The sequence below is a fragment of the Zingiber officinale genome, chromosome 8A (assembly GCF_018446385.1).
Source record: "Zingiber officinale cultivar Zhangliang chromosome 8A, Zo_v1.1, whole genome shotgun sequence".
Lineage (NCBI taxonomy): Eukaryota > Viridiplantae > Streptophyta > Magnoliopsida > Zingiberales > Zingiberaceae > Zingiber > Zingiber officinale.
This window is the reverse complement of record NC_056000.1, coordinates 41,126,099-41,198,187: the sequence shown is the minus strand read 5'-3', so window position 1 is coordinate 41,198,187 and position 72,089 is coordinate 41,126,099. Positions and strand designations below refer to the sequence as shown.

Sequence of the window (72,089 nt, the reverse complement as noted above, 5' to 3'; positions counted from 1 at the left end):
ATGTCTTGTGATTATGTATATCTCTAAGAGCATGAGTTTAACATAGGGTTGGAAGATGATCCCACATCATTTCAAGAAGTCAAATAATACCCTCATTCAAAAAAATGGATCGATGTCATGAGGGAAGAGATGAAGTTTATGGAGGACAATGACGTTAGAGAACTTGTCAAATTTCTTGAAGGTGTGGAATCTACTGGTTGTAAATGTATATTTAAAATAAAACGAGATTCACATGGCAATGCCAAAAATATAAGATACACCTAATCGCCAAAGGATTTACTTAGAAAGAGAACATTGATTATAAGGATACTTTTTCATCGATTTTGATGAAAGACTCCCTTAGGATAATTATGACATTTGTAGCTCATTGTGACCTAGAGCTACACCAAATGAATGTTAAAACTGTGATTTGCAATGGAAATATTAAGCAAATGATATACATGGTACAACTAGAGAATTTTGAGTTTGGAGATTTAAAACACCTAGTATGCAAACTAAGGAAGTCCATTTATGGTTTAAAATAGACATCTCGTCAATGATACTAGAATTTTGATCAAGTGGTTTCTTCATATAATTTTAAGGAGAATCTAGTTGATAAATATTTGTATATCAAGTTCAGTGGAAGAAAGTTTATTATACTTATTTTGTATATGGATGATATATTGCTTGTAAGCAATGATAAGAGTTTGTTACTAGAAATCAAGTCATTTCTATCCAATGAATTTGAAATGAAGGATCTTGATGATGCATCCTTTGTCTTGGACTATCACAATATATATATATATATATATATATATATATATATATATATATATATATATATATATATATATATATATATATATATATATATATATATATATATATATATATATATATATATAAAGTGTTCATTCAATATGACATTCAGTATTGTGCTCCCAGTGATACTTTGGTGGAAAAAGATGATAGACTTAGCTTGCAATAATGTCCACATCATGAACTTGAGATTAAGGAAATGCAGTAATTCCCCTGTGCATCAGTAGTAGGAAGTTTGATGTATGCTTAGTATATACACATCCAAATCTTGCATATATTATGAGAATGTTGGATAGATATTTCAGTAATCCTGGACCATATATTAGAAAGTTGTCAAGAGGGTTATGCAGTATTTGTAAAGAACGAAGGATTACATGTTCACATATCAGAGAAACGACATTGGGGGTAGGATACTTAGATAGCAGGAGGTCCATCTTAAGTTATGTCTTCATATTGATAGGAGGGACTATATCATGAAAAAATGTCAAACAGATGCTAATAGCACTTCCACTATGGAGGCAGAGTTTATAGCCTAATATGAAGCTTCCAACCATGGAATATAGATGTGGAACTTTATCACAGGATTACAGATCATTGGGGGCTTTGACAAGCTATTGATGATCAACTGTGATAATAAAGATATTTTAAGAATAATTACAGTTTGTCAAAGTCTAAACATATCGACATAAAATTTTTGATAGTTAAAGAAAGAGTTTAGAGTGGTCAAATTATGATAGAGCATATAAAGAAAATTTCTATATTAACGGATCCTCTCACTAAGGGCTTGTTGTTGGATGATCGGTGGCCGGCTTGAAGGGGGGTTGGATAGACGGCACCCCCAAATCCTTGCTTCCTATGATGTTAGCGCAGTGGAATACAAACAAACACAAATAGAAAGCTAAACACTAAATACAAGAATGGAAATGCAAACCGCTAACACGTTCGTTTACGTGGTTCTGAGATAACTTGCTCCTACTCCACGGCGTGTCCGTAAGGTAGACGATCCCTCAATCCGTCGGTGGATTAGTCCCCGTAAACTCCGGCTAGCACAATCCTCCTTGTCGGTGGAGAAACCTCGCCACAACTCGATCAAGAACACTTGGATTGCTAGAGCACTAGATGACTACTAATTAGGCTTTAACCAAGTCTAATTTCGTCAGGTTGACCGGCCATCCCAAGCTCCCTCTTATAGAGCTTGGGGAAATCAGCCTTGCTGATTTGCCCGTTACCAGTCGACTGGTCCTTGCACCAGTCGACTGGTGCCAACCCAACGTCTCTCTCAACGGTTATCTATCAGTCGACTGGTCCCTAGACCAGTCGACTGATCCCAGCCATTTCGGGCACAGAACCTCTCTGTGCTCACCCCCAGTCGACTGGTTCCAGTACCAGTCGACTGGTACAACCCTAAACTTAGGGTTTCCCATCCCGAGTACATTTCTCTCGCATTCGGACCCTCACGACTCACTTGACTCTTCTTTGCAGCCTTGACCTCTTGCCTTCAAGCCTACTTCCTTTGGCTCTCGTCCCTCGGATGCATCCAAGCCCGCGGCTCGTCCCCAATGCCATCCTTCGCGTATGCCTCGAAGTCGCTTCCCTCGGCCCTTGTCCTTGCTGCCTTGTCCACGGTCCCTCGGATGCTCCATCCTTCACCGGACCCGAAGCCGTCAACCTGAGTCACATGTGTCACCTGCAGTCATGCACAACTCAAGTACACATATCAAATAACGAGGGTAAACATAACTTAAACCCTTTGCCCAAACACCAAAACACATGGTCCCGCGGACCATTGGGATTGCTCCAACAATCTCCCCCTTTTTGGTGTTTGGCAATACGTTTAAGTTAGGGAAAACATATAGCAAATAAACATGCTAAAAACAATGGACTTACGATGCCAAGGCTACACACTTGGACTTACTCCGCCGTATGGACTTACATTGCCAAGGCTACACACTTGGCAACCGCCGAATGGACTTACGTTGCCAAGGCTACACACTTGGCAACCGCCGAAATAATGCACCAAGCATCGGAACCTATCACAAGGCTCCCCCTACACCTAAGCTCCCCATTGAGCTAGGATTTTTCCAACGGGCTTTTTAAGAACCTATCCCAAGGCTCCCCCTACTCAAAGGCACTTTCAGGTTTTCCCAACTAAACCTTACTTCTCCCCCTTTGCCTAACATCAAAAAAGTTCTCCAACAATATCCCAATTGTTGAAAACTTATCATCCAAACTGACCCTAAACTCATGTATTAATCCCCCTTGGATCCCATACATCTAAGTGAGTTGACATGATCATAAACCAATGCTGAAAACAATTTCAGATTGGTATTAGTCGACTGCCCTAAGTGCCAGTCGACTGCCCCCTTCGACACAACATTACAGAAGCATTCTATGGTCGAAAAACATTGTTACCAGTCGACTGGTATCTGTACCAGTCGACTGGTACCCTATTTCTGAAAAAATCAGTCTTTTCAGGCCAACTTCAGAAATGCACCAGAAATTCCCTAGACCTCCAAAAATTCTCAAATTTTGTGGAGAGGTCTATTGTACCCTTGTCTACTTGGGAAAAATACATTACAAAATGTATCTATCACTAATCCCAAGATTGACACAAAATCCAAAACTAGCTAAATGGTTCAATTGAACCTTGACCTAAAGTCCTAGTTTTGGCTTCCTCTTGATGTATGTGCCCATACCAACCCACAATGCATCCCTAGCATTGGTTTATATGACATCTATACATCCAAAACCAATTATCATGCAATATGACCCTTAATGTCATATTTCCTTGCATGAAACATAAACCATGTGTGCCAAATCCCTGGGTTTGAGACTCAAATCCATCTCCAAACCTTTTGGCACACTCCATGGCTCCTCTAGACTCCCAAGTAGTACCCACCTGAGATCCATTGGCCATGGGTCCCAAATTGACTCTTAGAGCTCCCCCTAGAGCTCTTTGCCTTAGTCACCTCCCTAGGTGACTCATCCACAATGGCTAGGCCACAATGATGTCCCTTAGAAGATCTCCTTATCTTCTTGACCTTGGACACATCATCCTTGCCATAGTCATATGCAACCCTAGCATATTTCTTCTCATTGGCTTTAGATGATTCTCCCTTGCCTTTATCATGTGCCACCCTAGCACATGATCTCCTTTTGACCTTGGAGGGACTAGATCGGTATCCCAAGCCCGATCTATCATTGTTGAGTTTTTGACTCCCCAACACCATACTCAATCCCTTAGATCCAATAGTGAATCTCTTAAGGAATTTCTCTAAACCATCAAGCTTTGCCTTCAAAGCTTGATTCTCCCTTTCTAGGTTCCTAAACCTAGAGTCAACATGTCCACCTTGGACATTCCTTGACCTACCCTTCCTAGGCATGTGTCTCCCCTTCTTGGGATTAATGCCTTGAGTCTCCCTAGGTCTATTGTTTCTAGATTTTTCATGCATAGATTTCCTAGGGTTTTGATCCACATTTACCCTACTCCTATCATGATATCTAAAAGCAAAATTTTTGCATGGGCATATAATGATTAACATTATTTTTCCTAGCATGCATGGGAACATAAGAATTTAAATTTGAATTACACTTCAAATTAGGGTATACCTCCCTTACCCTTGAAGCTCCCCCTTGATTTGAGCTCATGTTCTTCTCCCATTTCTTTAGATGCGCAAGCTTCTTGATTTCCCCCTTCTTGGGGCATTTGGTGTGGTAGTGTCCCTTCTCCCCACACGTGAAGCACACAATGCGCAATCTCCTCCTTTGTGCTTCTTCATTCCTACAACCCTTGTTAGTGTTTAAATTAACTTGAATGAGTTTAGGAGATACCTTCTTCTTACCCATAGGACATCTACTTTTGTAGTGCCCCCTTTCATTGCACCCGAAGCACACAATGTGATCTTTTGATTTTGCTTCGGTAGAGGTGCTCACTAGGTTGACCTCCAAGACCTCTTCTTCATCCTCTTCACTTGTCTTGGACTTTTCTTCAACCCTTGAGGATGTCTCCTCATCCACACTAGTGGATAGCATTTCTTCATCCTTCTCCTCTATCTCCTCGGATGTTGAGCGTGACTCAACTTCCGTTTGCTCCTCCTTAACTTGAGCAATTAAACCCATCTCCTTAGGTTCTTCTTCTTCTTGTGTAGGTTTAGGTTCTTCCCGTAGAACCATCTTCACCTTGCTCCACAAATCATGGGCGTTCTCATAGTCACCTACACGACTTATCACGTTAGAAGGCAAAATTTCAATCAATATTGATATTACCTTTGAATTTGCCTCCGATCGTGTCGTTTGCTCCTCCGTCTAATGTCGTGGTCGGAGCTTCTTCCCTTTCTTGTCTTTAGGGACTTCGAATGGTTCATTTACCACCATCATGGTGTCCCAATCCATGTCGAAGAAAACCTCCATCCTCATCATCCAATACGTGATGTCCCCAAGGCTTCCTCCTTCAAATTTTGGAGGGACAATAAACCCGGCCATCTTGTGCTTCCTTGGCGGTTAGTCCAACAGAGAGCGTCCTCGCTCTGATACCACTTGTTGGATGATCGGTGGCTGGCTTGAAGGGGGGTTGGATAGACGGCACCCCCAAATCCTTGCTTCCTATGATGTTAGCGCAGCGGAATACAAACAAACACAAATAGAAAGCTAAACACTAAATACAAGAATGGAAATGCAAACCGCTAACACGTTCGTTTACGTGGTTCGGAGATAACTTGCTCCTACTCCACAGCGTGTCCGTAAGGTGGACGATCCCTCAATCCGTCGGTGGATTAGTCCCCGGAAACTCCGGCTAGCACAATCCTCCTTGTCGGTGGAGAAACCTCGCCACAACTCGATCAAGAACACTTGGATTGCTAGAGCACTAGATGACTACTAATTAGGCTTTAACCAAGTCTAATTTCGTCAGGTTGACCGGCCATCCCAAGCTCCCTCTTATAGAGCTTGGAGAAATCAGCCTTGCTGATTTGCCCCTTACCAGTCGACTGGTCCTTGCACCAGTCGACTGGTGCCAACCCAACGTCTCTCTCAATGGCTATCTATCAGTCGACTGGTCCCTGTACCAGTCGACTGGTTCCAGTACCAGTCGACTGGTACAACCCTAAACTTAGGGTTTCCCATCCCGAGTACATTTCTCTCGCACTCGGACCCTCACGACTCACTTGACTCTTCTTTGCAGCCTTGACCTCTTGCCTTCAAGCCTATTTCCTTTGACTCTCGTCCCTCGGATGCATCCAAGCCCGCGGCTCGTCCCCAATGCCATCCTTCGCGTATGCCTCGAAGTCGCTTCCCTCGGCCCTTGTCCTTGCTGCCTTGTCCACGGTCCCTCGGATGCTCCATCCTTCACCGGACCCGAAGCCGTCAACCTGAGTCACATGTGTCACCTACAGTCATGCACAATTCAAGTACACATATCAAATAACGAGGGTAAACATAACTTAAACCCTTTGCCCAAACACCAAAACACATGGTCCCGCGGACCATTGGGATTGCTCCAACACTTGTCACCCAAGGTGTTTTATGAGCATGTGTGAAGTATGGGGATTCTTCCTTTTGATAAAGTTCCCATTATGTATGAATTTGTATTTTGTGTAATGCTCTATATTAATGAACACATGTATTTTTAGCTTATTATACGTACTAAACTTTTACATGTGTATATGACCTTGACTCTCTGAACATATGGACATCATGATTTACTATTGTGGTTTTGCATATGATTTTGTAAATATGATGTGAGATTCTATTTACTATTATAGTTTTACATATGATTTTGTAAATATGAGTCATAAGGATAATTCATGATTTACCATTGTGGTTTAACATAAGGTTTTGATAAATATGATTTGAACCCAATTTAGATTTGGTAAATATGATTTGAACCCAGTTTGGATCATAAGGAGGACTTATTGAGACTTATCACTTATTGATCACATTTCGTCCCATTCTTATACTGCACATCCACATTTGATTTATGTCATTAATGATATTAGTACTGTGATTACTGTTGAGTCTTGTTACAATTATAGTAGTTATAACTTCTTTATTCTTGTACTAATTAATTTAATGGACTAGATTATTTAAAGGGATATTTAATCCGATTAAGTCCACATGGGTAATCAGATTGAATCCACCTATATGTACTTAATCTTTCAATCTCCCACTTTGACTATACTTGATCCCTTATACATCACACAATCTCTTAGTTGAGCTCAACATGTAAAAACAATGTGTTAAATATTCTATTAAACAATCTAGTCTATTAAGTTAATTAGTACATGACTAAAGAAGTCATAATTACTATAACTGTAACAAGACCCAACAGTAATCACAGTACTAATATCATTAACAACATAGATCAAATGTAAATGTGTAATATAAGAATGACACGAAATGTGATCAATATGCTCATTCTCAATAAGTTCTTCTTATGATGTGAGACTCTATTTACTATTGTGGTTTTGCATCCGGTTTTATAAACATGAGTCATAATGATGAATCATGATTTATCACTGCGGTTTTGCATAAGATTTTAGTAGACTCAATCCGATTAAGTCCATATGGGTGAGCTTAATCGCTATAAGATGAGCTTATACTTGATTAACACACATACATAACTAACTGCCATTAAGGAGCTAAACCCCAATTAAATGATCTAATGCTTGTAGCACGAAGGGGGTTTGGATTATTGGATATGAATTCAATGTGTAGATTTGTTAACCTGGTTCATTAACATTAATGGGTTGTTAATGAAGTATGGACTTTATGTGGATGATCTCTATAGGATGAGTTTGGTATATAAGTGAAGAAACTTTCTCAATTAGGACATCTTCTTGAATCAAGATGGTTTAAGTTGCTTCTTCTTCCTTGGACTCTTTCCTATTGAGATCAAGATAAGGTTGTCGTCCATTCTTATAGAAGATCATTCCACGCTTGTAGGAACTCCGATGACAAGTAAGATCAATGGCTAATACGATGGATTCAAGTTAGACCATTTATTTACCGTTGTTTCAGTTTCTATCCAACGTGGTCTTATGGATGATGATAACTAGATCCTTATATGTATCATTTAGTTTTATTTTTATTTTTTGATGTATCCACATTTTCAGATGCAACTTCATCACTTGAGTTTTCATCCATCAAGTTCATCAAATGCTATTAATGTAACATTCTTGGTTCTTTGTATTGACTTTTGATCTTCATACGATAAAGAAGTTATGCCCCAACTTTTTGTCGATGTTCCTTTTCTGCTTTTATCCTTTTGGCTTTTGAGTTCCGGACACTCTTATTTGTGGTGTCCTTCTATATTACGTCCAAAGCAAATAATAGAAGACTTAGTCTAGATTTACCTATTGTTTTGATTCCATCATCGGATCCTTTGAAAAATTTTTTGGTATCCTTTTCTGAATTCGGATATCAAAAGATAATTTTGTAGAAGAGTCATCAATTTTCTGAATTTTGATGAACTTTCATTAGATTCATTCATTCAGATGAGGATGTAGGTTTCCTTTTTCTTTTTTAATTTATTTTTCTCCGCTACAAATGCTACTCTTTTTTCTTAATAAAATGGTTAGCTTGATGTTCATGAAGTTCAAAATTTGAAAAAATAATTCACCAAACTTCACATTATTGATTATCATTAGAAACTTTTATTTATCAGCCAAAGATGATCATAATTGAATTCTAAGAAATGATTTTAACACACTTATATTATCTCTATTTTCTATTCTTTCGTCACCTAGGGTCATGATGTCATAGTAGGATATTCAGATTGTTATTCAAGCATTCACGGTTTGATCTTTTGTAAGAATTTTTCCTCTAAATAAAGGATGCTGATCCTATCCGAACGCTGAATCAACGGACGCTGGGCACGTGGCGCTCTTCGAACTGCTGATGTGGATCTTCGCCCGGTCGTACGGACCTCCGGTGAACCTGCAAGGAAGTCGGGCCGGGAAGGGGTTCCCGGCGACGACCCTCCGACGCTCAAGTCAGGCAAGTGGACAACAAAGAAGTGGCTCCCAATATCGTAGAATGCGTACCTCCGGTGAAGTTGAGGCCCTTTATATAGAGCCGGGAGGGGGCTCACGCACACATACCGAGGCGAATACGTGTCCTCAGCCCATACCTCAATATGGGCTTGTCAGAAAAGCTTACCTGACCCCTTACTGCTACAGTCCGAGCATGTCTCTGATGGAACAGCGGACCCCTCTGTCATAAGATCCTGCGTATGGCCTGCTCATCGAATATACCCGCTGTCAGAAGATGTTCCCTTGTCCTTTTGTCTCCTTACTCCATGCCTAGTGTCCGGCCGGTCGGCAGTCCCCTTGCGTCCGGCCGGTCATATGTGCTGGTCCACTTGGGAGATTCCTGGTAGTGTGCTCTGTGGAGACTGTTCGCAGTATTGCTACTTTATGCCTTCGGCCGAGCGGGCCACCCGCTCGGCCATATGACCCTGTTCAACATGAGCGTCGGAACCCTGACTCCTCGTCGGGTGCCTTTGACTCCGATGAGACCCCGGTCGGCCGGCCGGTCTCCCCTTCTCCGATCGGCCGTTCGACCCTTTGACTTCCACGTGACGTTGACTTCCCTCAGAGGGGGGTCCTTGTTCTTACCTCCGGATCACTTGCCTCCCCTTCAAGTTTAGTCGAAGGAGGCGATTAGTCCGACTGACTGGACCATCAGTTGGGCCGGGCGGCGTACTGCAACTACCATCCGCTCGGAGACAAGGGACAGCCCAAACGCCAGTCAACGCCAACATTACTCAGCATCTTTTCGAAGTTTCCGCCAATCTCCATCATTAAGGTCGAGCACGCGCTCATTAAATGCGTTCCAGTGGCTGGATGCCACGTGGTGGTGTTGCCGTTATTGTACGGTGGCGGCGTGGTGTTCTGATGGGATCGAGGCGGTTCGAAATGAACGACGCGATGCATGCTCTGATTCTCGCGACCTGGATCCGACGGTGGAGGCCGCTCGAGCTCCACCCTATAAAAGCTTCTCTTCTTCCCTTTGCCTCACGTCTGCTGTCTCGTGCCTCCCGATTCCTCTTGAGTTCCAGACTTCCGGCGATCTTGCACTTCTGTTTCCGGCGATCTCCAGTGCTCTTCCCTCGATCCTCCTTTTCGTTGTAAGGTTCTTCTTCTTTCTCTCTTTGGTTCTAGCGTTTTCTTTGCATTTCTTTCCCAAGTTTTCGCCCTCGAAGTACTGTTTCGTTGCCATCTTCTTGTTACCTTTCTTTGCCTTGTTTGATTCCGTCTGTTCGGACAATGACTCATTCCTCTCAACCCGAAGACCAAACCCTCGGCCCATGGTACTATACCATGGAGTCGCGCTTCGATCGGCGCGACGCCGATGTCCTGGTTAATAGTTTTGACATTCCCTCCAACCTTGAAATCATCCTACCCATAGACTCCGCTCGGCCACAAACCGCCGCGCGCGGCTTTTTGTGTTTTCCGCGACCAGTTCATGGTCGGTCTGTGATTTCCGATTCATCCCTTTATCATTGACGTCTGCAAATTTTTCGGTATTCCGCTCGGAAGCCTAGTTCCCAACACCTTCCGCCTTCTATGCGGTGTTGTCGTCCTTTTTAAAATCCATGACATTCCCCTCCGACCGGAGGTTTTCTACTATTTCTATTACCCTAAGCAGTCCGAGCCGGACACTTACATGTTCCAGGCTCGGCTCGGCTTAGTTTTCTTCAATAAACTTCCTTGTTCCAATAAGCATTGGAAAGAATTCTACTTTTACATTCGCCTTCCCGAGCCGACGGCCTAGGCTGCTCCCTAGACCTCCAGGGATTGTCCTCACGCCTCGGAGTATGGTGCTGCTCGGGAGTTTGTCATTGTCGCCTGTCGGATATCATCCGATCGACTTCGCGAGGGCGCTGTTGCCTATCGGATGATGGCGATCGACGACCACCACTCCTGGGAACAGGGTGAGCGATCAGGGGAAGGCTTCGGCAATCTCTTGTATTGTGCGTGTCCGTCCGGTGGAATGAGCAGAACATAGGCGTCCATTTCTTTTTAGGCTTGGGCCGCTCGGCAGACACTTCTTGAATGGCGTGGGATCTTACATGTTGCAAGGGGCGAGCTGCTTTAGCTCGCGGTCCTCTGGGTGGCTGATGAGCAGTGTGCGGCTTTCGCTCGGCAATGGGAGCCCGCTCGGTTGGAGTTTCCTTCCTTCGGGCTGCTTGAGCTTCCTCCACATTGGTGTATTCGTTGGCCTGGTGTAGCATATGGTCATAGTCTCGGGGTGGCTTCCGAATGAGCGAGCGGAAGAAGTCCCCGTCCACGAGGCCATGCGTAAATGCGTTCATCATTGTCTCGGAGGTGGCCGTTGGAATGTCCATGGCCACCTGGTTGAATCGCTGGATATAAGCTCTGAGCGACTCTCTAGGCTCTTGCTTGATGGCGAATAAGCTGACGCTAGTCTTCTGGTAGCGCCGATTGCTTGTAAAATGGTGGAGGAAGGCCGTGCGGAAGTCTTTGAAACTTGCGATGGATCCGTCCGGCAGCCTTCGAAACCACCGTTGAGCCGATCCCGAGAGGGTGGTAAGGAAAACTCGACACTTCACTCCATCTGTGTATTGATGAAGGGTAGCTGTGTTGTCGAACTTACCCAAATGATCGTCCGGGTCAGTGGTTCCGTTGTATTCACCGATCGCCGGGGGCACATAGTGCTTTGGTAGAGGGTCCCGCAGGATGACCTCTGAGAATTGACGGTTGACCCGCTCGGGGGGCCTTGCCTTTTCTGCTGTCTCGTCTTGGTACTTCACCTGATGAAGATCCTCGATCACGATTAACTGCTGCGGCTTCAGGAGGAGTGCGGAATAGGGCCCGATGAAATGGAACCGTGGCTTGCGGTGCTTCCGCTCAGCCTCCTGATGCTGATGTTGCTTGCTGCTCAATCCGCTCGGCTTGCGACTTTTGCCTTTGTTATTCCACAAGCTTAGCTGCTCGTATCTCGATCAGCGCATCGAGCTCCTTTGTGGAGAGCATCACCGAGTGCTGTCGTCCAGCTTCGTTCATTGCTTCTGGTCGGATGCAGGAGCGTTCCCACAGACGGGTCCAAATTGATCTTGTCCGAACGCTGAATCAACGGACGCTGGGCACGTGGCGCTCTCCGAACTGCTGACGTGGATCTTCACCCGGTCGTACGGACCTCCGGCGAACCTGCAAGGAAGTCGGGCCGGGAAGGGATTCCCGGCGACGACCCTCCGACGCTCAAGTCAGGCAAGTGGACAACAAAGAAGTGACTCCCAATATCGTAGAATGCGTACCTTCGGTGAAGTGTGAGGCCCTTTATATAGAGCTGGGAGGGGGCTCATGCACACATACCGAGGCGAATACGTGTCCTCAGCCGATACCTCAATATGGGCTTGTCAGAAAAGCTTACCTGACCCCTTACTGCTACAGTCCGAGCATGTCTCTGATGGGACAGCGGACCCCTCTGTCATAAGATCCTGCGTATGGCCTGCTCATCGAATATACCCGCTGTCAGAAGATGTTCCCTTGTCCTTTTGTCTCCTTACTCCATGCCTAGTGTCCGATCGGTCGGCAGTCCCCTTGCGTCCGGCCGGTCATATGTGTTGGTCTACTTGGGAGATTCCTGGTATGCTCTGTGGAGACTGTTCGCAGTATTGCTACTTTATGCCTTCGGCCGAGCGGGCCACCCGCTCGGCCATATGACCCTGTTCAACATGAGCGTCGGAACTCTGACTCCTCGCGGGGTGCCTTTGACTCCGATGAGACCCCGGTCGGCCGGCCGGTCTCCCCTTCTCCGGTTGGTCGTTCGACCCTTTGACTTCCATGTGGCGTTGACTTCCCTCAGAGGGAGGTCCCTGTTCTTACCTCCGGATCAGATGTAATCAAAGGATGCTGAGTTTCTATCCTGATAACTGAAATTATCATTTTTTTTATTTTTTATTTTTTATTTTATTTTCTATTCTTTCTCCTACAATTCGGAGGTAACTTACATGCATTTGACATATTGATTCACTAAATATTACCAAAATAATTTTAATTTATTACATCATTTAATGTCCCACTTTGCTCTCCATGCAATCGAATTCTCCCTTCAACCCTTATTATAAAATGCCACAATGTTCATCAGTGTCTGCAGTGTCTTATTTTATTCATTATGATATTTCTTACCTGGTCAAATAAAAAAAATATTTTTAAATTATAAAATATTATTCTCCATCCTGTGTTTTTTTTTCTAACCTAGTATTTAGCTCTTCAAATTTTTTAATTTGCCACATGAGAAGTAGTAATCCATAGACATGTTCAAAACTTTCAAAATCGAAATTGAAAATCAACTTGGTAAGAAGATTAAGGCGGTAAGATTAGACCTTAGTTATGAATACTGTGGAAGATCTGATCGATCAGGTGAACAACATCCTGGGCCATTTAAGGATTATCTTGCGGAGTGTGGAATCATGGCACAATACACTATGCTTGGGACCCTCAGTAGAATGGTGTAGCAGAGCGATGAAATTGGACCCTAAAAGACATGGTGAAAAGTATGATTGTATTTTCTTCTCTACCAGAGTCTTTATGGGGTAAGACAGTCAAGACTATATTTTACTTAATATAGTTCATAGTAAGGTGGTAGCTAAAACTTTATATGAATTGTGGACAGGTAGAGCACTTAGTCTTAGACATCTACATGTCTGTGGTTGTCTAACTGAGGCTAAGCCCTATAGGCATAATGAAAGGAAACTGGACTTGAGAATTGTTAGCTGTCATTTTGTAGGATACTTTGAAAACTCAAGAGATTTCAAGTTTTACAACCCCTTAAGTAGATCCTTTTTTGAGACGGGAAATACTAAATTTATTGAGGATGGTAGGAGTGCTAAAGTTAGGAAATATCATTTGACAAGAATATTAGTGATCCTAATATGGTCATTACTGATATAGCTGATTGTGAAATGATTATCATTTCACATACAGTTGAAATTACACAACCAGAAGGGGTAGTTGGCCACGATATTCCCATATCCCCTCCAATTCAATTGGAAGGTATATCATCTCAAATTGAGGAATTCCCAAATGTGGTTGAGAATGACTCCCAACCACCTCAAGATCAAGTGCCACTAAGGAGATCCATTATAAAGAGAAGATCCATGATGTCTTGTGATTTATGTATATCTCTAAGAGCATGAGTTTAACATAGGGTTGGAAGATAATCCTACATCATTTCAAGAAGTCAAACAATGTCCTCATTCAAAAAAATGGATCGATGTCGTGAGGGAAGAGATAAAGTTTATGGAGGACAATGATGTTAGAGAACTTGTCGAATTTTCTGAAGGTGTGAAATTTTCTAGTTGTAATTGGATATTTAAAACAAAACAAGATTCACATGGCAATGTCAAAAATATAAGATACACCTAATCGCCAAAGGATTTACTTAGAAAGAGAACATTGATTATAAGGAGGCTTTTTCATTGATTTTGATGAAAGACTCCCTTAGGGTAATTATAACACTTATAGCTTATTATGACCTAGAGCTACACCAAATGAATGTTAAAACTGTGATTCGTAATGGAAATATTAAGCAAATGATATACATAATACAATCAGAGAATTTTGAGTTTGGAGATTTAAAACACCTAGTATGTAAACTAAGGAAGTCCACCATTTATGGTTTAAAACAGACATCTCGTCAATGGTACTGGAAGTTTGATCAAGTGGTTTCTTCATATAATTTTAAGGAGAATCTAGTTGATAAATATTTGTATATCAAGCTCAGTGGAAGCAAGTTTATTATACTTATTTTATATATGGATAATATATTGCTTGTAAGCAGTGATAAGAGTTTGTTTCTAGAAACCAAGTCATTTCTATCCAATGAATTTGAAATGAAGGATCTTGATGATGCATCCTTTGTCTTAGACAAATAAATTGTACATGATTGTTCAAGGTACATACTTTGACTCTATTTACTATTATGATATGAGACTCTATCAAGATCGTTCAAGGATCTTGATGATGCTCATTCTCAATAAATCCTTATGATATGAGACTCTATTTACTATTATGGTTTTGCATACGGTTTTATAAACATGAATCACAATGATGAATTATGATTTATCACTGTGATTTTGCATAAGATTTTAGTAGACTCAATCCAATTAAGTCCATATGGGTGAGCTTAATCGCTATAAGATGAGCTTATACTTGATTAACACATATAAATAACTAACTGCCATTAAGGAACTAAATCCCAATTAAATGATCTAATGCTTGTAGCATGAAGGGGGTTTGGATTATTGGATATGGATTCAATGTGTAGATTTGTTAACCTGGTTCATTAATATTAATGGGCTGTTAATGAAGTATGGACTTTATGTGGATGATCTCTATAAGATAAGCTTGGTATATAAGTGAAGAAGCTTTCTCAATTAGGACATCTCCTTGAATCAAGAGGGTTTAAGTTACTTCTTCTTCCTTGGACTCTTTCCTATTGAGATCAAGATAAGGTTGTCGTCCATTCTTATAGAAGATCATTCCATGCTTGTAGGAACTCTGATGACAAGTAAGATCAATGGCTAATGCGATGGATTCAAGTTAGACCATTTATTTAGTGTTGTTTCAGTTTCTATCCAACGTGGTCTTATGGATGATGATAACTAGATCTTATATGTATAATTTAGTTTTTTTTTTTTTTTTTTTTTGATGTATCCACATTTTCAGATGCAACTTCATCACTTGAGTTTTCATCCATCAAGTTCATCAAATGCTATTAATGTAACATTCTTGGTTCTTTTTATTGACTTTTGATCTTCATACGATAAAGAAGATATGCCCCAACTTTTTGTTGATGTTCCTTTTCTGCTTTTTATCCTTTTGACTTTTGAGTTCCGGACACTCTTATTTGTGGTGTCCTTCTATATTACGTCCAAAGCAAATAATAGACTATTGTTTTGATTCCTTCATCGGATTCTTTGAAAAAATTTTTGGTATCCTTTTCTGAATTCGGATATCAAAAGATATTTTTGCAGAAGAGTCATCAATTTTCTGAATTTTGATGAACTTTCATTAGATTCAGTCATTCATGAGGATGCAGGCTTCCTTTTTCTTTTTTTTTAATTTATTTTTCTCCGCTACAAATGCTACTCTTTTTTCTTAATAAAATGGTTAGCTTGATGTTCATGAAGTCCAAAATTTGAAAAAATAATTCACCAAACTTCACATTATTGATTATCATTCAAAATTTTTATTTATCAGCCAAAGATGATCATAATTGAATTCTAAGAAATGATTTTAACACACTTATATTATCTCTATTTTCTATTCTTTCGTCACTTAGGATCATGATATTATAGTAGGATATTCAAATTGTCATTCAAACATTCATGATTTAACCCTTTGTAAGAATTTTTCCTTTAAATGGAGGATGCAATTAAAGGATGCTGAATTTCTATCCTAATAATTAAGATTATCATTTTTTTTATTTTTTATTTTTTTATTTTATTTTCTATTCTTTCTCCTAGAATTCGGAGGTAACCTAGAAATTTTTTACATCTTTCATGCATTTGACATATTGATTCACTAAATGTTACCAAAATAATTTTAATTTATTACATCATTTAATGTCCCACTTTGCTCTCCATGCAATCTAATTCTCCCTTCAACCCTTATTATAAAATGCATGTTCATGTGTCTGCAGTGTCTTATTTTATTCATTATGATATTTCTTACCTGGTCAAAAAAAAAAAAAATATTTTTAAATTATAAAATATTATTCTCCATCCTGTGTGTTTTTTTTTTCTAACCTAGTATTTAGCTCTTCAAATGAAAATGGTCAGTTCGACTATCAAAATAAATTTAAAAATATAAATATCTCATCATCCAATTATAAAAAATAGGGTCCGAAATTTTATATTAAGCGCTTGCCTATGTCCATAATTCCATTGCCACTTGTTTTCGTCTATGTCAACAATCAATATTTTAAAATTTTCATCTTATTAGAAGAAATCATCCTGTAATACTCTATAAGTTGAGATTCAAATTATGGATGTAAGCTAAAAAAAAGTAATTAATTAAGTTTTTTAAAATAAATTTATATAACAAATTTTTTAAGTCAATTTTTGCCATCAACAATTAAAATGGCCAAATAAATTTTGCAATGGAGTTCCAATTGATTTTTAAAATCAATATATGCAATTAATAATTACTATTTTACACCAAAAAAAACATAGCGTTTCCAAATGAATTTTGTCGCTTTTCTAAGCTGCTTTAAAAAGTTTGAAGTTCCACTGTATTCCACCGTTGCAACCGATCGCTCCCATCGCACTTGAGCTATAAATAATCAACACGCCGTCATCTCCCATCGAGCACATTGTTGAGAGAAGCACAACGATAGCGTGGAATCAAGGAAGGGCATCGATGCCGGAGAAGTCCAGGGACGAACTGATGCCTTCTGTCGCTCACTTCATAGGCCTCCGCCTCTCCTCCTCCACCTCCTCCTCCTCCTCCACCGCTCCTTCTTCCCCGTCCTTCGCCATGACCTCCCAGATTCAGTCCTCCGATTACTCTTCCTCTTCCCCCGTCACCACCACCGACGAGGCCGACAGCCCGGGACAGCCCTTCGTTATCGGTAAACAGGGAAAGCCCCAATTCTCTCTTGTTTTTGGCTGTTTGATTCTTGATTGAGTTTATTGAAGAAGTTTCCGTCTTTGATCGGTCCCTCGGTGGCTGATTTTGAGGGCTTTTGTTTAGGGGTTTCGGGTGGTACGGCTTCGGGAAAGACCACAGTCTGCGACATGATTATCCAGCAGCTTCATGATCACCGGGTCGTTTGCGTTAATCAAGTATGAACCCCTCAGCAAAGTTCGCTCCTTATTATTATTGTTGTTGTTGTTGTTGTTGTTCCTCTGACTAGCTTGCTTCGTAGCTTACTGAAAAAATACTGCATAGAACACTGGGGAAATATTGTACAATTTCAGAAGATAGTTAGATCCCTGCTCTCTTCCTGGTGTCTTTCACTAGAAGCTCGTTCCAGAGCATGGAACTTCTAGGGGGGAGAAATAGCCGGTTGATATGGTTACGAGTTTGTTTTTGTTATTTAACTTGGTGTATTTTGCAGTCTATCAAGTCACCCCTCTCTGCTTTCTACATGATGTAGTTTTCTGAAAGCTTGCTTGGAACTAATAACCTCTTCTGAACATTCTTCTTTGGAGCTTGCAGCTTAATCAACTTTGGGTTATTTAACTATGAAACTTTCATACTTGTTTTTTGATGAGAATATTTCGGCTGATCAATGTGTATGAGAACAAATAATCTAATGCCCTATGATCTAGAAGATTCGAGGTCATGAAGTAACTGATGACTGTGATTTTTTTGTTTCTTTGTTTTTGCATATTTTATGGGAAAAGTTAGGAAGTATTCACACTGGTGTAAACATACTTAAAAACGGGATGACCATCAATTTGGTAGATGTTTTAATCTTTCTAACTTTTTCAATATGAAGCCGAGAGTTTTATTTTTGGTTCTTTATTTAACTTTTTCTCTTTCTTTCTAGTTGTCTGATTATGTAACATATGTAGCTTGATTGATCCTTATTGGCAGCTTCACTGAGATACTTTCTTATGTTGATGGTTATAAATCTCTTCCATTCAATGACGGTTTATTTAACTTGGCCATTAAGAGAAAACATTGTGATACTATAATGTTAAGTTTGTTTATATGAAAATCTCTTATATGGTGTGTTGAACACATTTTGAACAATCTACTTTGGACACTTATTTTATTTTCAATAATTACAGGAATAGATAGACAAATTGATCATTATCTGACTGGAGTTCATACGCCCTTTCGCTTTTGACTGCATTGAGATTTATAAACTAGTTTCGATGAGCTTTCAATTGCAATGGAAACTCTATGAACTTTTTATATTCATATGTAAATATTTTGAGTTGGATGGTTTCCTCTAAAATACTAGGAATCTTTTGCCTCGAAACAACTAGTTGTTTTTGATGAATTAACCCAACTATGCGACCAATAGAATTGGTAATTATCTGAGAAGGAAATTAATTGAATTTAACATTAATTAATGAAGAATAAATCTCTCTTAATCCCTTTATTATTTCATTACAAAGAGTAGATGTTGTGCCATTGTACCTATTTGAATAGGGATTATGTGAAAAGCATGTAGCAGTTCATTAATCCTAGAAATTCATTTACTCTTGATATGTATTAGGACTCATTTTACCGTGGGTTAACTGTTGAAGAAGCACAGCATGTCCAAGACTACAATTTTGATCATCCTGGTAATCATTTTATTGTTTATTGTTAAATATCATAAAAAAGATCCTGTTTTATAAGTAGAAAACTGAGATTTTCTGCTTCTTTGCTCGTATTATTAAATTTCATTTTCATTTCAGTTTTGTATATGATAATCTTTTTTTTGTCAGATGCCTTTGATACTGAACAACTTTTGGACTGCATGGGGAAGCTCAAAAGTGGGCTTTCTGTTAATGTACCAATATATGATTTTAAGAAGCATCAACGTTCCTCTGAAGAATTCAGGAAGGTGCTCATGATTCCTTTAAGAAAAACATTCTATCTATACGGCTTACTCTCTATATAGTAAACTCCAGCTAATTCTATTCTATTCAGTTTTACCAAAAATCTCTTTATTTTCAGGAATTAGTTTTCTTATCTTATATATGGCTACAGTTTGTGTTCCTTTTGATTGCTACTAAATCTAAAATTCTAGGGGCTAGGATTGGTTGAGCTAATTGCTTGTATCTACATTTCTAAATAAGATAATTTAATGTTGTTGAAACTTGAAAGGCACATAATATGGTTCCTAATTTGTTAAGAAACTGTCACACCATTAACCTAGGTTTGTCATTTCCTAGAAGCTAGCCCTTTGGCATAATTGATCCCTACTCAAATCATATTATTGTCAAATCTGTAAGTCTGAGCTCCCCCTCTAATCTTGTTTGTGCGTAGGCCATGTGTCTTTGGCTTGATCTCTATTGCCTTTTGGTCCATGTCAATCTTAACCCAGCTTGATTTTGAAGGGGTGTTAAATAATAAATCTTTGAATTTGAATTAGATTTATTTGTTGAAGATTTTCAAGATGTGCTGAATTGTTTTTTTGCTTAAAAAACTAATATCTTATAACTTATATTCATTGCCTAGGTAAATGCAGCTGATGTTATTATTTTAGAGGGCATCCTAGTTTTCCATGATGCTCAAGTCCGTGACTTGATGGACATGAAGATTTTCGTTGATACAGGTTTCAGTTTGTCTTTAATTTTTTCTTCTAAAATGCTCATCATTCTTATCATATCCATTGTGTTCTTTGAGAAGTCCTAATCCAATCAACCAATCAAATACCATATTGGCCCAAGCTATACATTCAGTTCAACCAGCTGATCCAGTTTTGTAACTATGATTCATAAATTTCTAAATTTAATAGTAATTATTATTTATCATTGGAAGCTTATTCTAAGTTTGCTTCAAACCAATTTTGAAATAAACCTCTAAGTTTCTATGTTTGATGTCTACTATGGTGAACCAACATAAACAAAAACAAATCTCACACAAAGATAAAACTCAAAATGTAAACCAAAATATAATTTACAAGGGAGAAGGGGTACATCCTTTTTATAGAATAATTTAAAGCGATGGTCTTCTCAACTAATTATCAAGTCTGATGTACCCATTAATATAACAAACTTTTTAAAATAACAACACTAACAACCAAGCCTTTATCTCACTAAGTGGGTTTGCTATATGGATCCTCTTACACTATTAGGCTCAATCCTCTATTATATCATCATCTATATTAAAATAAAAATTTTCCTGTGGCAAACTAAGTCATCTTTGGTCTTCCTCTTCCTCAATTAATGTATGTACTTGTCTTGGCCTCGCATCACCAACTAGGGTGTTTATTGGTTGCCTAAGTGCATGCCCATACTATCTTAAATGTGTCTCTTGGAGTTTTCCTTCAATAGGTGCCATCTTTACTTTCTTCGTAATATTCTCATTTTTATTTCATCTATCTTTGTATGCCCCCACATCCACCTTAACATCCTTATTTCTATGACTCTCATCTTCCTCTTATGTGCTTGATTTATAGTCCAACATTCATCTCCATATAACAAAACAAGTCTACCTCCCATTTTGTTATATCCTACGATCACAAAGAACACCTGATGCCCTCTATTTCAACCACTTGCTTGCATCCTATGTAAAACAACGCTATCGATCTTTCTATACTTTTGTAATGAAACGAACCTAGATATTTAAAGCTCTAAATTATAAGTAACTCGTTATCTCCTATTTTAGCAGTTGTCTTGCTACATCTATTACTAAACTTAAATTCCATATATTTTATCTTTACTTATTAAGCCTAAAACCTTTTGCTTCCAAACTTTTTAAAAGATTTTTTTTTAAAAATGTATAACTTGGAACTAGACTAACACTAGAACTTAATCTTAAATTCGTCTACGACATTATCTGGTTCATACTAAACTTTTAATTGAGAACTTGTCTTCTTAAAATTTTAATTGCAAGTAAGGCATATTTTTCCTGCTGACTTAAACCTACTAAAACATGATCTCTTGATAAAACACAAATGAGTGCAAGTCACTAGTGACTTAAACCTACCAAAAATGATCTCATTATAAAACACAAATGAGTTCAAGTGACTTAATCTAGGTAAGTTCATGTACATTAACGCAGGTATTGCATCATATAAAAGAAAGCTCTTAGTTATCTTGAAGTTAGAGCTACAATATCAAAGTTTATATTCTTTAATTTTGTGCAGTTTAGTTCACAAAGTCAAGCCTCAGATAACTAGGATTAGAGCATTTGAATTAATGGTTATACACCATATAAATGTCTTTCTTATTTTTTCTTTAGGCTTTTCATTGTTCTTTTATCTTTCATGTTTTCTAGATGCTGATTTAAGGCTTGCACGACGAATAAGGCGTGATACAGTTGAGAGAGGTAGAGACTTAAACTCGGTTCTTGAGCAGGTAACACATTCCATTATTTGAATTTGATTTTTGTTGTTTTTCGATTTAGACATTTGTCATAATTTTTTATTTAATTGATTTCCATGTTTTCAATTAGCATCTTAGAATTTCAAATAGGGTTGATTAGTAAATATTATGGCTCCATCTCTAATTAAAGTGAATACAATTCTATCCACTTGTATTACACATTTGGTTAATGTACGGGGTTTATTCCTAGTAGTTTAATCATAAGAGTGAAGAGAAGACAAATATGAATCTCACATAGGGAAATATTACACATGTAAGGAAAAGTAAAATCCTTATTAGTCAAAGCTAGCTTTTACATGAGATACTAGGACATACAATAATACCATTAATTGACTATTAAAATAGATGAATTACTAAATACCCGGATTAACTACTAAACAATTCAAAATTTAAATATTATTTTCCAATCTGCATCATTTTTTTCTCAACAAGAACTTGACTTTATCAAGTGGGGAGATCGAGATTTGCAAGGTGGGGCTGTCTTTGTAGATGGATTAGATGACTATTGCTCTATTTCTTCAAGTAACTCGAGAGCAATGTGTTGAAACTCATCATCATTAATTAAAGTGTCATCAGTGTGTGCAAGTCCTTTTCAATAAACTAGGTACCTTAGATACTCTAGTGAGGAACTAACATTTTATGGTATGATTGATATACAAATTGATAAACAAGAAAGAAGACTCAAATGCTTTTAGGTATGACAGAAAGTTTTTAACATTGGAAAGTTGTTAATGTTTAAATTAGCATGTAAGACAATAACATATGCATCACAACCAATTTTCCTCACATTTTTAATGGGGCTAAAGAAATGAATATAAAACTTTTTGAAGGTGTTTGGGATAACACACACAAATACATAGTCCCCTATATTGTACTCCTTAAATTCATGATATGTATTAACTTGAATTGTTTAAGCTTTATTAATTGGTGCAATCTTTCTCTCTCACATCAATATGAACCTTTGGAATAAAGTCACTAAATCTCTCAACTGTACCATCGTCGGCGTCTGCCCTCAGATCCTCCCGGCGTAAGCAAGAGATCCGTCTATCGTAGATGTGCTCTTTTCTGTTGCTGCGTTATACTTGTACGATTTGCTATGCTTTCTTCTTGTTGATGCGTTTTGTCTTTCCGGCGCAAGCTACAGATCTGTGCATCGAGGCTCCATTTCTTGTTGCGATGTTCCGTGAGATAAAATCTTATCGCCGAGAAAAAGCCTCATCTTGCGATGGATGTAGTACCCGTGATGTCTAAGAACACCGACCATAAGTAAAATGGTTTAAACTATTTGGATTGGAGTGAGACTGTTCGTCTTTATCTAAGTATTGATAAAGATGATCATTTGACTGATGATCCTCCTAAAGATGATTCCGAACAAATTTGGCTAAGAGAGGATGTTCACTTGTTCCTTTAGATTCAGAATTGTATTGATAGTCAGGTAATTAGTTGAACGTGAATTTGTTAAAGAATTAATGAATTATTTGGAATTTTTATACTCTGAAAAGGGAATCTCTCCTGCATGTATGAGGTTTGCAAAGTCTTTTACCATATGGAAAAACAAGATAACCTCTGATCAATTATTTTATGGCGTTCAAAGACATATGAGGAGCTTAATATATTGCTTCTCTTTAGCCCTGATGTGAAGGTTCCTTGCTGGCCTATCTCTTGACTTGGACTCTGCTAAGTCACAAGTTCCCTCTGGTTTTGAGGTCTCTTCTCTATAAGATGTATTTAGTTGTATTCTCCATACAGACATTACTACACTCGGTCCGCTTAGTGGTACTCTAGTAAGTCGCAATACTAATTATGTGCTTAGAAGATCAACTAGTCACAATGGAAATAAAGGAGGTGGTTCCCTGGACTTTCAAACTTGAACTCCTAATTCTGGTGGTATTGTGTACAATTACTGTTGTAAGCCCGACCATACAAAATTTAAGTGTAGAAACCTTCAATTAAAAAATCAGCAAAAACACTTAGCCCATATTGCATCCACTAATGATGCTCTGATAAATCAGTCCTTATTTCTGTAGATGAATTTACCAAATTCTTAAAATATAAGGAATCATTCAAGTTATCATCTCCCTTTATCACTACTATTGCTAATTCAGGTAAACAAAACGTATGTCTTCTTTACTTATCCTCTAAATGAGTCATTGATTCTGGTGCCATGAATCATATGACGGGTAATTCTAGTGTATTTTCTACTTTTCAGTCCAAAGCCAACACTTGTATTGTTTCTTTAGCTGATGGTCTCCATCTTGTGTTCGTGGGTCTGACAATATCAATCCTACCCCTTTGCTTCCTCTGTCCTCTTACAGTTACCTAATTTATCCTTTAATTTGCTCTCTATCAGTCAACTAATTTGTAATTTTAATTATTGCATCTCATTTTTTCCTATTCATTGCTTGTTTGAGGATCTTTTGACGAAGACGATTATTGGAAAAGGACATGAGTTTGGAGGCCTTTACATTCTTGACACACCATCCAAAATTATTTTACTTGCTCAAGTGTAGGGATGGAAATGGGGTGAGTTGAAACCCGAACCCGTAGCAAACCCGTCCCAGCGGGGCGGGTTTAAACCCGCATAAACGGGTCTCAGGCGGGTCCGGGGCGGGTCCTGGGTTTAACCGGACTTGCACCATACCCGCCCCGTATAATTTTTTTTATTAATTATTAATTAAATAAAAATTGATAATTATTTTTTACTTGAATCAAAATTGATAGATTTTAATTTGTGATAATATTTTTTGGTTACAAAATATTATTAATATAAATGTTGAAAATAAATTTAATGTTTAATTAATTTTTAAATTTTTTTATTTTGTATTTCAAAAAAATAAAAAATAAATATGGCGGGTCTAGCGGGTCTAACCCGGACCCACCCCGCCGGGTTCGCGAGGCACCATACCCGCCCCGTATAACCGGGGTCCTGGGTTTAACCGGACTTGCACCATACCCGCCCCATATAATTTTTTTTATTAATTATTAATTAAATAAAAATTGATAATTAATTTTTACTTGAATCAAAATTGATAGATTTTAATTTGTGATAATATTTTTTGGTTACAAAATATTATTAATATAAATGTTGAAAATAAATTTAATGTTTAATTAATTTTTATTTTTTTTATTTTTTATTTCAAAAAAATAAAAAATAAATATGGCGGGTCTAGCGGGTCTAACCCGGACCCACCCCGCCGGGTTCGCGAGGCAGGGCGAGTCACGGGTTTGGCCAAACCTGCCCCAACCCGAACCCGTTGCCATCCCTACTCAAGTGTCACTTCTCCGTTCGATGTTTTTTGTAGGTTGGAACATCCATGTTTACCTTTGCTCAAAAAGTTGTCTATAATATGGTAAGGTGCCTTCATTAAATTGTGAGTCGTGTTAGTTTGCAAAACATTACCATCTTAGTTTGAGTCCTTGAGTAAATAAACATGCTACTATTCCTTTTGAATTAATTCATTCCGATATTTGGGGTCCTTGTCCGATTTTTTTTTTTTTTTATGGTATTAGGTATTTTATTATTTTTGTCGATGACTATCGTGTAACCTGGTTATATTTAATGAAAAATTGTTCCGAGTTATTTTCTCTGTTTTGTGCCTTTCGTGTTGAGATTAAAACTCAGTTCAATACATCCATACTTTGCAAAGTGATAATGCTAAGGAGTATATGTTCAATTTATTCTAATCGTATATGGGCCAGAATGACATGCTTCATGAAACCTCTTGTGTTAACACTCCATCCCAAAATGGTGTAGTCGAATGTAAAAATATACATCTTGAAATTGCATAGGTCCTTTTATTTCAAATGAATGTTCTCAAACCTTTTTGGGTTGATGCAGTTTCTACAACATATTTTCTCAATAACTACATGTCATCCTCTGTTCTTTATAGTGAGATCATTTACAAAATCCTTTTTTCCCAATATGTCGTTTCCTATTAACCCTAGGATATTTGGTAGCACTTGTTTTGTTCGGAATGTTCGTCCATATGTCACTAAATTAGATCCCAAGTTTTCAGAAAGGTTATAGGTGTTATTGTCCTAGTATTAACAAATATCTTATCTCAATTGATGTTATCTTCATGGAAGACACACCTTATTTCCTATCCTCACTTATTCCGACTCATCAAAGGGAGGATGATGATTTGTTGGTGTATTCTATCACACCCTCCGCACCTATTTTGGAACTGGCTCCGTCAAGCCTCCTATTATTCAAGTCTACTCCAAGCGTCACTCTCTAGATTCATGTCCTACACCTACTATTTAGTCATCAGATCTAGTTCCAAGCGATGATCTGTAAATGACTCTGTACTTATCCTACTTTTTTTGTTTCTTATAATGGTTGTTTGTCTACTTTTTGTTCTTTTATTGCTTCACTTGATTCTATCTTTATTCCTAAGACTATGCATGAGGTCATATCTCATCTTGGTTGAAAAGATGAAATGACAGAGGAGATGAATTCTTTAGATGACAATGACACTTGGGACTTGGTCGATCTACCTTTAGGGAAATGGGCTATTGGATGTATATGGAGATTCACAGTTAAAGTCAATCCAGATAGGTCCGTTGCTAGATTAAAAATCCGTCTTGTTGCTAAATGTTATACTCAGATCTATGGGGTGGATTATTCCCACACTTTTTCTCCTATTGCAAAGTTGACATCTATTCGATTGTTTATTTCAATAGCTACTACTCATCATTGGTTTTTACATCAACTTGATATCAAGAATGCTTTTCTTCATAGTGATCTTCAGGATGTATATATGGAGAAACCTCCTGGTTTTATTGCTCAGGGAAGTCAGGGCATGTTTGTTGTCTTCAAAAATCTTTGTATGGTTTGAAATATAGTCCTCGTGCTTGGCTTGGAAAATTTAGTCAGATTGTTGAAAAATTTGGTATGATGAAAAGCAAGTCTGATCATTCTGTGCTCTACAAGTAGTTGGGAGCTGGTATCATTCTATTAGTTATATATGTAGATGATATTGTTATCACTGAAAGTGATACTACGGGAATCTCATCTCTTAAATCTTTCATTCATACTTAGTTTCATATGAAAGACTTGGGGTGCTATGAGGAGTAAAAAGGGTATATTTTTATCTCAGAGAAGATATGCCCACGACATATTAACTAAGAAAAATTGGAAGAAAAGCCTTGTAGTGCTCCAATGACTCAGAACATGCATCTCATCTCCACTATTTAAACATTCTGAGAGATATTGAAGCTTGGTTGGGAAGTTGAATTACCTTACCGTGACTTGTCTAGATATTACATATTCGATTAGTATTGTTAGTCAGTTTGTGTCATCTTCGACCATTTATCATTAGGCAGCGTTAGAGCAAATTTTGTAGTACTTGAAGAGAGCAATGGGGTATCATATATAAAAATCATGGGCACACTCATATTGAATGTTTTTCAGATGCAGATTGAGCAAGTTCTAAAGTGGATAGAAGAACTAGTTTAAATTATTGTATCATTGCTTGAGGAAATTTAGTCTCATGGAAGAGTAAGAAGTAAAACGTTGTGGCATAATATCTAGTGCAGAGTCAGAATATAAGGCTATGACACAGTCTGTGTGCGAGATAATATGAATATATCAACTTTTGATTGAAGTAGGACTTAAAATTTCAGTACCTACTAAACTGTGGTGTGATAACCAAGCTGCTCTTCATATTACATTGAATCCTATGTATCATGAGTGAATTAAGCACATTGAAATTGATTATCATTTTATTTGTGAGAAAATTCAACAAAACTTGATTTTTACTGGATATGTGTAGACTGGAGAACTTGAGGACATTTTCATAAAAGCTTTAAATGAGGTTTGGGTTGATTATCTTTGTAACAAGTTGGGTATGATTAATATCTATGTGGCAAAAGGCGATTCGCTCGCCCCAACATCCCCACCAACCTGTCCATAGGCCAACACGGAGGAGGTAAATCACGGGTGACTACTAGCCATTAGTGCAGGAGGTAAGGCATAGGGGGAGGCATACTCGGACACGCCGAGTTTTGACCCCAAGATCTCATGTGGCAACATCCTATGCCTTAACCACCGCACCGCCCCGAGGGGATAATGTATTAGTTACCATATCTGTATATATTAATTACCATATTATTGGTATAAATTAGTTAATAGATATGTGTCAATTAGGTTAATTGTTAATTAGCCTAATTATAGTTTTCCTAAAAATAGATCCTTAGTTTGTATATAAATATGTCCCACTCTTTATCTCAAATTACAGGATCAAATGATATATGAGAAAATGGGTAAGGCATAGAGATGATCAAAACCAACTAAATTAAAAAAAATTCTTGTAATTAGGGAATGAAATTTCTTAGTTGATTTAAGCCATTTTGCATTGCACTTCCATTCACAAAGTCCTTGTGTGAAATCAAATCTTGATCCAAATTGTGTAAATTTAAACCTTATAAATCAAGATTAGTTACTACAATAACTTCTTTGCTACTATTGGTTTTTTCTAGATAAAATTCAGATTTGAATTTTAGATTCCTATAGGGACAAAGTCATGTAGACAATTTAAAGGGTGTAGTTGTGGTTGTCAGTTGCTAAAGTCACCGGAATAAGAGGCAACATCAGGGTCGCAGGTGGAAGGTCATTAGAGGGGATGTGAGAGGAGTCACTATGGTTTGTAGGAGGTGTTAGGGACAGGTTTTTGGTGGGCAGATACCTTGACTATGACTTTAGGTAGGCTTAATGTGATCCATGGTTTGAAGTGTCATCCCGAGACGGTCGAAATAAGTGAAACATCTCGTTCCGCCCGGCGATTGGCACAGGCACGACCCCGACACTAGATCCATCGATGTGTTGCGCGACCCTGTGGCCGCAGCGGTGGGATCGCTCGACCTCGCAACAACATCAGAGGGATCGTATAACCCTTCTGCTGCTGTCACGGAGGCGTCGCGTGATCTTGTGGCAACTGCAAAGGGGTCGCATGACCACCGAAGTCGTGTCGGAGGAGTCATGCGATCTTCGCAGCCATGGCTGAGGAGTTGCGCAACCCTGCGGTAGCACTGAAGTCGCGCAAGCTCGCGAGTGGTGTCGGATTTCGTTTTTTTAAAATTAAACTTAGGTTAATTATTTTAATCAACTCCTAGCTATGATGGAGATAATCTAAAGAGACTTTATTAAATCCTAATAAAATTATCTAATAAATTTTATATTTTATTTATTTAAATTTAAAAATTATAATAGAATTTTTAGTTATTTATTTTTCTATTTTCATATCTTTTCCTTTTTTAAAGATTATTTTTTATATTATTAATTTTGTTTATTTTTTAAATATTTATGTTAAATATTTTATTTTTTAATTAATATATTTTATATTTAAAAAATATCGAAACTATATCAACACGGCACAATACGGTACCGAAACTATATCATTCTGGTCCAAGACCGAAACCTCAGCATGGGTCGAAATTTTAAACTTTGATGTGATTAGAGTAGGGCATAAACGCGGGAAGTAGGAAGAAATATGAAGGCAATGGTTGGAGTTTAGGCTAATGCAGGATGATGGCATGAGATATGACCGATGCATGAGTGGTGGATGAGGGATGTAGGGTGTGTCATGCTCTAGGTTCACTAGCATCAAGTATCAACAAAGGACAAAACAAGGGTAGATCAAGACACGACCATGCTCGCAGAATGATTGTTGTTACATTGAATCACTATATTGTTAAGAAGGACGGTGGAACAACAACAATGAAGTGGTTGGGAATATGAACGATGATATGAGTAGGGAAAGTAACTATTGAGCTGAATCAAGTTTCAAACTTTGATATTGATTGATGCAACATTAAGATGAATACAAAGCTCTCATAGAGAAAAGTAATTTTTTTAATAAAGCTGACTTTTACATGGGATAGTGAGATACTTTTATACACTTGATCTACGAAAAACTAAAAAACAAATAAATAATTTAGGAGATTCTACTTTTCTCTATGAGAGCTTTGTATTCATTTTAATGTTGCATCAATCAGTATCAAAGTTTGAAACTTGATTCAGCTCGATACTTCCTTACCCTATTCATATCATCGTTCATATTCCCAACTACTCCATTGTTGTTGTTCCACCAACCTTCCCAACAATATAGTGATTGCATGTAACAACAACCATTCTGATCAAGCATGGTCGCGTCTCCATCTACCTGTGTTTTTCTGTTTGTTGATACTTGATGCTAGTGAACCTAAAGCACGACACACCCTGCATCCTTCATCCACCACTCATGCATGAGACACGACCATGCTCAATCAAAACTATTGTTGTTAAATGCAATCACTATATTTGTTGGGAAGGTTGGTGGAACAACAACAATCGAGTGGTTGAGAATATGAACGATGATATGACTAGGGAAAGGAAGTATCAAGCTGTATCAAGTTTCAAACTTTGATATTGATTGATGCAACATTAAGATGAATACAAAGCTCTCATAAAGAAAAGTAAAGTTTTTTTTTAATAAAACTGACTTTTACATGGGATAGTGAGATACTTTTATACACTTGATCTACGAAAAACTAAAAAAAAAAAAAAGGAGATATTATATCACCATTGATTGACTACTAAAAATGGATGAATTACAAAAAATCTTGTCTAATTTACAATTTTGAATATTGTTTTTCAAACTACATCATTAGAAAAAATAATATAATTTGTTGAAATATTTGGTGGTTGGTAATCACAAAGAAACCCTTAAACACAATTTTTTTTGTCCACTTAGTTGATGATGTTATTCACCTTAGCTATAGATGTTACTAAGATGGATAATTTATACAAATGTATTTATCATCTTGTCATCAAGTTGTGTTTGCCCGAACTATTTAGAGTCAACTACATGCTATATCACTAATAGTATTCATATGAATCTAATGATTTTGTATTACATTGACCAATATTTTCTTTGTTATTCATTACTCTTTATACCTTTCAGTCTAATAGATTCAACTATCCAAACTATATAATTTATTAGTTGCTTTTCAACATAGCAAACCATCTTAGTATACTGTCTCCCACATTATCTTCTAATAGAGTTGTGAAATAAAAATGTAGATTGAAGGAGAAAATGATCTAAAACTGAAGCTGTTGTAATTCTTTTTTACTTTTGCTGAAGTTGGCCTCTTCATTTTCATGTGTCTCTTGGAATCAACAATCTCTTTGAGAATTTTGCAATTCTTGCATCATAATACAATCCTTGGAGTTGCATGATGTGGACGCCTTTGTTGGACGCCACTATAATCGGAAGCGAATTACTAGCTTGGAATAAATCTGTTACTACCTAATTTGACAATTTGAAATAAATCTGCTACTACCTAATTAGCTACTGAATAAATCTGCTACTGCCTATTTGGTTACTATCCAAATTCTGCTACTGCCCAAATTTGCTACTGTTATAAGTAGAAATAAATAAAGGGCATTTATTTATTTGATTCCCTATTTCCTTTAGGAATTGTCTTTTCCTTTTCTCTTTGAATAGTCTATGTAATTAATTCCTTATAAAAGGAGTGTTATTATCAATGAAGAGAGGGAGAAAAATTGAGTAATTGAGACTCTGTCTAGGACAAGTCTTCCTCCTCCCTTTCCCCCTTACGTGTTGCATTACCAAGTACGAATCCGCATCTCGACCTGTGACTCGATCCTATACTCGGGACCATATCAACTTGGTATCAGAGCCGATCATGGGTGACACGGATCCAATCACATCTAAACTCGATGACTTCATGGAGAAATTGACCTCGCATCAGCAAGTTTTTATGGAGCAAATCACCTCCCGCCAGCAAGGACTAGAGGAGCAGATTGCCGAGATTTCCCGTACTGTTCAAGATGCTAGACGACGACCTTTGCCCACTGCAGACAACCCTACCAGCGCAGAGTATGACTCTTCTAGAGGCTCAGGGGTCAGACCTGAACTGCCAACTAGCGACACCATAGCTCCGTGGTACTCAAAGATGAAGTTTTCCACCTATTCTGGAGAAGGGGATCTGCTGAGCTGGGTTAAAAGGTGCGAAAAATTCTTTACCAACCAAAGGACCATAGAGGCTGACAAGGTTGACCTTGCTGCCTTTCACTTGGTAGGGGAAGCCCAACTTTGGTTTGATCAGGTAGAGCAAGAAGGGCCAAAGATGACTTGGAAGCAGTTCAGAGACCACTGTCATATCTGCTTTGGCCTGCCTCTAAGCAACAACCCTTTGGGAGAGCTAGCAAATCTGAAGCAAACATGCTCAGTAGAAGACTACCAGTACTAATTTCAATCTCTCCTCGCCCAAACCTCGGACCTTCGACCCCGGTTGACTTGTTCACAGCAGGGCTAGTTGAAGATCTTCGTATCGGCATTGAGCTACAGAAGTCTGGAAACCTGGGCATTGCAATGAATATGGCCAAGGCATTAGAACAGAAGCAATGCTTCCATCGAGGCGGGCGCTCACTGCGTACAAATTGGGGTGGAATCACATCTAAGTTCAACCCTAGCAGTGGAGGCCCTCCTGTAGCAAAGACCAAGGCCATGGGGGACAACAACAAAGAGACTCCACCTACCTCATTCTTCAAGCGTCTATCCCGTGCGGAGATGGCAGAACAAAGAGCTAAAGGCCTCTGTTTTAATTGCGACGAGGCCTACTCCACAGATCACAAGTGTAAGCACCCATTCTAGATTGAAGTACCGGATGATGACAGTGAAGGTGAGGAAGAGGGGGAGACGCACCCAGAAATTTCCCTCCATGCTATCAGTGGGGTTAGAAACTTACAAACAATGCAGCTGTTGGCCGCATCACACAGGATACCTGTTTCGGTATTGGTGGATTCAGGAAGCGCACACAACTTCGTGCGTGAAGGGCTAGTGCCGGACCTGAAGGTGGAGATTCAAAAGCGACCGAGCCTGAAGGTATGTGCTGCCAATTGAGAGTGTGTGTGAAGCTTAGGCCTCTGCAAGTCGGTACCCCTACAGGTGGGCAAAGATACCTTCTCTGTTGATCTCTATATGCTTCTGTTGGAGGGGGTTGACATAGTTTTGGGAGTTAAATGGCTGCACATCCTAGGCCCCATTATATAGGACTTCCGTTCCCTGACGGTGAAGTTTGTCCTGACGGGCAAGGAGGTCCTCTGGCGTGGTCACCCGTTGGAATCGAAGCTAGGTACAACCATGATACGCAATGAGGAATTCATGGGAAACAAACTGGAGTCATTGCTTGAGGATTACGATGACTTATTTCAAGAACCTGTAGGCCTCCCTCCACCTTGAAACTGTGATCACCGTATCACGCTTTTGCCAGGATCCACCCTCGTGGTGGTCCGCCCTTACCGCTACCCACAGCTACAGAAGGATGAGATCGAGCGATAATGCACTTATATGCTCATCCAGGGTATCATCCGTCCTAATAAGTCACCTTTTTCGTCATCAGTTCTTCTGGTAAAAAAACAGGATGGCTCGTGGTGTTTCTGTATCGATTATCGTTAGCTCAACAACCGTACGACTAAGGACAAGTTTCCCATTCCAATAGTGGAGGAATTACTTGACAAGCTCTATGGGGCGCAGTACTTCACCAAACTAGACTTGCGCTCTGGATACCACCAGATTCGGATGGACCCCAGGGATATCGAGAAGACAACCTTCCGTACCCACCATGGACACTTTGAGTTCCTGGTCATGTCGTTCGGCCTCACCAACGCCCCGTTAATCTTTCAAGCACTAATGAATGAAGTCTTCCAGCCATATCTACGTAAGTTCGTTTTGGTTTTGTTTGATGACATCTTGATCTACAACCCCACGAGGGATACTCACTTGGGACATTGTCGGCTTGTCTTTGAATTGTTAAAGGCTAACCTTTTATTTCTAAAAAAATCCAAGTGTTCCTTTGGTCAGTCCCAAGTATCCTACTTGGGTCATGTTATCCATTCCCGAGGGGTCGAGGTGGATCGCAACAAAATCCAGGCGATTGAGGAGTGGCCCAGACCTCAAACTTGCAAAGCTCTCAGGGGATTTCTCGGACTAACAGGCTACTACCGCAAATTCATCCATGCTTACGGGCAAATCACAACCCCTCTCATGAGTCTTCTTAGGAAGAATGCATTCCAATGGTCCCAAGAGGCTGAAGAGACAGTTGGGCAATTAAAGAAGTCCCTATCAGAAGCACCAGTGCTTAGTTTGCCTAATTTTTCTGAAGAATTTGTAATGGAGTGTGACACTTCAGGGAGTGGATTTAGAGCAGTTCTTCAACAATTAGGGCACCCCATTGCTTTCTTCAGTCGAAAAATAGCAGAGCATCATCTCAAATTAGCAGCATATGAACGAGAACTCATTGGTTTGGCCAAAGCCATTATCCATTGGAGGTCGTACCTGTCGGGTCGCCACTTTCTGATACAAACGGACCATTATAGTTTGAAGTACTTATTGGAGCAGCGCATCACCACATCACCCCAACAACATTGGATTAGCAAGCTGATGGGCTTCGACTTCCGGGTGGAATTTAAGGCGGGTCATTTGAATCGTGCCGCAGGTGCCCTCTCCCGCTGTCATGAGGAGGAACCTGTTAGGACCTTGACGTCCGCTAGAGGGGGGGTGAATAGCGTCTCACCCAAAACTTTACTTCCTATAATGTTAGTGCACAACGGAATACAAAAACAAACTAACAAATACGAAAGTTAACCTAAAAACAATAAGGAAGAAGACAACAAACCAAACACAAACCCTAACACAAGGCGTTTACGTGGTTCGGAGATAACTTGCTCCTACTCCACGGCGTGTCCGTAAGGTGGACGATCCCTCAATCCGTCGGTGGATTAGCCCCCGGCAAACTCCGGCTAGCTCAACCTCCTTGTGGGTGGAGAAACCTCACCACAACTCTAACCAAGATCTCTTGGCATACAAAGATCTCTTGAGCACAAGTAGACTACTAATTAGACTTTAACCAAGTCTAATTTCGTCACCTTGGTCGGCCATACCAAGCTCCTTCTTATAGAGCTTGGAACAAATCAGCAACCTGATTTGTCCGTTACCAGTCGACTGGTCCATGCACCAGTCGACTGGTTCCAGCCCAACGGCTCTCTGCTACAGTGCATCAGTCGACTGGTTCATGCACCAGTCGACTGCTACAGTAACGCTACAGGAGCTGCTACAGTAACGCTACAGTACTGCTATAGTACCGCTACAGTAAAACCCTAAAACTAAGATTTTACTATGAGTATAATCTCTCATGCACTCATACCCTCACGACTCATTTGACTCTTCTTTGCAGCCTTGACCTCTTGCCTTCAAGCCTACTTCCTTTGGCTCTCGTCCCTCGGATGCATCCAAGCCCGCGGCTCGTCCCCAATGCCATCCTTCGCGTATGCCTCGAAGTCGCTTCCCTCGGCCATTGTCCTTGCTGCCTTGTCCACGGTCCCTCGGATGCTCCATCCTTCACCGGACCCGAAGCCGTCAACCTGAGTCACATGTGTCACCTGTAGTCCTGCACAACTCAAGTACACATATCAAATAACAAGGGTAAACCTAACTTAAACCCTTTGCCCAAACACCAAAACACATGGTCCCGTGGACCATTGGGATTGCTCCAACAGAACCTATTATAATGGCTCTTTCTACTTGGGAACCGGCCGGGAAGTTTCTCTCCGTCTACCCAACCTTCGAGCTTGAGGACAAGCTCAACATCGAGAAGGGAAGTGATGATGTGGACCCCTTTGTTGGACACCACTATAATCGGAAGCAAATACTAGCTTGGAATAAATTTGCTACTACCTAATTTGACAATTTAAAATAAATCTGTTACTACCTAATTAACTACTGAATAAATCTACTACTGCCTATTTGGTTAATGTCCAAATTCTACTACTGCCCAAATTTGCTACTGTTATAAGTAGAAATAAATAAAGGGCATTTATTTATTTGATTCCCTGTTTCCTTTAGGGATTGTCTTTTCCTTTTCTCTTTGAATAGTCCATGTAATTAACTCCTTATAAAAGGAGAGTTATTATCGATGAAGAGGGAGAAAAATTGAGTAATTGAGACTCTGTCTAGGACGAGTCTTTCCTCCTCCCTTTTCCCCTTACGTGTTGCATGACCAAGTACAGATCCGGATCTTGACCTTTGACTCGATCCTATACTCGGGACCATATCATTGCGGTTGTTTCTTTTTCAAACTCGCTAATTGAATTGTTTTTTGATGTAGGGGGATTTGAATATTTTTATTATTATTTTTGGTAATTTTTGTTTTTTTTGGTATTTTAGGTATTTTTGATAATTTCTATCTTTTTGGATTTTTGGATTTTGAGTCCGTTTAGAGGTTTTAGGATGATGAGTCTTTTTCCTTTTTATTAGAATTTCTTTCCTTTCTTTACAAGATAGAAATTGAGGTCTATATGTTAGAATGTTTGCCCTTTTTTTGTGCCTTGGGATTAGTCTATATAAACATGTGTTTAGCTATTTAAGGAATACTCCTCGGTTATTAAATAAAATTTTCTTTTTTCGAAAAAAATCTAGAGGACGGCAGTTTTCTCTTCGTCTTCTCCTCAATTTCCACTTATCATCCTACTCGACGTCCATTAGTATTAAAGCTGGAAGGTTTCAATTGAGGAAGTCGAGCGTGAGATCCAATGAAGGTCGTCGTGTTCGTGGTCGTGTAAGGAAAGTTCTGGCTGCCTCATGGTCGTAGCACCAAGACGAGATTGAGGATTTAGAGTTTAGAGACAAGTTGCAGATGTAACCCAGTGTCTAGCGACGTGAAATCTTGAAGATTGTGAGATCTCAGATTAGAGATTTGAGTGTTTCTTCGAGAATCCTTATCAGCAGGCTACATACCATGAACGTCGTGGTCGGGAGGAGTCTTATGGAGACCTCGGTTTTAGGGTAGATCTGCCTGAATTTTTTGGTATGTTACAAGTAAAATGCTTCGTTGATTGGATCAACAAAGTGGAGTGGATTTTCGACTATAAGGAAGTTCCGGATCGGATGAAGGTTAAGCTGATTGCCATCAGACTTAAGGGTAGAGCATTAGCGTGGTGGGAGCACTTGCGACGTTCACAAGACCTACAAGGCAAAGCCAAGATCAAGGATTGGGAGAAGAAGAAAAAGAAGCTGAAAAGTTAATTTCGTACCTTTGGTTACACTCAAACTTCATTCCAGGGAGATTAGGCTTCGCCATGGAGGACGATGGCTTCGACGCCCGAGATTATCTGGACGGGTCTGAAGATGATTTAGAGGAGGAATTTGATCCATAAGAAATTGAAGAGGAATCTCGATCTCAAATTGGAGACGAGACTGAGGCGACCAGCGAGTTAGTATATGATGAGGTACTTTATGATGATGACCCTGAGACTAAAGTCGTTCGCAAGAGTCTGTTGATTTTCAAGGATGAATAGAAAATATAATGGATATAGCCTTTCAAAAATAAATGAGGTGAACACATCAAACAGAATGGATGCTATCTTCCGTACATTGAGGAATGAACAACATGGACATCTCTTTAGTATGTGGTTGGATGATATTCATCAACATGGTGCATCTAATGCTCCTAAAGTGCATGAAGGGATTGAAGAACTGCTTGTTTCCCAATTGCGACAGCCTACACCTGCACCAAACCAAACTATACATCTGGAAGGAAAACATGAACCAAGCCAGTTGCAAACATCAGAGGTTGAAGTTAGGGATGAAATAGAAGCAAGAGGTACTGAGAATCATGAGAATATTGTTATCCCTTCACAAGCAATAGATGTCTCTCCTAATACTGGTATTGTAGCCACCCATGGTGATTTTATTCAAGACAATGAAGTATCTAGTGCATGCTGATGCTGTTGTCAGAGATGTTGAAGCAGTGAGCCAAGCAAGCAGTTGCAGTGGGGCGACAATAGGTGACAACCTTTGTAGTTTGGAAGTTGAAATAGGAAGTGATGTCATTTGTGAGCTGCTTGAGACAATAACTATAGATTATTTTGATGCATTCATGGAAAGTGTGATACTGTTTGTGATAGTCTGATTGATCATAAGGAACTTTCTGGTTATCAAGATCTGTTTGTCTTGAAACAGTTAGAATATCGTAAGAAACGACACCTCAAAGACTTGATCAAGAAGCACTCTAAGTTCATCGGCTTCTACCCCACGATCACCCGAGCTCGATTTGAGGAGCTCAACATGGACCCGTTCAAGAAGTGCATGGAGCTGATGGAGAAGTGTTTGAGGGACGCAAAGATGGACAAGAGCAGTACCCACGATGTCGTGCTCGTTGACGGATCGACGAAGATTCCAAAAGTCCAGTAACTGCTAGTAGATTTTATGGATTTAGTACCAGATGATTTTCCTTTTGGGCTACCACCTGAAATTACTCTAAACTCGAGAACGAGTTCTTTCAACCCAGGGTGACTGATGCAGGAAGATCCGAAGATTTTCATTATGATTTTTGGTAATTTTTATTTTTTTGTATGTTTTTTTGATATTTTAAATATTTTTGGTAATTTCTATCTTTTATATTTTTAGATTTTGAATCCGTTTGGAGATTTTAGGATTATGAGTCTTTTTCCTTTCCGTTAGTGTCTTAGGATTAGTCTATATAAACACGTGTTTAACTGTTTGAGGAATAATCCTCGATTACTAAATAAAATTCTCTTTTTTTGGAAAAATTTGGAGGACGGCGGTTTTTTCTTCTTGTCTTCTCCTCAATTTTCACTTTTTATTAGCCTGTAGGAAAATCACTATCCTACTTGACATCGTTGTTGGTTTACTTCTTGGTTGTAGCTTCTTTCTTTTCTCTTGAATATACCACTTTTGTTCTTCTGTTTGAGCTTCTATTCTCAGATTTTTGCGCTTTGTTTGGAATGCTTGCAAGTCTACTCACAATGTGCCAACTTGCCTTTTTTCCAAGTCTACTCACAATGTGCCAACTTGCCTTTATGAAGGTTGTAAAAGTGTGTCAGCATGCATAATTATGTTTTATTTTAAGATTGGAATTAGATCGTGATGCTTTACGATCCTAAACGAAAAGTTTCTCAAAATATGTAATATTCCACATACTTCAGTTCTCACTGTATACATGTTGTCCATTTGGATGATCATGTAATCATTGCAAGCTTGCCCATGGAAAAGGGCCCTTGTTCAAGTCACCGTCAGAAACTATAATCACACTGTTCAGATTTTGGCCACTTTATTATTTGCAAGTCATTTTTGGTGCACCCAAGCTGATTTATCTTTGTTTTTTGGTTCAAGTAACACCATATACTTAAGAAAAATGGAAATGCCTCATTTTAGTCATGGTTTTAGATCTTATTTCCTGTGGATCGTCACAGATGAAATGTGTCATTCCATTGGTGGACCAAAATGAAAATCAAGTTTGCATGAAAACCCAAAGCTAGGTCAATATGGTAACAATTTATGTGAGCTAGCATGGCTCGACACTGGGATGGTATTGTTCCATGCTAATACCAAAATTGGTATCCAAGTTGAAATTCTAAACCTTTTATCAGTATCATCACAACTTTTTTAGGTTTTCTCTTGCTGCAGGAGTAACATTAGTTGTGTTTATTCTGTCCAGTATCTTACTATACTGAAAAACTTTACACTTAATTTTGTATCGCCAGTAAGAACTTCAGTAAAGTGACTCATTAGATATTCTTTGACAGGAAAGGGGGAAACTCTACCTATATATTCATTAAAAAAGTAATCACATGAGAATTTAATTACGAGAAAATTGAGTCCATTTGAATTGTTCCTGCCGCCTTGAGGATTTACTAGTTCTATCCTTTTTCCTAATAAAGAAATCTTCACTCTTTCATATATGAACTTTTGTAATTTGCCACTGTACTAAGGTTTATATATGGGAACTGAACTCAAGTCTGAGCCATATCTACCAAATAGCATAGTAAGTTGGCTCACTACAACATTGTACTAAAAAGGCTATGTAGTACACTGCTGTTGATTGACATGATTAGTACTTGGGTATTGACACACAAATAGACTGGTAAAAGAATATAGTTGTTGCTGTTTAATGTTTCACTGTGATTGAAACCTTGATGCTTGTTTATATATGTTTTGGTTTCTGTAGTATGGACGGTTTGTGAAACCCGCATTTGATGATTTTGTTCTCCCATCAAAGAAATATGCTGATGTGATCATACCACATGGAGGTGATAACCATGTAGCAATTGATCTCATTGTACAACACATCAGGACAAAGCTTGGTCAGCATGATTTATGTAAAATCTATCCCAATGTGTTTGTCATTCAGTCAACATTTCAGGTGACTATCTTTCTTCATCTGCTTTACCCAAATATTTGTTGCATTGAGCAGATGTCGTGACTTTCTCTTTTAGCCTGTCATGACATTATAATATATACAATGCTTCCTAAGCTTATTTTAACAGATACGAGGAATGCATACACTTATTCGTGATAGGGAAATAACGACACCTGATTTTGTCTTCTATTCTGATCGCGTCATACGTCTGGTAAACTTTGCATACTTTCCATTTTAAGCTATTTCAATGAATCCAGTGTTATGTTGAGTTCATAGCAGGAAACATTAGCACTCTTATAATACAAAAGAATATTTGTCAGGTTGTGGAGCATGGTCTTGGCCATTTGCCATTCACTGAGAAGCAGGTGGTCACACCAACAGGTACTTTATAACTCTACAAGAATAGCTGCTTTATTGTTTTGAACCTGTTCAATCTGATTAAACATTCTAGAACATTTGACCCAGTTTACTTAATTACTTATCCTAGGTGATTTTGTATGATATATAAGTGAATTCATTGAAAAGTCACTAAACCATATATACAATGCCATGCTTACAAGTGTCACTTAGGATCAACCGACAAAGTCGAAACGTATGATTTTGGTAGTTGATTGATATTGAGAATATGTTGCCATGGGTGAATGTCATTATCCCACCCATGCTGATATAGTTGCAGTGATACCAATTGTGATAGGCTTGTGGTACAATCTTTAAGTTAGGAGACTTAATTTCCTTATTGATAAAAATTTGAGAAGAATGTGGTTTAAGTTAAGAAAATTTCCTTCTTGTTTAGGGGGAGAAGGGTTTTTGAATTTAAAATTCCTAGCTAGAGGGAGCACAAGGGCAAGGGACGCTAGCTTAGCTCCTATATTTTCATGCATTATTTACCTAACTCAAACATATTGCCAAACAATGAAAAGGATTTGAAAAATGGTGTAATCGTTCCTTAAGTGATCACGTTTAACCTTAGGTTTTGATGTTTAGGTGGAGTTTAAAAAAAAAAAAAATGTGGAACCACCACATCAGCGGCCCCCCTAGAGCCGATCCCACGGATATGGAGGGAGGTAAATGCAGGTACACAGGTGGAAAGTGCATGGCGGAGACGTTAACCCCAGGCAGTGACACCCCGGGGATCAACCCCTGGACCTTTCGGCCACAGAACCATGCACTCCCCATCTGTGCTACGCCCTAGGGACATGTTTAGGTGGAGTTGAAGCCGGGACTTGTGGTTGTGCTTAATGTGTAGTTTGAGTTATGTTGAACTTGGACATGGACACTACTTGGCACAATCAAAGTCTTGGTTACCCAGTGGCTTGAGGTTTGTGGAGATCAAAGAAGGGTCACATATGATATTTGAGGGCGTCACAACCCGAAGGCTTCCATCCCTATATAAGGAATAACATCCCTACTCGGATAGTATCCATTACTGTATTAAAACCACAAGTAATACGCCTAAGGTTGCACCAAGTTATAATACACATGAAGACTTAACAATTTATTAATAATATAAAAACAAAATAATGACCCTCCTATACTCACGAGTGACAAAAGTAGACTCATGCTTACAATGAAACAAATACACCAAAGTACCAAAACACCAAAATGGATAAAGTAAAAAATCCGTGCATTAAATATCAAAGAAAATAAATTGATTGGGCTATAATAGAAACCATTTTCAATACTATCGCTAGGCATCTCAGAGTAAGACCAGCCTGTAATAGTGTCTAACCTCGGATATTGCCTAAAGTTTGCAAATCTAAAGGTCAAAGGAAAAGGGGGAGTGAGCACATAGTACAAAGTGGAAAAAAAAAGAAGTACATGAAATAAAATTATATAAGGCAACAACGAATTATAGCTTCTATTTTTCTTGTTCTTAAGCAACATTTAATTATTACTCTTTTATTGTTATTATTTGTCCATTTTCTTCTTAATTAATTTCATCGATTCTACTTTATTCGAGAATCAACGTAATTTATTAAGTGGGTGAATGACCTACAATCAAAAGATGTGTCGTATATGAATAAGTGAATGACTTGCAATCCATCTTATATGAGAACACATCATATATAAATGTGAGATAAGGATGAATGATCCATTATTCACCCGAAAAGGATGCATCATATATAAAATTAAATGATCCACAATCGACTTATAATGAAATGCATCATGTGTATGCATATATACACACATATATACGGTGAACGATGCACAATCCACTGAAATGCACCTCAAATAAGTAAATGATCTGCAATCCACCCACTGAGTAAAGCATCCCATAAAATATGGATGAAGCCTATGGATGAGCAAAAATATTTAAGTCTTTTTTTTAGCGCAAAGCTAAAGATTTACAATTTAGTTAATTTTTTTATTTTATTAATTCACTATATACATTCACGCAACTCCTTCAGAGCATGGAGTCAATGTTATACAATTTTGAAAATTTATTAAAATTTCATTTTAACTTGAGAAATTTGCAACTCTTATAAATTATAGAATTGTAGATCTCTAGTATAGGAATTGCATCCATTTTCTTGTTAATTTAATTGAGAAATTACAGAACTTCTTATGAGTGCAGAGTTGAAGTTCTCTTGCATTATTCAGTTGTATGTGACTAGTTCGATATAATTAATTATATTATTTGTTCATTTATATTTCTCATGATGGTTCAAATTTCTTTAAAGGGACTCCTCTAAGTTTCCCTATGTTCTAAATTTTAAGTTGTCTATTGGAAATTAATTAATAAATTTTTAAAAAGACAATAATAATTAGATAGACAATTATAATATAAAAGCAAGCAAACGTAAAAGACATTATCAAGCAATAGAAGTAAATATGAGTTTGCAATAATTTTTTTTTTAACAAAGGTATAATTTAAAGTTCAAAGAATTTATCCTTAGTGTTATCCTAATATAGGCATAATTTTAAAACTAGGATTTTTTTTTTAACAAAGGTATAATTTAAAGTTCAAAGAATTTATCCTTAGTGTTCTCCTAATATAGGCATAATTTTAAAACTAGGATTTTTTTATATCAATCATGCACTAAATTAATTTTTTAGAGACGAAAGAACACACACTACAATTTATATATCTATTCCCTATTTCATGATCAAACAATTTGTAAAGGGTTTTCCTTTTTTTTTTAAAATTATTGCGATTATATAATATCATTAATGTTGTATATTTAGTCATGCACAAGTTGGTTATAGGGGAAACAAGCAAGAAGAACCTCCACCTAAATTAGTCAAAGGGTCCAAGTCGTGCCCTTTGCGCTCTCTCTCTCTCTCTCTCTCTCTCTGCTTGAAAAATTCAATCAAGAGCTAATGTGAGGTGGCAGTAATGCGAGGCAACAGTGCGGCCGGATGAGGAGTTTTACTTATTGCTCCCTTTGCTGGAAGATTTTATGATAAAAGGAAGTACAAGTGGCAGTATCGTAAGGCGGGTTGATGGCGTCGCAAAGGTGCACAATGGTGTCATGAGGCGGAATGACAACCTTGGGAGGTAGGATGGCAGCGTCGACTTGGGATGATAACTGTGGTGTGAGAGAAGTTTTAGGATTTGGGTGGGGAAGGAAGTTGGAGTTAGGGAAATGAAAAAAAACTCACATGCACCGAAAGGGGGGAGGGTTCTGACTTTTGCGTTTTTGCAAAAAGGTCTAAATACTTTTTGAAATTGTAATTGGCCCTTTGAAATTTTCAATAATATAATAGAGGAACCATAAGATGAGGAATATGGTGCAATTGCGCTTAGGAAGCGGACTACATAAGCAAAATGTGAAGGATGACAGGAGGAGTGAAAATAGCTTTTTGGTCGACACAATTGTATAGTGAGCTAGGAGTTGAGAGTACAAGCACGGATGCACTCAAGTGAGGGTAGTTCTAAACCTAGGAGAGACTCGATCATTAGAATCATCATAATTGAAAATATAGACGAGGAAGCAAATCCAATTGACTAGTGAGTGCGTCAACTAATGGAAACTCAACTCTAAAGTTTATTTAAGGATTGTGGTTATGGTTCAATCAACTGATATAGAAGTTGACTAGGTAGTTGACTCTGGGCAAGGAGCAAACAAACAAAATGTTACTATTCAGGTGTTAGCTGATGGAGTAGTCCACTGACGCCTATGACTAGTTGACTGATGCTACGCCAAACAAATTCAAATAGAGACATTATTAGAAGGCGGAACAAGAAGTTTTGATAACGACTAACAACAATTCAATTCATTAATGGTGAATAACTTTCGTTTGATTGATGCTAGCCCAACAAGTCTAGAAAACTTGGGAGGGATGCAAAATGAAAAGAAAGTGTTGTGGTCAAGGGTTGTGACATCATGGGACTAAGGTTGCTTGTTTCTCATCTTTTATTTGTATTTTTGGGTAGGCCTACCTATGGGCCATGCAACAAGTTATCCTCGCGAAAATTCAATTGATTGAAGGCATGTTTCAGTCAACTAAATAGTTGAGTTGACTATATATATTATACTCATTAACAAAAGGGTTTTGTTTCAGCTTGAGTGGACTAAAAGCAAGGTTAGTTGACTAAAGTGACTTGTGTTGAGTGGATAGTTGATTGCTGAAAATAGTGTGCTCTCTATTTGAATTGAGTTAATAGAAAAGGCCTTGAATCAACTTATGGAAATATTTTTTTGATGGATAGCTTGATGTCAAGTGAGGCTTACATGATCAATATTTCAATTGACTAGAGAACATTTGAGTCAACAAATAGTTGTGTGAAGCTCAATTTGAAGGCTATAAATAGAATAGCTAAGGGGATCTTGAGAAAAAACACTCTTACCTCTTAGAATACTCATTCTCTAGTCATTCCACCCCCCAGAATACTCACCTCTCAAGATACTCATTCTCTAGTCATTTTTATAGTTTCTAAGTGCTTTATTTGAAACCCCAAGAGTCTAATATCTTTATCTTTAAGCTCTTTCAAGGTTTCTCCTTCATTTAATTTCTTTCGTGTTTTTAATTGCATATGTCTTTTAAAAAAGAAAGATTCCTGTATAAGGAGTACTCACCTAATGAGTTGGTAGGTGGTGTAGTAGGCAAGGCACATTAAATATATTGTTTGCGTTTTCATTATTTTATTTCTGTGGAGCTAAGTTTGTTTGAACCTTGTTTTGCAAAAGTAGTCAATTTTGTATTTTTAAACTTCCGACTATTTGCCCATCTAGTTGTGCCACTAATCCCTCTATTTAGGGATTCACATGAGAGGTAGATTGATCCTTAGACTGACTAAATGCAAAGGAGAAATGGTTGTTGTGAGATTTAGCCAAAGTGGAAGAGGCATGGAGACAAGCAATTGAATTGATATTGACTCCAGATCTAGAGAGCATGCGCTAGTAGTGGAGAACAACTCAACTATGTCAGTTGTGGCAGAAGGCACAAACTGCTAGCAGGAAAATGTGAGAAACAAAAAGCAGCTCCCATTCCGAATGTTGAGTCATTCATTGCATCGCGTAAGACTTCGGAAGATGAGCATGCTGCTAAATTTCTGATTAGGAGCGAGTATGAGTTGGAAAGTCATGATTCTTGAGCCACTCATCAAGTGGACGCACTCGGAAGAGGTAAGACAGATGGTGGGATGAAAGGGAGAAATCAATTGTGAACAGGAGTTGTCTCTAATATAATGCTAGCAGGGAAATTATTCTAGGTCAACCTAGGTTGTCCCTCTCTACTTAAATGTTTATATGCTCATTACAATTTTATAGTTACACCCTTATATGTTTACAATAGGACAACTAGATCCTCAACAACAGTTATATTAACTATAGAATCTCTATAAGATAATAGAGTTATCAAAAGAACTATAGAAACCTTGTATGCAATATTTTTCTTTTTATGCATGCTATATTACTTGCATGAATTTCAATTTTGTTGTATATGCATATGGATATTTGTGTTTGTTATTTTATAATCTCACTATATTGTTTCTCTAGGATCTGTGTATATGGGAGTTGACTTTTGCAAGAAACTCTGTGGAGTGTCAATTGTCCGAAGGTGAGACATGAATCAAGTATGTCTAGTTAACAATATCATGGAATAAACATTTAGGTAACACTTTTTTTTCCTTGGGAGCCTGTCTTTGCTAGGCCATTTCCTATTAATCCTTTGAACTTTGTATCATTAGTTATTTTGTCATTCTTTAATCACATTGGTTGAAGGAGAGCCTTGGCGCATCAGTAAAGTTGTTGCCATGTGACCAAAAGGTCACGGGTTCGAATCCTGGAAATAGTCTCTTGCAAAAAGTAGGATAAGGTTGCGTACAATGGATCCTTCCCCGGGACCTCGCATGGCGGGAGCTTCGTACACCGGGCTGCCTTTTTTTAATCACATTGGTTATCTTATTTTCTGCTGTCCTTTTGTCATCATACCTAATCTTATCATGTATCTCCTACATGATTCTCAACTTCCCAAGAAATAAAATATTTTGACTGAATGCAAGACACGATTTTGAAGTTTTTAGGAGCGAGCAGTTCTATATTGTTTAGCTAAGACTGTTTTTCATTGGATGCAGTGGTGAAAGTATGGAAAATGCATTAAGGGCGTGTTGCAAGGGGATAAAAATTGGCAAGATTCTCATTCACCGGGTTGGAGATGATGGTAAACAGGTTGGTTTTGGGAATGTGCTCTATTTAGTTAAACACTTGCGTAAATAAATACTTTAGCTATGAGCTTTTTACAGGTTTGGTTGAAACATTATTCTTTTAATAATACTTGTGGAGCAACATCTTATTAACTGGTATTGTTTTATCTGTATCTTCTATGCTTCATTATACTCAGCTCATTTATGAGAAGCTACCCAAGGATATCTCAGAACGTCATGTTCTACTTTTGGATCCTGTTCTTGGCACAGGTCAGTGTTAGTTGGTACAAATAAACCTTCCAGTACACTTTTAAGATTCTCATTTATTTACCAGGCTCTTTTTTTCCTGTATGTTATCAATTGCTTTTTTGATTAGGTTCTATAGTCTTTGTTGTCCTTGGACATACTTTATTGTGAATTATTGAGAAACAATTGGAATCCAGCTGTTGCCTTTTTTAACCTTATTGGATTATACTTGTTAGGACTCTCATTCCTTGTCTTGAAGGTTTTGATGATATTGATAAAGGGTTTAGGTTAGTTTTTGTGGTGATCTGATGTGTTTGGTAAGTTGTACAGTGTACACAGGTGTTGAAGACTCTGATGGCTCAAGGTCCATAAGATCAGAGAAAGATGGTGCATCCGAGAGACCACTGGAGAAGTAGCATTGGAGCATGGTCAGTCGAGGAGAAAACATATGCAATCAAAGGCGAAAAGGATGACTAAGGTGGAGCCACATGCTCAAAGCATCTGAGGGACGCATCTTGGCGATAGAAGGTCTCACGGCTAGAAGGTACTCCATGTCAGATGAGTGAGTGCACTGTACACTTGGGTCAAAAGATAGACAAGTGTATTAGGTGGAGCCGACCTTAAAACTAGTCGAAGTGGGCCAACTAATGGGTAAGCCGGTGGTTTATACCTCAAGCTTTGTCTAGTTGGGGTATTAAGGGTGTATTAGTTGACTGATGGATAAGTTCCAGTCAACTGGTAATTTGAATACCCCAAGTTAAGTTCAAACTGATTAGGGTATTAAGTTTGTGACAGTCTATTGAAGGAGTCGACTACAGATGACAGGATTATAACAAATTGGATAGAATGTTCAATTGTTGGCTGTCGCAGACGATTGGTGTCCATTGAAGAAGCACAATAAGTTTAGGAATTGATTGCAGCAGTCAATTGGATAAAGAGCAGTCGACTAATGGGTCAGTCCAGTCGACTGTGGCTACCGCGACCATAGTCTAGTTGACTGTCGCTACCGTTTGAAATGGAGCCGAAGATGGAAAAATCAACAACACAATGTAGATAAAATTTGAAGATCAATCGACTAGTGGTGACAGACAATTGACTGATGGTCACCAGATTAGCCAACGAACATATTCGAGTTGAAGGCTATAAAAGGGGCTTTGCGAGAAGGATAAGTCTTGATCAGAAAAATCATGCCCAAGCTCTATTGTTTTAACTTTCACTACTCTTCTATTGTTGTATCCACTTAATTGATTATAAGAGGTTTCTCCACTTTCTGTGATTTACTGAAGAGGAGAAAAGTAGTGGACCAAGGGTGCATAAGTGATGGACATAATAATCTTTGGGGGTTGTGAACCAAGTAAATCAAGAGTCTTCCACCGGTGTGCCGGCTTCAATATTCTTGATTTTCGCTGCTATTTATATTCTTCTTGTAAACTAATACAGCATGCAATATGAAATTGAGCCATAACATCATAAGTGTCTTGGGATTTATCATTAGTTTAAAAAAAATCATCTATTTTTTATATCTCTATTTCATGTATGTAACAACCATAGATTTCCAAAGCAGCGTTTTGGAAAAAATTTTACATGCTCATTTTGCCTCAATTGTCGACATGCTCACCTATTGCATGGAGCCATGTTTGTAAAATCACGATCTTGGATCGTAGGATAGTACGATCCTTCGATCCAGAAGCACAAATCGATCTAGGATCGTGCAGAATCGATTTTTGCAGTAGGATCACAGCAAAATCGGTAGGATCGTAACAGGATCAAAGCAGAATCGGAGCAGGATCGGTGGAGACTTTGAGAGGTCATAACTTTTGACTTGGATTGAACCACGGAGCGTATAATATATCAAATCAAAGCTCATTCATATATCTTTAATAAATTTCAAAGTTTATCTTTAACCATCCTATTTCAAACCCAAAAAATATCATTTAAATTATTTTCGAAGGCCCAGAAGATTTTATCTTTTTTTATTATCTTTTTTTTTTATCTTGTTAGGATTTTAAATTATTTAAACATATGTTTAATTATTTTTGAGTTAGTTTTTTTTGAGTAATATTCTGTCATTTCTTTTCCCCCAAATGATGAGTTTTTGGATGTCTATTGTCTAGTATTGTGGCATCAACCAGAAGATTATTTCCGACATTCATATTTGAATCAAAGGATTCAATAGCTTCTGTTATGTACGTTGTTGGCCTTTAAATTGGATCATCTTATAAACCAAGGAAATATTTTTGAGGTTGAATGCGTTATTATTATTGTGTTAATAGAAATTTTATATTCTTTTATTTTATGATATGAAAATATAAATATTATTTGTGTGCGAGAATGATAGTTAAATTACTAGTTAATTTAAATTTATACATGTAGTAATGTCATATGAAGTGTTGAGTGTAATGATTGCATATATATGCAAAATTAGTTATCTATTTATATGCCAATCAGTTTTTAAGTTATTTTTTCTAATTATTAATTATGTATGATAAGATTTTAAGGGCTTTTGGTAGGATCATACGATTTTACGATCCGATCCCGACCGATCTGATCTTGACCCTAAATTGATTCTGCGTAGGATCGCAATTCTACAAACTATGGCATGGTGTCCTTTGATGATTCCCTTAAATGGGTCATGTATTTGGTTGACTGGTTCTTTGTACTTGATCTAGAATCCTTGTAATTGACCCATTAAAAGATCCTGCTTGGCTATATGAGAGTCTGACAAACATTTATGATGCTTGGGTATTTATCACTAATTTCTTTACACTTGAGAAGGGATCGACCTTGCTTAGTTGATTTGGCAATATACCACATTGCAAGATTATGGTCGTCTTTGTATTTTCTTGAACCTCCTCTTTAACTTGGTTGTTCCACAACTTGTAACATAGGGGTTCTCCAAGTTTATCAATTAGAATTTCCAAATCATTGTTGACATTGATCTAGTTCTTGAGCTTTGACATGAGAAAATATTAAAAAAAAAGGTGGTCATGTTGTTTCCTTCTTATAGTGCCATCTCAATTTTGAACAACTTAAGAGTAGTTTGCTCTGCTGCTACTTTTGTTAGGACCAATGCGGCTAAAGGGGTTAAATAGCAACAACCTAAAATTTGAAAATCTTTTATTTTTGCTCTTGCAATTGAGAGGTGTAATCAAATGTTAGCAATCAATATTAAAAATTATATGATGGAAAAATAAAGACAATTAATTAATGCTAACATGATATTTTAACATCGTTGGACCACGACCTATGACTTAAAGTGAGTCACCCCTCAAAATTCCCTGCACAAAATAATTTCTCCTTCTAAGAGGTGGAGAAGCCTTGTACAAAAAATTACTTTTCTTTTTTACAAAATGATAGAAAATGAAAGAACAAAAGATAAATACTATTTTAAATAATAAAAGTAAACCTTTTAGATTATCCTCTTTAAGGTAGTTGAGAGCACTTTTGAACTCTAAGAATAGAGAGAGGAATGCTAGTCAAGAGCTGTGAATTGAATTTTTTTTCAAAGTCACATTCCTTAGTCTGTAGGGATTCAATTGACTTAAATTTACATGTTAGTCAATTGAAATGCCAATTTTAAACCTTATCCCTAATGACTTCCTTATCCTATCCAGTTGGCTCAATCTTCCTTAGTCAATTTAAAATTCAGTCGACTCATACTTTTCACCAGTCTAATTATTAAACTGTAACCTTTATCACTTAATTCAACTCTTTATTAGTCAACTCTAATTTTTGTTAGTCGATTTATTTGTATAATTATTTGACCTTTTCTCATAATGATTCTAACTTAGTCGGTTCAATCTCTAGTCGATATCGTTATGACCTTTTCACTGTTGACACAGTTTAGTCAACTCTGATCATCCCAATCAACTCAAATTTTGTAGCCACAAATACTATCCCATGAAGATAAAGTCTTGATTCGACTTACCACCATTCTGGTTAACTTAGCACAAAAACGTAACACAATCAACTAGGCAGCCAATTCAAGCTATTTCAATTATTGAATTAAGTACAATTAACTCAAAGAGTGTTCCTATTTGCAAACAACCAATTTATAGTTGATTACCGAGAGCTGTCAGTGGATCAAATTTGCTAAATTTTGAACTTATTCATCAACATTAACCTAGAAACACTATTCTCTGGTTGAATACATGCTAAAGTAGAAAAATTCTATCTAAAATACCCAAAATAATATTCACTCATCATTACTCATCTCATGAGTCTTCATATTAACTCCTCCTTCGAGTCGATCCCGATCTTTGAATCATAAAACTAATTATGGTTTGAAATTTCGTACCATACTAGGGGTGGTATGTTCGAAAGGTATCATTCTAATAAATTGCCGAAACTTGATGGTACTCAGTACAGGTAACCCATCTTGTGCCATTGTGTTAATCATGTTCGTTGAATATAGTGTTGTATTGACATCTGATACCCTTGAACATGCAATAAAATATGTCAAAATAAATTGAAATAGTGTTTGTTATGTTTTGTAACTTGTTCCTCTACAATACAAAAACTGTACTATTTTAAATGGTAGACAAAATCCAAGCTTAGGTATATAGTTGTTTCCTCATCTTTCCCTTTTTCATCTCCTTTTTCCTTCCCCCTCTAATTCTCCACCCACACCATTGCTTGAAAGATTGGCACGGTACTGAAACAATATTGTTCTAGTCAAAATATGAAACTTTGGCATGATTCAAATGTAAAACCTTGGAACCAACATCTTCATAGGCATTCATATCTTTTTCGACAATTGTTGAATCAAGAGCTAACTCCTCCACCATCAACATGCCAAGAGTTCACTTCAAGTTGACTCCTCTGAGACTTCTTTATCTACCAAACACCTCTTGGATTTCTGTCAACTCCTTTTGAACTTCTCTCATATATACCAACCATGTCTTTGACTTTTTCTTTGCTAAATTTTCTTCTACTTTGACTCACTTGGAGTTTTTCGATCTCTTACTATAGTTCTTGTCAAGTTCTTGCACCTTCATACTTGACACTCTTTAATATAGTATAGATTAAGTCTAACTTAAATTTTTGGTTAACTATATCAAAACCATCAATATTTTGATTATGACTATACCAATAATCTCCCCCTTAAGTTATAAGATAAGTCTCTTAGGATATGATTACACCAACCCTCATTATGTCTTCTTTGAAATAAAAGCACAAGGGAGAGAAAAGGTTACTAAAGAGCTTGAAAGAATTGAAGCTTAGAAAGTTGCATGCCTACCACAGCAACAACAACCAAGTCTTATCCTGTTAGGTGAGATTTGTTATATGGATCCTTATACGCCATCGGGCTCTATCTCCTACTATATCATCATTTATATTTAAATAAATTTTATCTAATTTAATTATTGCTAATCAAATCTTTTTTGGTATTCCTCTTCCTCGTTTGATATGCATGCCTAAGCTCTTAAAATGCTTGAGGCACTTGACCTTATATAGTACAATACATGAGTGTTTAATGTTCAGTCCTAGTTTTCAAAATAACTTTAAAGGCTATAAGTCTTGGTCTAATATTCACCTTTGAAAAGATAAAAAAAAATATAAAAAGACATCTCCAGTCAATTGAAAATCCGGTCCATCTATTGACAACCTAGTCCATTGATTGAATGACTAAAGTATGGATGTTAGAACTAACAAAACATTTTTAATTGACTAAATACTCTTTCAGTCGATTGGAATATGTCCTAGTCAACTAAAAACATTCCAACAATCCTATTATTCATGTTATACCCTATTGTGAGCTGACATAAATTCTGCAGTATTTGAATCATTGACAAACACGATGTAAGAACACCCTAAAATAGTAAGACTTCAACAAAATTAAGCTCTAGGTCGTCTGACCTTTAACTAAGTCATCACAACATTGATACAATCTACACTTAAAATTAAACCCAATATACAACATTACAATCAGTACAAAGGTTCACATCTCTTTAATTCCTTCTCTAAGCTTGATCATCCACAAATTCTACACTCTTCATGGTTCCCTACTCGATCTCTGTATTATATGATACTTTGCACTCGATGAATATCATCAAATTCACACTTAAATTAAGTTATTGTCAAATTATTGAAGCATTGTGGTCAAATCTAAACATAAGGGAGAATCCATTGTCTAAATAAAAAGACTGCATAGATTCATATGGAGAGCTCAGAAGTGAAGGTGTGGCATTTGGTTCACAAGGTATATATTGGAGAATCTAGAACTTTTATTTGAGACTTCACCCACTAAACCTAATAATCTCAGTAATTCTAGTACTCATAACACATATCTTCCTTCTTGAAATAAAATTCATATATCAAAGTGACACTATTGTAGTTAATTCAACGTTTGAATGACTTAACCAATAGTGCATGTTCATTTACATATATGATTGCTTTTCTAGAGACCGCTAGTTTTTGTTGATAGAATATCGTACAACAACCACACCACTGGCAATCTTAAGATGCTCAGATAAAAATAGATGGAGGGATGCACCGAAGGCGAACTATGTCAAACCAGATGAATCATGACCATATTTGTTTTACGAGGTTAGGTTGAGAATATTCAATGACTTCAAAGAAAATCTGTCAATTAATTTCATACTTCTACAAATGAATAAGTGAAAGTGTATGAGTAATATTTAACACCAAAAACATAAATAAATACAAAATGACAAAGAAATAGAAAAGTCATAAATTGAGCTTTTTATGAGTTATGTCTTTAAAAATCCTATTAAACACAAATTACAATGATATCATTGTTAAATAATGTTGCTCTCAGGGAAAAACATCATTGAATATTGCCAACTATCAGTTACAATACAAAACCAAAATTTAATCATAATATTAGCTTCTACGGTAAAAAGGTTGCAACTTTAGATTTCTCATTTCATAGAACACGAAGGACATAGTGTAAATAAGGTAACTATTAAGAAATTTTGGAAGAAAAAAATATTATTAATTTTATTCATTAATCTCATACATATATACTGACATATAGAGAAAGAGTATCTTGATTTAATTAAATCCATACAATTAAGATAAATCATATCCCTATAATTAAGGTAAATCATATCCCTATATTTTCTATTTATATTTATATAATCTCTAACGCTCCCCCTCAAACTGGTTCATAAATATTGATCATGCCAGCTTGTTACAAAGTTAATTAACTCGAACCCCATTTAAAGCTTTTGTGAAACTATTTTCCAACTGTTCTCTTGTCTTTACATACTTTGTAGAGATCGAACCTTGATGAATCTTTTCACGAACATCAGGTTAGTGCTGAAGTTTTAAGACCTACTTCAGTCAAAAGATGATGTATCCACGTTATCTCACGCACAATATTTGTCATAGTTCTATATTCTGATTCCGCACTAGAACGTGAGACAATATTCTACTTCTTACTTTTTCATAAGACTCAATTTCCCCCAACACAAACATAGTAATCCGATATGGATCTTCGATCATCCTTGGATCCTGCCGGTTAATATCTAAAAAACATTAACCTTAGTATGGCCATGATTATTATTCAAGATACCTCGTTTAGGTGCTCTTTTCAAATAGCACAAAATTTATTCTACAACTGCCCAATGATTAATTGTTGGAGAAGTTATATACTAACTCACAATATTAATTGAATATGCAATATCTAGGCGAGTTAAGATAATTTAAATTTTCAACCAACTTCCTTCTATACCTCTCAAGATTCTCAAATAATTCATCATCTTTTGTGAGTTGCAAATAGGGAGCCATTGAAGTACTACATGGTTCAACACCTATTTTTTTTGTCTCGAACAATAAGTCAATAAGTCAAGTATATATTTCCTATGAGATAATAAGATTCCTTTCTTCTTGTTACTCAACTCTCAAGAAATATTTTAAAATTCTTAAATTCTTTGTATAAAACTGATTGTGAAGAAAGGATTTAAGAGACAAAATACCTGCAATATCATTCCTAGTAATAACAATATTTTTTGTAGAACCAAATGGGGGCAAGAAGAAAGGATTTAAGAGACAAAATACCTGCAATATCATACTTTATAATGCAGATTACGAATTTATGTTTTTTAAAAAAATTATTTTGGTTGTTCATTTTTATTTAGGAGAATAAATTATTATTGTAGTTTTTGATTTATAATTGTTTTATTTAAAGAGTGGGAAATTTGTTCCAAGACTGAGCTTAAGCCTTTTAGGTGTATAGAAATTATTTATTTCTTAGCATATATTTTTAAATTTTTTTTTGTTGGAATTTAAAAGAAACTTCAAACCTCAATGTTAATCATTTTTCAATTTAATAATATTTCTCTTGGATTTTGTTTACTGTGTGAGATTAGATTGTTACTCTAGTTCTGCTCTAACCTCCATGTTGTATCACTCTACCTTTTCACTAAATTAATGAGATTTCTATCTTGGATGTGCACAGGAAACTCAGCTAACCATGCTATTGATCTGCTCATTCAAAAAGGAGTTCCTGAGAACCGAATAATTTTCCTCAATCTCATCTCAGTGAGCGTTTCCCTCTGTTCATATAGTCATGGATAGCTTCGCTCGCCAACTTGCTACTATCCTAATCAAATCATATTTGGGTTTATCTTAAATGATGTAGGCACCCGAGGGGATTCACTGTGTTTGTAAAAGGTTTCCTTCCGTGAAGATAGTGACCTCAGAGATTGATGCAGCTCTGAATGAGGAGTTCCGAGTGATTCCAGGGTTGGGGGAATTCGGTGATCGTTATTTTGGTACTGACAACTAACCATCTGCCGTTAGCCACTTCTGGTGAATGATCAAGTGAGTATATATTTGACAATAAATGCTAGTAACATGTCCAAATTGTTGAGATTCCTATCTGATGTTTGATGTTGCGAGATTGAACTGTAATTCCTTGGGTGTCAAAAACATGTTCTTCAATTGATTTGTTGGGCCTGTTTTAGAAAACTCAAATTTTCCTTTTCTCAAATAAGTGTTCTTGATGCTATGTTTACTTGGGAGCCCTGCAATCAGAGGGAAAAGAAGTAAAGAATGGAAGGGAAGGGAAGGGAAGGGAAGGGAGAGGAGTAGGTGGTGAGAAGAGAGAATAGATGTATTCTTGGATTGAAGAGCTGAAAGAAATGAGGTGAAATGGCTAAATGCTCCAACTGTCATAGTCAATTACCGAATTCAGCAATCGTAGCATAGAACCAATTAAACCCATTCTCGTTGCCTACCCTAGCTTCGAGATTGCTTGTGTTCTATGCTAGCGAATACAAAAACCAACAATTTTTGGCCTCAACTCTCTAGGTAGGTAGACGTGTCGACCAAGAAAGAAAATGATACAATCAGGACTTTGAGTTCCTCAACAAAGAAGACTATGAAGGTGAAGAATATGATGTGCATTGGGTATTCCTGTGCAAGAGAAGACAGGACAAGGACAAGAGCATTTTAATGTCTTTTTGTCAGTAAGTTCTACTTGTTCAATGTGCTTGCGGACACTTAATCCCACTTGGTGTCAATAAACACATTTGTGAGTTTATTGGGTATTGTCTTTGTATTGTCATTATATTGTATTAGTGTACGAGCATTGCATAAAGCAAACTATCTATCGAACCCAAGAATGAAGTAATTTTACATTTATACTTTTCAAAATATGAGGTTGGAATCGAATGCCAGCCAATTGATATGCACTAAATTTTGCCCTTGGATAAGTTATTTTCATTGCCATACGAGTCTGGCAGTGGATCCTAAACATGGGCAATATACCAAATCTAATATGTAGTGCCAATGCAATATTCTGGGTCAAATACATTCCATAATTTTTTTGAGAGGGGATTTTAAGAGGAATCGATAAATAAAAAGTTATGTTAATTTATTATTAATGTGTATTTACTTACTATAATAAATGGCGTGACAATTAAGAATTATTAGAATTATATATTTAATAAGTTCGTACCCCTAAAAGGTTACCTCCCTCCCTTTGTGATTTACTTTAATAAATTTCTAATTCTTAAAAAAAAATATTTCTCCTTCTGACAATGAGTTTCCTCCCCTTAAAAAATCAAATTCAACACTCCTGTTTGTGGAGTTTTCTTCCTTTATTTAAATGTTTCACTGTACCTCAACGAATCATGTTGTGGACAAACACTTTGGCAAGTGTTCTAGAGGGTCAGTGAAATATCCTTAAAATCATTAAGATTTCTTGATTTCAATGTCTGGAAAGAAGTTTCCAATCTACTACCCTCAAGCAATCGATTAGTTTTTGAACGAGTTGATGGAGATATTTCTTAAATGTTTGGTATTCAAATTTCAAAAATGCATTAGAAAATTCACGTGTCTAAAAATTATAAAATTTTATGAACAGACTTGTTATATCATATGTATCACTGAAAAATAATTTATATGAAAATAAATTTTACTTTTAAACTTGCCATGAAGTTTAAAATATTAAGAAATTTCAATGTTCTTCCTCGAGTTTGTATCAACACCAAAAATTTTAAAAATATTTTCTTTTTTATTTTAGAATTTTCAATCATATATACGCATGAATTGATTAAAAAAAATCTGCATATATTAAATGTAATGTTAACCTAAAGTACTATATCATAACAAACATTTTGAACTTAATCTTCTTCCTATCATCTCACGTGAGGTCTATATGTATTAATACACAAATCATATTACCCTAAATTCTCTGTGAGATGTAATGAAGGTACAAACCTAGTATATGTAATCTTACCATTCTAGAATGGCTATCGTAGTTCACAAAGCACATACCATGCTTCTTAGAGTACTAAACTCATCTTTGGGAAGGGATTCAATGAATATGTCGGCAATGTTTACCTTCAAGTCTACATAATCAAGTGTCTTCGTTTGCCATATATTCCCAAATGAAGTGATATTTAACTTCCAATGTGTTTTGTTGTTGAGTGATGCACTAAATTATGTCATATCCCCTATAGCCATATACTCAACTCCATGGTGGATAACATAAGACAATCTTATTTTTTGCTACTCCAACTAAAGAAGACCTAAGGAATTGATATCCTCCATTATTAGTACTATTCCTATCCAATTTGCATGCCGCAAAATCAAAAGACCTACACTAAGAGTTCGTTTGAGATTTCTCAAGATTCTCTTAATAGCATTCGAATAGGACTCTTTGGCACATGACTTATATCTAGCACACATGTCAACAATAGATACAACAAGTTACTTATGACACTTTAGGATCCACTAGTCTACCTTCCGGATCATGATCCATCTTAACACTTGCGACCATTGGAGTGAACTACTCCTTAGTACCTTCCATGTCAAACTTCTTAATAAGTTCCTTGGCATATTCTATTTGATGGGTGCTCCCTCTTAGTTTATTTGATTTGATGTCCCAAGAAGATTTAACTTTCCTATTACACTCATTTCAAAGACACTCTCCATATTAGTGATAAATTCATTGAGGGACCTCTCTTATGTAAAGGACGGTTGTGATAGGGCAAAATGTTTCCCATGATTTACCTGTCTATATCTTGTCATTGGAATGACGATACTAGATCACTTGGGATGAGCGATACCTTTTACTTTAATAAATTCATTAAGGGCCTCCTATTAGTTGACCCACCTACATACACTTGGGTAATAAAGAAAATCATTTCCATTTGATTGTATGAACAAGGTAGCATCTATTTGTCCTCTTCTAAAGTCTTTAGAAATGAATAAGGATGAGAACCTCTCGTACTATACTCGGGATGCTTGTTTTATCCCATACAGGACTTCTCAAGCTTGTATATATGGTTTGATAATTTCAAATCCAAGTAGTTGTTGTATATGGACTTATTCTCTAATAAACTCATTTAGGACTAGTGACTTCACATCATGTAATATAATTTAAATCATTGGTGAGCAACAAATGCTAAAAGAACCTAGATAGATTCAAGATGAGCTATGGGAGTATAAGCCTCATTATAATCTAATCCTTTTACTTGATAAATCCACAAGCAACAAGTCTAGTCTTTTTTTCTTTCCACGATTTTCTTACCATCCAATTTGTTCCAAAAAAAACTCATCTAGTATCAATAATTAGTTTTACTTGGGGTATAGGAATCAAAGTCCAAACTTGATTTCTCTCAAATTAGGTCAATTCTTCTTACATAACTAGCACTCAATTCGGATCTAACAATGCATGATCTATGATCTTAAACTCAACTTAAATATCAAGGTAAATTAATTTCCCAAGTTCCTAAAGTAGGGCCAAGTCCTTACCCCTTGAGATATCTCTAGTGACTTATTCAATGGGGTAGTTATATGCTACACATGCTTTTATCTCTTACCCTTGTTATGATGTTTTGAATGTCATGCATATTTGTGGATCCATGCCATGCTAGTATAAGCTTTATGCTTTTGTTACATGTCATGAAGCATTTGCATTATTCATGTTATATGACTTGTATACATTTTGGCTTTTGTCATGATTACTTACAAGTTCTCATCCATGTTTATTACATGCAATTAAGGATAAGTGACATAAATTATCATATATTATCATTAAGTTTGGAGGGTTAATTGGGATTGTCTAGATAGAATTGCATGGTCACTTCATTGTAGGATATACCTTGAAACATCTAATAAGAACAATAGGGTTAACTTATTTGTGTATTGAGACACATACAAAACAAGTGAGGTGTGAGGAGAATGAATTAAATTCAGGAAGTTGATGTTGTGCATCTAGATGACCTAAGTGTCATTAATAAACATGAATTAAGTATTGACTAATCATTGGGAAAGCTCATGATCAAGTAATGGGCATGTAACCCCAAAATCACGATTGAAAATTATTTTGAAAAAATAATTAAAAATAGTTTTTTGAAATTTTGGTATTGCCTACAAGTTGGTAGAAATTATCGTTGATTATATTAATATAAAGTTGAGGTGAAACATTGAAGGCTTTAATGATTTCCAACTTTGTGTCAATTTTCCATAATAGAGGTAATTTTTATAGAAAATTAATTTTTCCTGATAATGTTTATTGCTGGTGCAATCAACACTAATAATCAAACTCAGATTTTGATGCATGATAAATGGTTAAAGTTAGATTTTATGTGATCTAATGTATTTACTAAGTGTGTAGAGTACAAGATTTGACAAGTCTAGAGAAACTGATACCAGGCTGAAGTCTAGTTAGGTTAGGAGGACCTGATAACTGACAAAAAAGTCCAAATAGGTCAGAGAGGACTTGATATCTAGCAGGAAGTCTAGTTCGGTCAACGGGACCTAACAACTGGCTAAAGTCCAGATAGGGCATCTGGCAGGAAGACTTGGTGGGTTAGATGATAAGTCAAGTGATTATGCAAATGGTAAGTAAGATAAACTAATGGAGGAAAGAGATCTAGTGAGGACGAGTCCTAGTAGAATTGTAGGTGCTGGTTTAATATAGATTCATTTTAGAAATTTAAGTTGAGACCAAGACTAGATCTTGGTTGTATCAGACATGGTCTAATTCATAAATTTTATTATGTGTGCTAACTCTATTTTACAGATATTTTTTGTTATTTTGAAATAACATGTTTTGTAGGAGTTAGAGCAAAAAATAAGCTCGGATTAATAGTGATTAGGGCACCTCAGTTGAATGGAGAGCGCCTTGGAACAGTGCTGGAGGTGCCTTGGCTGATTAGAGGTGCCTTAGCTAAGGCACTGGAAGCACCTTGGATGGATAGAGGCACTCCATGCAGATAAACTTTGCGGATAAAGTTTTTGGCATTTGATGCACCTTGGATTGATTAGAGGTGCATCGAATGGGACTGGAGGCACCCTCAGAGGATTGAAGGCACCTCCAGTGGATAAACAACAATGATCTCAGATCGAATCAACTCGAATGGAGGTACCTTAGGTCATTAAAGGCGCCCCCCCAATGCATTATAAAAGAAGTTCATAGTCAGCACTAAAGACATCACTTCCGAACAAGCTTTCTACTACCGCTCTACTACGCCATCTATCTGCCACCGCTCTGTTGCAACTTTCCTACGTCCAACTATTGCAGTCAGAGCGATACTAGCCTCGAGCTACAATCTTTATCTACTATAAGTGTTGGTAAAATTTAAGTTTGTTTTCAATTATTATTATACTTGCATAGGAAAGTGTAGGTTGTTATACTTTCCACATTTGTGTATTTGGCTTCTTTGTCCGATGATTTTCAGAGCAGATTTTAGTAGATTGTCCAATCAATATGGTCCAAGGGAACATGAGCCTTGAAGTAGAAGTCGTTGAAGGTTTCAAACCAAATAAAACAAACTCACGTATATAAGTATCCCGTGGTAGTTTTGATATGATTAACCAAGTCAAGTTAGGTCATGTTGTGGTTTGATCATTGTGTCTAAGTGTACATGAACTTTGGAGCATAAGAAGTCGAGTGAAATATGCAGCTAGTGAAAAGGATGGCACGGGAGAGAGTCGACGGACTCGATTCGTCTGAGGGATGAGGCGTTACGGAAGAGTACACTGTTGGACGAGAAGGAAGAGCGCGGCATTTTCGAGGAACGAGAAGTCAGAGTGGAAGGTTGTTCGAGAAGGCCAAAAAATGAGTTTGGGTGAGCCCTATTCAGGATGGACAAAATCATCCAAGTGAGCGGAACTGGAGCAGAAGACTTAGATGGAAAGTCAACATGAAGTTGACTGTAATCCAGGCGCCCGGAGCTACTCCGAGTATTGTGGTCAAGATAGCACTCCTTGGAACAATTAATAGAATCATCCAATTAATTGTATTTTAAAAAAGACAATGCTTTGCCATCAGCAAGATATTTACTTTCCCTATATTTGCCTTTATGATTAATTGATAGTTTTATTTCAGTTGACTCTGTTCTTATGCATCAATTTCTTGACTTTTTTAGAATAAGATTTTCTTTGATGATAGAAGTTGAGATTGTGGAAATTTTACATGTCATTTGCTTATTCCTGTTGCCTTTCATTAGATGTTGAGATTGTGGAAATTTTACATGTAGTACCTTTTTTAAATATTTTGAAGGTGAATGAAGGTATTCAGGAACTCTAGCTAAATAGCTCGGGTATGGATGATTACAGGAGCAACAACTACATGTTATGTGGTACTGCATCAGAACCTTAGGAGTGTGACTAAGAAGTACTTCGATGAAGAACTATCAAGAAGACTTTAGGATTTAAGCGAGAAGATGGTTAAAGCCAATAAGTAAAGAACATTCAAATCAAGAGGATAAGTAACATCTATCAAGATCCTTTAAGTTCATATAATAAGATGTAGTCGATAGGAGTAGTTTCGAATGTCTCCTAATTAAAATTTCTTTGTATGCGAGTAATTATGTTTGTTATAGAAGTGTAAGGATAATAATTTGTATATTTATCTTGGTTGTTTATCTAATAATATGTTGTTGATTGAAGTAGATTCGTTTTCATTTATCTTTTATTTATCTTTGATATTAAAAGATAATAGTTTAAAACCTTTTGTCTTTTGTTAAAAAAGACAACATTTTTTTATGAGTTGTGAAACTGTTGTCTTTGCTAAAAAAGATAATGTTTTTTATGCGTTGTCTTTAAAAAAGACAATGTTTTTTATGCGTTGTCTTTAAAAAAGACAATGCTTTTTATACGTTGTCTTTGCAAAAAAACGACAACGTTTTTCAAGCGTTGCAAAAGCGTTGTCTTTGCTACAAATGACAACGCTTTTAAAGCGTTGTCTTTGAGCAGACTTTTAACAACAGTGCTTTTAACAACGCTTTTTCAGCTACATAGACAACACTTTTAAAGTGTTGTCTATCAGCTTTTTTCTTGTAGTGATAGAAGTCAAGATAAATTAGATGTAGAGTAGAAGAGAAGAAGTTTAGTAAGTGTTGGAAGAGGAAGTGCAGATAAGTCAAAGATGATTGGACATCTGGCAAGAGATAAAAATTCCTAGCAAGTTAATGATGATTAGGTTTTAGGTTGTGAAGGTCCATGTAGGTTATTGAGAACCAAATACTTGGTAGTGAAAGTCATAATGGGTTGACAAGGACCATATGCTAAGCAGATGAGTGGAAGTCCTAACTTATCAAAGAGGACTAGATATTTGACAAGTGATGAAATATTGAAAGAGTGAACTCTAGACAATAAAAGTCCTAACAACAATATTAGGCAAGGAGAAATCCTAATAAGATGAGGTCGATTAGATACTAAACATGATAGAAGTTCAAGTGATGAGGAGTCTTTAGGTAGATAAATGTAGGAACATATTAACGCTAGAGAGAGGAATACTGTAGTGTTAGTAACGCAGTGGAAGAATGAAAGACATATAGAAAGATAATAAAGAATACTGAAATTTAATTAATTCACACCCTCCAAGGTGTTATGTCCAAGACTATACATGCAATTGTGAGTTCACTAGTGTCTTTCTCCTTTTCGGGTACTTTTCGAAAATGAAAAAAAAACTCTTACAAATTGATAAGTACAATAACAGGTATGAAAGTAAAAAAATTAAAAGAACAATAATAAAAGAAAGCAAATTCATGTTGATCCGGATGGAAATCTTCAAGCACTGAATGAAAAGATTTGATTGTAGATGATTTCACTTGATGATGGAAGAGACTTCCTTGGCTCCTCTTTTATAGAGCTTGATTGGCATTCTTCCGGTCACTTGGAAGCTCTTCTAGTCAATTGGACCTCCTAACTTGGCTTCAACAAGATCCTCTTCAATTGCATATCAGGGGTAACTTTTGTGATTTCTAGGCACATGGAACTATTCCGGTCTCCTAGATCTCAGTCAAAGCTTATTTGAAGACTAATTCATTTGAACCGATAAAGTCAACTTTTGGTTACCAACAGGGTCCAGTCGACTAGATTTTCAATCGACTGACTACAAGTTCTGGTCGACCGAACCATGGACCTGATCACTCAGATGAGTTCCCAATTGGTCTAGTTTCTGGACACACTTTGGTCATCCGAACCTTCATCCAACTATAGTTTCCTGTAAAATAAACATATAAAGTCACATACAAAATCTAGTACTTAGTCTACCTAACTTACTAGTTTCTTTTACCAAGTGTTCAACTTCTAGCTGACCCTCTTAGATTTCACCTACTTTCCAACTAGGTTTTTCTAGTTCTAACTAGGTTTTTCTACTTCCCAACTATGTCTTCCACATCTTGGCCTCATTGGGACTTTCACCGTCTGATTCCCAACCAAATCTTTCATTGCCTGATTCCTAACTAGATCTTCCACTACCTAATTTTCAACTAGATCTTTTTGTTGTTTGGTTCCCAACTAGGACTTCCATTATCTAGTTTCTCTAAGTCGTTCTTTTGTCTGGTTCCCAAACAGGACTTCTGTTACCTAGTCCCATTAGGTTTTTTTTAGTGTCTAGTCACATTAGGTCTTTCCATTGCTTAGTTCACAACAAGAACTTTCACTGTTTAGTTCATAACTAGGACTTACTCTATTTAATTTCACTAGGACTTACATTGCATAGTCTCACTAAGACTTTCCAACAATTGTCAAGTATCTAATTATACTTGGACTTCTCACTTACTTCCAAGCATCAAGCCAACTTTGACTTACTTGAACTTTTCACTTAACTTGATCAACGCCCCTTACCTAGCTCTCATTAAACATATTATTCAACTAAACTATCATAATCCTAGAGGTCAATTGCACTAATGATAACTTCCTAATAAGGTCAAGGTAGGCATGCACTAAGGAAACGATACATAGGGTGAAAAGTTATAGGAGGACAGTCATATTTTGATGTGGCAAAATGGAGCAGACAATTGAAGGTATTTCAATAGTCGACTGATGAGCATCGTCCAAACTCAAGTAGGAGCTTATAAATTAAAGGTCGATTTTAGGGAGGTTTTGAAGCTAACCTTCTTGGAGATTCTTTAGCTAAGTGTTGTTGCATTCTAAGACCTTCTTAGGCAATCCAAAGTAAAAAAATGCAAAGATCTAATTTGTGTAAACTTTATTTATATTAGTTTTCTTTCTTTTTATACTCTTGTATGATGCTTTATATTGATGGTAAGAACAAGTGTGGTAAAACATATCTTTCCCTCTGAAAAATATTCAAGAAGGAAGAAGATAATGGTGATTTTAGGGAGTGATCCACCTCACAGATCATAAGTGGAAGAGGATACAAGGTTCCAAACCACATAAATCTTTTTATTCTTGTGTTTTATTTTGATTTTGATTTTATATATTTATTCCTTTGTGTAACTAATCATTATAGACTAGAACTAAACCAACAAAAGCATGTAAAAGACTATTGACTCTCCTCTAGCCATCCTTAAGTCCTAATAGCCTTAACTCACTTGCACTTTCTATCATAACTATTGGGCTTTTAGTATTTTGTTACCTACTTGATCAACCTCCACACAAGGTCGGACCTAAGGGGAGGCCCAATAGGCATCTTGCCTTGGGGCCAAACAGCTAGGAGGACCCAAAAAAACATTTTAGATTAGTCATAGGTCTAAAAATATAATTTTAAATTATTAAAACCTAGATAACCTAATTATCCAAGCATATATAAAGGGTTTAATTAAAGAAAATTGAACACTTTTAAATCACAAGTTGTAAAAAAATTACAATGCGGACATATCGTGATATGGTGATGACTATGCGGTGACACTGATAGGTATAAATGATGTGTCATGTATTTTTTTTTTTTTTTTGATAAATTTTAATTTCTTAACTAATTAATTTGACCATGTATATTAGTTTTTCCCGTATTACTACAAACTCATAAATTGTGTACAATCGAGATTGCTCAGCTATTACTTAATTGACTTGAGAATGTGGGAGAGACTAAGGAAAGAATCTATAAAGTTGGGTACTTATATTTTTTTTAAAAAAATCATAGAAAAAGTAATCATAAATTTTAATTATATTTTACCACTACAATATATTATAAATTTCTTTAGTTGCTTTTTCTTGTAAAGTATACACATCATTCATTCATATATTTATATGTAATATGTATGTCACGCCCCAGAGGAGTCCCTGTCCGAAGAAATTTCGACAGCACCTCCCCTGTACGGCGGACAATCTGACACTTTCTACATACACAATATACATCAGCCACAGGCGGCTGGAATATATACACACAACTACGCAGTTATATATATATATATCATCAGCCCACACGGCTGGAACAAAACCAAAACACGGAAAATGACAGAAACCAAATACAAATCAAAACACAAGACTGCTAGCCGACTAGGCTTACACAACCAACAACTGATACAAAACATCACATACAGCCTCAACACTCCGAACACAAAACCGGAACACACAAAGTCAAATACATACATCTCATATACCAAGGTCAAATAACAAAAAAATGCGGAGATATGGCTTCTGATGTGACGTGGGGACCAGCAGACAGGATGCTCCAAGCGACACCATAAATAACCTGGTACCTGAAAAGATAGTGTCAACGGGGGTGAGTTCAACAACTCAGCGAATACCAATGGACATGAGTAATAAGATATATCTAACAGCAATAAATATGGAATACAGCTTCCTAATCATATATAGGGAATATGCAAAACTGAAAGGTAACTGAGGAAGCTGTACTCACCAGGAACTCCTATCCAGACAAAAGGGTCGTCAACCGAAAGTGTCAATAATCCTGTATGCAGGTCAAAAATATGCATCCAACCAAAATGCAGCAACCAAATGCAGCAAACACAATCATAAGAATATAAATGCATCAATGCATATGATGCGAATGATGCGTCCTGGTCACCCCTGACGCCAGTCAGTCATATCACACACAAATGGTGAGACCGAGTGGGTAGGACTGTGACAACCGTACACTCTGTCGTCACTGCTCCTGATGAGTGACCGAGTGGACGGGATGCTGTTGGAGTACTCCTGTCCTGTGACCCCAAATCATAAATGGGGGATCCCGGTACTCGATGACGGGAAGGTATCTCTGCCGGCTACCACGCTGAGTCACCTGACCAACGGAGCCAAACAGAATCCACCATCTGCCGGCTACTACGCTGCTACACTAAATGCCAGCGGAGCCAAATAGAGTGGAACTGTCTGCCGGCTACCATGCTGAGTCCTCAGACCAACGGAGCCAAACAGCAGAACCGCCACACACCTGTTTGATATACCACTAATCCATGAGTGGTGGTGTGTGCAGTACATGTAACTGGCGATGTGCTCAACTATAGTGGAGTCGACAATCGCGCAGCATGCAATCATGATGCATGACACTAAGCATAGTCATAAAATGATCAGCATAACCATATCCATATGTGTATAATATGGGTACCACAGTATCAGTGAGTCAAATCCACGAATCTAGGGTATACAGATCCTCTATGGTATAACAACCTAGATCCTAAACATATCCTCCTTCCATAACATATGTACCAACAATATACATAGATCAAAGAATCAGAGTCTAGGTACACGAATCATATATGATATACAAATAGAGGTACACAAGCCAGGTATGGTATAAAAACCTAGGTATCAGATAATCTAGATACACATGCCAGAAAATAAAATCCAGAACCTAGTCCGAACCTCAGTAGGTATGGTATGCCACTTACTCTAGGAACCAAGGTACTCATGGAAATAATCCTGAAACGTAAACATGGATACATATCAAACGGCCAACAGATCATGCTATGGGTATCAAACCGTGACATACCAAGGCAAACATTATCATTGCTTGCAGCTATAAAATACTATGCATATCCAATAGACAATATCATAAAGATAAGTCAAGAGGTACCCGCCTCCGATATAGATCGAATCGAACCAACCCGATGTCGAGACGCCCGTCTCGAATCACAGTCCTGTAACAACACGATATACAGATTTAGCTAATTACATATTAATTAATTAGATAAATCATATTCCTGAGAAACTAACCTAAATCCAAATCCAATTTTAAACCTTAAATGGGATCATCAACTCCTCAATCATTTCATAACTAATTCATACAATTTAGAACTTGCAACAATTATAATCCCTCACAACAACGTAATCATATAATCTAGATTACATCATGATCTATAACTACAATCAAAACCCTATTCATTACCTCATAAGAATCAATCACTTACTTTCTTTTCACCAAACCACTACTGTGATACACAGCCAAAGAAGTAAGAGCAGCACATCCCTCTCTTGATCAGCACAGAACCACAACTTGGTTGCTTAGAAGAACCACCCAAATCAATAACGTTCAACTTGGAGGACCAACAATTGTTCTCCAACATGTTGATGCTTGGTCAACAACATGATCATCAATGTTGCATCAGTTTCTTGTGTTGGCTTCACGTTCCAATCAGCAATGCTCTTCATGGTCATAAGTCCAACACGAACTACTTCATGTTGCTGTTCACTGCCAATTGAACAACAAATTCTCAAAACTCACAATTGAAATCCTTACAATAGCATACCAAAATCTACATCTCGGTTGTAATTAACAAGACCATTACCTGACCTTCTCCGGCAATGGAAGCAAGCAACAGTGGCCGGAATGCTCTTCAAGTCCAATGGTCGTCACCGAGAAGAGCAACAACCCTCAGCCGGCAGTGAAGAACTAGCAGGGTCCGGTGGTGTCTGTTGGCGTCGACAGCGGCGCCAGGGCACAACAAGAAGACGGCAGCCGACACGAAGGCAGAGAGGGCAAGGGAAAGGCAGAGAGGGCAAGGGAAGAAGAAGGTGGCGTCGGCACGGGGTGATCGGCAGTGGCGCCGGCTCTGTCCAGTGCGGCGACGACACTCTGCAAAGGAAGAGGCGTCGGCGGTGTGGCTCAGATCCACCGCACAGTGGTCGGCGCTCGTTCTAGGGCACGGCTAAGGAGCGACTGTGGAGACGAGGAAGAAGTAGAAATGGGGGAAGAGGAATCGGCTCCGTACCGGCATCTAGGGCAGAATCGGTGAGAAAAGGGGAGATTTCCCCTTGCCACAGCTTGTACTCGAAGGAGAAGGAACCGTCGGCGCTAGGAGGTTAGGGCACGGGGTGATTTTCGGCGGAGGAGATGAGAAGGCGCGTGGCGGAGAGGAGGAAAACGGCGCGAAATGAAGAAAAGGAAAAAGAAATAGAAAAAGAAAAATAAATCCAACTTTTCCTCGCTTAAATGGGTAGCCTAAACAGGCTTTTCCCCGGGCCCCATTTTCATCCCCGTTAACTCGTCCATACAAGCTCTGAAAAATTATCGAAAAATTTCCAAAAATTCCAAAAAATTCCCTTATTAATATTCGCCTATTTTTCCGGTATTTTACAATGTATATGTTCATATATCTCGAGTTAGATTTAAAATTTTTAAATATATTTTCATAAAAAATCAATAATTTATATGTTCTAATATATTTTTAATATTTTACTCGAATAATTAGTAAATAATGGCCCTTCAACATTTGTCTCTCTCGAAATAAAATATTAATTTAAAGCTAGGTAGGCTATATTGTTCGAGGGAATTTTTTTTTTTTAAAAAAATATCGTATGTACATGACCTGCCTACATCACCAATTTCTCCTAAAATAAAAGTGTCAAATGATATTGCGTATAAAATCTAAGTCGTATGAATTTTTAATCATAAAGAACTCACGTATAAAAAAAAATATAAGAATAAGAAGATTTAATTTTATTAATTAAATATGTCATAAGAAAATAAATATATAAATATAATGACAAAGAAGCAAACAGAGAGAATCTTCCAAGGGGATGATGACGCCCTAAAGTTTCTTGTTAATGGGAAATAAGAAATTAGGTCAAGATGATTTCCTAAATCCTTGGGGACCAACATTATATATAATGAATATCTATTATCAGCTCATAGATGATAATAGATGTAGGACTATAGGTTCTGTACATACAAGGTCTACATCCAACAAGCCCAAAAAACCTAAGTTAAATCACATTAATGGGTTTAGTTTGTACTCATATGCACAACTTTCAATTAAGCTTACCAAAATTAGAGATAATAACCAACAATCTCCCACTTTGGCTAGTTGTGAGTTGTATATGAAATATAAATAAAACTTTAGTTGATATCAAACTTTATGGGTATAAAATACCCCTGTAAATAATCTGATTCATTAATTTCATTAGTATAGGACTAAAGAGGTCATAACTACTGTATATAATCGTAACAAGCACTAATAGTAATCACAATATCAATATCATTAATGACATAGATTAAGATATAGATGTGTAGAGTAAAAATTACATGAAATATGATCAGTACATGTCAATTTTCAACTGGTCCTAAGACAATCTCAAAAGAGGTCAAATCATATTTGCAAAATATTTTATGCTAAACTATAATAGTAAATCATGATCAACTTTATGATTCTAAAAAGAATCTACATCATATTTGCAAATATTAAATGCTAAACAACAATAGTAAATGATAATATCACAGTCAGAGTGTCAAACAAATATATAAATTCTCATTAATGTTTTGAACTTTAAGTACATACAATAATCAAAATAAAATATTTGTCTTTATTATCAAATATAGAGAAAATAAATATATACTCCCACTAGATGAGTTCTTCTTCCATAAGAAGGACTCTTATATTCACAATATGTGCATGAAACACCTTAAGCACCAAGCCTTTGGTGATTGGATCGGCCAACACGGAATCTGTATTAATGTACTATATCATGATCTGACAACTCTGAACTCTTTCTTTAACCGCTAGAAACTTGATGTCGATGTGCTTGGACTTCAACAAAACTGCGATTATTCATAGTATAAAGTTCTATGGCTTTATTATCACAATAGATCCTCAGTGGTCAGTCAATGTCATCAACGATCTACAACGCTATGATGAAGTTCTGCAGCCAAATCTCATGATTGGATGTTTCATAGCATGCTGTCAACTCTACCTCTATAGTAGAAGTAGCTATTAGCATCTACTTGACGCTCTTCCAAGATATAGTTCCTCCAGTAAGTATGAAAATATAGTCCGAAGTTGACCTCCTTCTATCTAAGCATCCAGTAAAATTGGAGTCTGAATGCCCAATCACCTCCAGGTGATTTAATCTCCGATACGTGAGCATATATCCTTTAGTTTTTTGTAAATACCATATCACTCTCTTTACAACTTTCTAGTGTGATGGTTCTAGGTTACTAACATATCTGCCTAGCATTCCCACTACAAATGTTATATCTGGTCGAGTACAAACTTGTATATAATAAGACTTCCCACTGTTGATGCATATGGGAATTGCTCCATCTCCTTTATTTCAAGTTCAAGTCGTGGACTCTACTGCAAGCTGAACTTGTCACCTCTTAACACAGGTGTATCACTAGGTATACAGTTCTACATATCATACCTTATAAGTACTTTTTCGATATACGTCTGTTGTGAAAGTCCAAAAATGCTTCTTAAATGATCACAATCGATCTGTATGCCTAAAATAAAGGATCCTTCATCAAGATCTTTTATTTCAAAATTACCAGATAGAAATGACTTGGTTTGATGTAGCAGACTCTTATTATTGCTTACAAGTAGTATATCATCCACGTATAAAATAAGTATAACAAACTTGCTCCCACTGAACTTTACATATATGTATTGATCAATGAGGTTCTCTTTAAAACCATATGAGGTGACCACTGGATAAAAATTTTGATACCACTAACGAGATGCTTGTTTTAAATCATAAATGAATTTCTTTAATCAACATACTAGGTGCTTTGAGTCTTTAGACTCAAAGTTCTCTTGTTGAACCATATATATAAACTCCTCTATGTCTCCATTGAGGAATGCAGTCTTTACATCCATTTGATGTAGTTCCAAAGCATAATGAGCTACAAGTGTCATGATTACCCTAAGGGAGTCTTTCATTGACACAGGTGAGAAAGTCTCCTTATAATCAATGTCTTCTTTCTGAGTGAATCCCTTGGCAACAAGACAAGCCTTATACTTTTCGATATTGCCCCTTAAATCCCACTTGGTTTTAAATATCCATTTACAACCAATGGACTTCTTACCTTTAGGCAATTCGACAAGTTCCCAAATGACATTGTCTGCCATAGAATTTAACTCTTCTTGCATGGCGTTAATCCACTTTTCGGGAATAGAGCATTGTTTGACTTCTTGGAAAGATGTAGGATCACTTTTCAACATGTCCAAAGACTACAATTTCTCATGAATAATATATAAATAGCCAAATCTAGAATAGTCATCTATGAATCTAATAAAACATGTGTGTCCATTCTAGGATGCCTTAGGGAATGATCCATAAATGTTCATATATATCAACTCCAAATTG

The 72,089-nt window shown here is 37.2% G+C and overlaps 1 protein-coding gene across 1 annotated transcript; it reads left to right on the top strand.

Moving 5' to 3' along the window:
• The first annotated feature begins 17,087 nt into the window (after positions 1-17,087).
• LOC122008602 (uridine kinase-like protein 2, chloroplastic) lies at positions 17,088-55,811 on the top strand. Its single transcript, XM_042564386.1, has 14 exons — positions 17,088-17,394; positions 17,517-17,608; positions 18,997-19,066; positions 19,211-19,329; positions 19,947-20,043; positions 21,711-21,790; positions 39,848-40,042; positions 40,167-40,250; positions 40,360-40,420; positions 45,982-46,042; positions 46,560-46,653; positions 46,826-46,898; positions 55,300-55,382; positions 55,483-55,811. Exons 1-14 carry the CDS (start codon positions 17,184-17,186, stop codon positions 55,627-55,629), a joined length of 1,467 nt encoding a protein of 488 aa, XP_042420320.1. The 5' UTR covers positions 17,088-17,183; the 3' UTR covers positions 55,630-55,811.
• Positions 55,812-72,089: the final 16,278 nt, after the last annotated feature.

Coding starts and splice junctions, on each gene's coding strand:
- LOC122008602 (XM_042564386.1), top strand. CDS start 17,184: ATGCCGGAGAAGTCCAGGGACGAACTGATGCCTTCTGTCGCTCACTTC. Junction 40,251..40,359: donor CTGATCGCGTCATACGTCTG/GTAAACTTTGCA, acceptor AATATTTGTCAG/GTTGTGGAGCATGGTCTTGG. Junction 46,899..55,299: donor GGATCCTGTTCTTGGCACAG/GTCAGTGTTAGT, acceptor GGATGTGCACAG/GAAACTCAGCTAACCATGCT.